The sequence below is a fragment of the Eurytemora carolleeae genome, unplaced genomic scaffold (genome assembly GCF_000591075.1).
Source record: "Eurytemora carolleeae unplaced genomic scaffold, Eaff_2.0 scaffold194, whole genome shotgun sequence".
Taxonomy (NCBI): Eukaryota; Metazoa; Arthropoda; class Copepoda; order Calanoida; family Temoridae; genus Eurytemora; species Eurytemora carolleeae.
This window is the reverse complement of record NW_019396489.1, coordinates 248002-309229: the sequence shown is the minus strand read 5'-3', so window position 1 is coordinate 309229 and position 61228 is coordinate 248002. Positions and strand designations below refer to the sequence as shown.

The 61228-nt window shown below is 32.1% G+C and overlaps 2 protein-coding genes across 2 annotated transcripts in view; both read right to left on the bottom strand.

Annotated features, from left to right (window-relative positions):
• Positions 1–1816: 1816 nt before the first annotated feature.
• On the bottom strand, positions 1817–37982 carry LOC111704229 (uncharacterized protein CG43867). Its single transcript, XM_023476382.1, has 35 exons — positions 37978–37982; positions 37394–37587; positions 36995–37023; positions 35695–35797; positions 35105–35277; positions 34649–34756; positions 33023–33212; positions 29179–29272; positions 28627–28747; positions 28134–28237; positions 27219–27305; positions 25403–25480; positions 24697–24754; positions 23821–23958; positions 22601–22673; positions 20684–20755; positions 19235–19347; positions 18624–18669; positions 18047–18174; positions 17086–17214; positions 16408–16508; positions 16145–16213; positions 13773–13881; positions 12903–13058; positions 10946–11043; positions 10820–10883; positions 8532–8609; positions 8023–8129; positions 7136–7238; positions 6761–6815; positions 5939–6102; positions 4920–4999; positions 2777–2833; positions 2565–2605; positions 1817–2053 (listed from the first exon to the last, which is right to left on the bottom strand). Exons 2-35 carry the CDS (start codon positions 37512–37514, stop codon positions 2010–2012), a joined length of 3291 nt encoding a protein of 1096 aa, XP_023332150.1. The 5' UTR covers positions 37515–37587; positions 37978–37982; the 3' UTR covers positions 1817–2009.
• A 3028-nt stretch (positions 37983–41010) lies between these two features.
• Positions 41011–61228, bottom strand: part of LOC111704226 (uncharacterized) — a 42703-nt gene continuing 22485 nt past the window's right edge. Inside the window, exons 7-11 of the mRNA XM_023476380.1 lie at positions 51615–51677; positions 46683–46760; positions 45681–45740; positions 42616–42696; positions 41011–41091 (exon numbers count right to left, since the gene is read on the bottom strand). Of these exons, the coding sequence (XP_023332148.1) occupies positions 41011–41091; positions 42616–42696; positions 45681–45740; positions 46683–46760; positions 51615–51677 (363 nt within the window). The remainder of the gene's footprint in view (positions 41092–42615; positions 42697–45680; positions 45741–46682; positions 46761–51614; positions 51678–61228) is intronic.

The following is a 61228-nucleotide window of genomic DNA, read 5'->3' as shown; positions in this document are numbered from 1 at the left end:
TTTTTTATATTACTGCCTTTTTTGTCAATGTTTGCCAGCAAACTTAATATAAAAAGTTTAGTTAAAATAAATAAATTCAGTTTTTAGTACAGATCTTTGTAGTTAATGTAAAATGAATGACTTTAATGAAGGGTATAAAACAAGGTGAAAGCTGAAAGGTATGTAATGAAGCCTTTATTAGATTGAGTTTGTAAATCCCAGAAATGAGTGGAAATTGCAAATCAAACCCAATTATAACCAATAATTTGATATACATCATGATATTTTTCTAGGGGGGGGTAAACAAATTTCTAGGGGGGGGTAAAAAAAATTTCGGCGCGCTTCGCGCGCCAAATTCAAAATTTTTACCCCCCCCTACAGAATCCTTATATCCGCCCCTGGGGGGGTGCTTCTAAATGGTCCTAGGTAACTCCCTAGCTATCTCACTAAAATCAGAAAACTTGTCTTATCAAGCAATGATTAATTGATTGAAATCATATTCCAGTTCCAAGCATGCTATAGAAAATAAGAAATTTGTTTAGAATTCTCAAATCAGTCTCGAAACAACCGTTCTAATAACTTCTGATTGATACATTAATACTGGAGGCGTTATAGGAGCTCATAGATTTCTTTACGATATTTAGCAAGTTTTAAAACGTAAGTCTGGTCTCCAACGGTGCCGTGACAAACTCCTGAAAGACAAACTCCTGAAAGACAAACTCCGGAAAGACAAACTCCGTGAAAGACAAACTCCGGAAAGACAAACTCCTTATGTGTTAATATCATGCTCGGATTGATGTTTTTAGTCCATTTGTATGATGAAGGTGGAACTTTTGATTAATCTTAACTAAGAAGTCAAAATTAAACTTTAAAAAAAAAAACTTTAGAATAATTATTTAACAAGCAAATTAACAATTAATTAAAAAGATTTCGTACTTAAAGATTTACTCATTAGTTTTTTTAAATAATAAAAAGAACGAGAAGTTTTTTTTCTTCATAAAAGCGGAAATATAATTTTGCGGCCTAATAAACCAACCAACTTGCATTTTACATATAGTGAAACCCTTAATAACGAATACAGGGAAAGAATTCATCAAATGTCATATTCTTCACTTTCTGATAATGGAATGTTGCAAATATTTAGTTTTTTAATTAAATGATTATATGCAACTCTTTAAAACTGTTCCCGCATATTCCATGGCTATTTATTTATTTTCGCAAATACTGAAATTTACGAAATATAGTATAAAACTTATTGAAAAATTGTCAAGACGACATTTGATAAATTCTTCCGATGTATTCGTTATTAAGGGTTTCACTGTATAAGAATTACGAACCAGCTTAGTTAGAATCAAAATTGTTATTTCAGAAAAACTTTTCTTGCTTAAGCATGTTGGAGCTACCAGAACTGTGTCTCAAAATCGGCTAAATTTCTAAACTTTATTGAAATACTTTGCGCCATTTTAACGCTTTCAGTAATCAATACTCATGTTACATCTAAGAGGTATGGATATGAATTTCTTTACTCCGATTTAAGATTTCAAAAAATATTTTTTTTATTTCTAAAGCTTGCTTGGAACTGCAGATAAGGTAAATTTTTGAGAAAAATATGACTTCAATCAATTAAACAATATTTCTTGAGAAGACAAGTTTTCTGGTTTTGGTGAGATAGCTAGGGAGTTACCTGGGACCACTTAGAAGCACCCCCCGTTCTCAGAACTTACGGGATAATTCGTTAACTTTATACTTTATGCAGCCTGTGTGCCGTGGATTTAAAAAACTATTTATGAAAGAAAAACATTTTTAACCTTTGTGTTTTAAAGATAAAGTTTAAATCTAAAATGAAAATAAATTTTATTTGGTGTGTTTCGTTATTATTCAGTCTCCAATCACTGTCAATATTTGTTATTAATCAGATCAAAAGTTGAATTTTTACATTGTCAATTCCTTTACAACAAAAGTAAAAAATTGACCAAACAAAGCAAAATATTTAAACGTTTTAAATAGAAAATATTTAACAATAATTTTCTTCAAGATTTATATTCTCTTCTTCCCGCAGACTTACTTCTTTTCCCTTAACAGTAATATTTATTAGTTTTATTTAGTTAATTAATTTTTATTATTAGTTCTTTGTATTTATTATCAAAAGCATCATTATATTTATCATCATTATCATCATTATCATCATTTTCATCATTTTCATCATTATCATCATTATCATCATTATCATCATTATCATCATAATCATCATAATCATCATTATCATCATCGTTATCATCATTATCATCATTATCATCATTATCATCATTATCATCATTATCATCATTATCATCATTATCATCATTATCATCATTATCATCATTATCATCATTGACATCATTAACATCATAATCATAATTATCATCATAATCATTATCATTATTATCATCATTATAATTACTATCATCATTATCATCATTATCATCATGATCATTATCATCATTATCATCATCATAATTACTATCAGCATTATCATCATTATCATTAATATAGCATCAAAACATCATTAGCATCATTGTTGTGATCATCATCCTTTTTGTTATCACCTTTAATAGTGTCAACTGAACTACTGTTTCTTTCAAGGCATCTACAAATAAAAACATTTTATAGAAAAATCTAAACATTATTTTACCATTTTATAATTCTTATTAATAATAAGGGATTAAGGTCAATAGACCGATTATAAAGTCTAGGGAGGAGTGTAGGAGTTGGGTTAAACATTCAATTATTTTAAATCTTGAATTTCAAATAAAGAAACCTGTCTCTTTGTAGTTTAGGTGTAGATGGCGCTGAAGGTCGACTTTGAGAAACAGATCTAAAAATTATTTTATTTCAAAAATATATCTAAATTTCTAAATATCAGAATTATATATTTCCTAGTTATCTGACATAAATCTTATCAAAACCAAAGCCAAACCAAAACTTTCTAAATTCGAACCCATTTTAAACCGAACTCATCCTAAACCGAACCCATCCTAAACTGACCCCATCCTAAACTGAACCCATCCTAAACCGAACCGATCCTAAACCGAACCCACCCTAAACTGAACCCATCCTACACTGAACCCATCCTAAACTGAACCCATCCTAAACAGAAACCATCCTAAACCGAACTCATCTTAAACCAAACCCATCCTAAACTGAACCCATCCTAAACCGAACTCATCCTAAACCGAACCAAAATCTCACTTAAAACCTGTAATACAACTTAATCCTAACCTTATCTGAATCCAAAACTAACCAATTCTAACCTGAACAGAACAAAAACGTGCAACTACTCTTTAAAGCTGATTCAGACTGATTCAATACCAAACCAAACCCAACCAAATTCCAAATGTGTTAAATCTATCCCTACAGAGACTGACCCTCCATTATTATATAGAGAGGCAAGCTCGAATCAGAAGATTCATAAGGAATGAGTAGCATTCGATTGGAGGACTAAGTAAATCATACATTTTTGTACTCCAATTTTTACAGTATTCGAACAATCGAATTTTCTCCGGTCCTCTTTTACACAATCACAATGTAATAAATAATTATTTTCTATCATGTGTTAAATTATGTCTGTTTATTATTATAACCCGGCTAGATTAAAAAAGTAGGGGGTCGACGCTTTTTTGAGTTTTTTTGAACCAAGACGTTTATAATTTTTAAAAAAAGTTTAAGTTTAATTTGAATTCAGATAATGCCTGAATGCGAGCTCTAACTTTACAGTATTTTCTTCAATTATTTTCCAGAGCCTTTATCTAAGTAAACATTTAATGATAACTGTACTTTCCCTTTAATCTTAATTAAATGAAAAATAATATTCATTTTTCTGGAACTCTCTTTTGGATATACAAGGTTGTTTTTATGAATTTGAACAATTAATCTTTTTTATGCATAGTTGTGTGAAAGACTAAAAGTACATTTCTCATCTTGTAGTGCCAACTCAATTAAGAAAGTCTGGAGATAATCTGCATAGCAATGTAAGAATGAATGAGAATAAATGAGGATGAAATAGATTTAAAGGGAGTGACCGGCTATGTAAGGTAGTTGAACTGAGTATGCAGTGTTGTTTGACGTTCAAAACTCCTAGTTTGGGGGTGGATACGTTTTCAGAATAATTATTTTTTAATTAATTAATAACGACAACGAAAAATAAAGTAAAAATTATACAGTAATCTAATTAGATGGTTAGGAACATATTTCTCAAAATAAATTTGTCAATAAATCAAGGCTAAAATCTATTATTTCGTTTTTATTATTATATTGAATTTCTTATTTTCTTTGAACTTATTCGTAGATTTCTTCAAATTCTTCAAATGTCATCTTTTAAATAATAATTCTAGAAAATCCGCAGAAAATCTGTGTGAATGATGAGAAAATAGAAACTAATAATTGAACAAGATTACTTATTTTCGTTGATAAGATTAATTTTTATTTTCTCAACATGTTCCTATACATGACATATGTACCTTATTGTAGAACTTTTTTACATTTTATGTCGAAGTTACTTAATAATAATAAAAAAACTAATTCTGAAAACGTATCCACCCCCCAAAGTAGGAGTTTTAAACGTCGAATTCAAACTCAGGATTTACAGATCTTTAAAAAGTTTAATATGTCTCAAAAATGAATTCAAAAGAAGTTTTCCACAACACTGCATACTCAGTTCAACTACCTTACATAGCCGGTCTGTCCCTTTAAAGGACTCCGTTATCGGACATGAAGTCATGTATGGCTACAGCCCCTTTAACCACAACAAAACCCAAATAAACTTTTTCAAAACTAAAAAAAAAATTTGCTAAATCTGATTTTGTTATTTTCTTTTATTTGCAGAGGGCCTGTAGATGAATATGAGCAACCAAAAACCAAATTTATAACAAGACCCAGAACCTACATTACAGGGTTAACTATACCTGGATTTGGGTCTAGATATTGGAATTATCTGACCAAGGGCGTTCATGTAATCCGCGATCACAACAGTCAACTCAAGAATCTTTAAATAAGAAATATACACTAGAATGTATTTTCAAGATTGATTTAACATTTTTTTTTGCAAGTTTAGGACAACATTTGTCATTTCTCGTTGATTTATTTCACATGGTTGTCCAGAAATTATGAAACGCGGAATGAAAGGTGTCTTTTATTGAATGGCTTGTTTGACTGTCTGTCTGTAAAAAAAAACGTCAAATGAACTGATCAGAAAAAACGTTACAACTTAGACCACAGGAAGGTTTGTGACGCAAAAAAACGATAATGTTGCATGGAAAATGTTGCATGAAATGTTGCATGAAAAAAAGTCTAAGTTAATAATTCTTAAAAATGCGACAGTTTAGACAGAAAAATCCGGGAAAACCCTAATTTGTTAAAAGGTGCTTAATGGATTTATAAAGTTTCAACTAACCTCATCTTTTCTTTATTTTTTTTTTCTTTACAAACTTCATCTTAATTAGTTTTCAGAAAGAATTTTCAAATGCTAACCTTTTTTACATTACATGCAATTCTGATTATTATTTTTAACGGACTTTAGACTGAATCCCCCCCCCCCCCCTATGATTTCGCCCTTACAGTTGAGATAGGGCAGTGTTATACATGTCCTTAGTTCAACGTTTCAAAGCCAGCTCATAAAAAAAACTTGGTCCTCTAACTTTACTAAATTTGTTAAATTGTCCATAATATGTGTTCACTGTTCACTGTTCAATCATGTATTTGAAAAAGTAAAGAAGTTTGATCGCTCTATATAGCGTCATCCGATTATAATTTATGTAGAAAAGACGACGCTTGGGAAAGCTTATTCTGGCTTAGTTGTTCGATTACCTCTTAAAATTTAGATAACCCTAACATACTAGTTATTTCTATCAAAGTGTTCTAACTTACAAACTAAATGTTAAAATTTCTTTTATTAGCACTAGCAGTAAACAATCAGATTCTTTACCTTAACTTTAGTTGTTGAAAATATAAGTTTATTAGTTTTATTTGTATTGTTGAGTGTTGAAGAGACGAGGACAACAAGCATGAAATTGTCTCCACAGCCTCCGAAGGAAACAACTGTAGAATATGGATACCGAGACACAACCTGCAGGCTACCAGGGTCCAGAACTTTAAACATTAGGTTGATAACAAATTTTCATTAAGGGGACTATAGACGCAATTTTAAGCGATTCTTCTTGAAAAGATGGCAATGTCCGTTTCACACCGTCGCGTTCACCCTTTAAAGTTTTGTCTGATCAAGTATGATTTATGAATTAGATGTCAAATTTTTAAATGTTGAGAACATATTATTTTCGACAGTGGGTTCTCTAGAAAAGGTAGAATATGAATTGTGATTATCTGAATTTAATACTTTTAAACCTAAAAAACGATTATAATTCTATGTTATTGATCAGATACAAGTTTCAAGGGTACCTTTGTGAATCGGGTATTGCCATCTATGCATGGATAGGGTCACTTGAGATTACGCTTTACATTACATTCCTTTTAAGGAAAAAAGTGAGTCCATAATTCCGTCATTTCCAAAATGGGGGTCATAGCTTCTTCAAAATCATTGGAGTTTATATTGACAAATATCGCTTAGATTTCGATATTTCAAATGAAACCAAAATTATCTAAACAAATCTCTTTCATTTTCAAGTCATGCAAGTATGTTTTTTTAACACAGGTCGTTATTGTATAGCCATCAGATCAGAGATCTACTCTTAGTCTTATTCATTATATTTATTGGGACACACTGTATAACAGAAAACAAACATTTAATAACCTGCTATTCCGTCATCAGTTACTGCTAACCATTGTAGGTTCCCCTCCGGAACTTCCTGAATATTTTCAAAACTGACAAAAAAATCGGGTTGATTTAATCTTTACCAATTTTATTTACATACTTTAGGAAACAGGAATTTAAAAGTTTTAAAGTGACTTGTGCATGCATTTATGCCACAGGATTAATGTAAGAAATGGTCAGAATTCTACACGTTTTAATAAGAAAGAAACTCAACGATATCTTCCTCATTGTTACTCGGATAAAAGTTTAAAGAGCACAATTGTGTGCCGGAGACGCCACTATTGAAAAGAAGAAAATTACTTGAAATTACGTCTTCAATCCCTCACAGAGTGAAAAAATTTAAAGAGATCCTACCTGAACTTGAAACAGATTGGCGCCAAAAAACTGCCATTTCCTGGTGCAGGTTAGCAGGATGCGCACACAATCAGAACCGGTTTTACCGCTCAGCTGACTCCATCTTGAAAAATGTGCATTAATACATTTTGTAAAATTAAACTTTTGGAGTGGTTTAAATTCAACGTGACAAATCAGTTATGGAAGATTTTTGAACTTTTTGAACTTTGAACTTTTTAGAAAACTGAAATCTAGAGAAATGAATAAAAAATCTTGATCTCTGTAAAATGTATGTAATGTATGGTAAGAAATAGAAATATGCACTTCTAGTTCTAACTCTGTTCTTTCTCAGGTTTTCATGATTCATTTTGAAATTCATTTTTCTGAAAATCTAATTCAGGATGGGACCAAATTCGCTGATGTGTCTCAAATTCTCAAATATTCGTAATTTTACAATATTTGCTGGTCCAAGTTTTCTAGGAGTATATATAATAATAATGCAGTGTTTGTGAGTGAGGGGGGGNATAACTAGTTCTTGTACTAACCTATTGATAAGAGTCTGGTACTGTTGTTTATCTGTACTGTATCTAGCTGGATATAACTAGTTCTTGTACTAACCTATTGATAAGAGTCTGGTACTGTTGTTTATATCTGTACTGTATCTAGCTGGATATAACTAGTTCTTGTACTAACCTATTGATAAGAGTCTGGTGCTGTTGTTTATATCTGTACTGTATCTAGCTGGAGTTCTTGTACTAACCTATTGATAAGAGGCTGGTGCTGTTGTTTATATCTGTACTGTAATTAGCTGGATATAACTAGTTCTTGTACTAACCTATTGATAAGAGTCTGGTGCTGTTGTTTATCAGTACTGTATCTAGCTGGATATAACTAGTTCTTGTACTAACCTATTGATAAGAGTCTGGTGCTGTTGTTTATCAGTATTGTATCTAGCTGGATAAAACCGGTTAAGTACTTCACCAACATGCTGCTTGTCTACATCCCCAAATTCAATCTAAAGAATAAAAAATATATAATTTTTACAGAAAAGGAACCAATATTGTCCAATAAATAAGGAACCAAATAAATAAGGAACCAATATTGTCCGATAAATAAGGAACCAATATTGTCCGATAAATAAGTCCAGTCCGTTTTGATGCGGATTCGGATTCTGGATCCGGTCTGTAAAACAAAGGATCCAGTTCATGAATATTTAATATTTTCTTTTACAAGCAAATTTTAGAAATTTTCCTCATTTTCTCTTTGAATATATAATACCAATTTAATCTCAGGTAACACTTTTCGATTGTATTATATTAAGCGCTTGAATCCTCAATTGAAGCTACCTGCAGGGTATGACCACCACTGTACAATAAAAAAGGGTAGTTTTGTTGTTTAACAAATATTTAAATCCCACCTGTGCCATAAGTGCAGCAAGCTCAAATGCCAGTTCTTGGTTAACAGGAAATTTTCCAGAAACAATCTGCTCTGAAACCTGTACAGTATCCAGTGTACAGTGTATAGTGTACAGTATCCAGTGTACAGCGTATATTGTACAGTATCCAGTGTACAGTGTATAGTGTACAGTGTATAGTGTACAGTGTACACACATTATGTTAAATTTGGCGGATTTTGAGAAATAATTTTGCAACCCAAAAGATATCAGACAACTAAAATTATTTTGTTTAAAAGATGACGGTCTTATTAATTTAAATAAGTCAACTTTTAATGTCATACTCTCCTTCTGATTGTGAAATGTCGTTACTAATGTTTTATTTTTATTTATTTCTATAAACGTGATATTTCCAGAAACATATCTCTCAAAGCCGTTATAAATTTCTATATTCTTAGACAATTTACAATACCATTTAAAGGAATTGAGACTTTGCCACACACTTTAATTTTATATTCTTTATATTTTTGCATCCAGATGTTGTAGACCTAAGATATTTCAAACTTTCCATTCTGTTACATCAAATAATCTAAGTTTGAAATATTGAAGGTTTACGCCACTAGGTTGTAAAGATATAAGGATTAGAAAATGTGAGTTTATTGAAAAGACTCAATTTCTTTAAAAAAGTTCCTGATAATACTTATCGAGGTTTTATTGATATTTGACGAAAATTGCAACAAAAAGAAAAAAAAACATTTTTAGAAGACTGTAAATTTTCATTTTCAGTAATAACTCCCCAAAAATTCTAGTTTTCTTATCCCTATATATCTATGCAACCTGAAGGCGAAACACCGTTGATATTTATAATAATAAATAATAATAAAGATTTAATTTATTTTTTACATTTATTAAACTATAGGAGCATGCAACGGTATTCTTTGAACGTTTGCTTGTTCAAAGATGAATGAGACATGGCCTTATTTTTCTAGCTGCAAATAACAATAATAATAAATATTCTAGCATCAATTATAGTTTCTTTATTAAAGTAGCTTGCTAATTTATGCTGCGGAGTAAATAAAGGAATTTTTGAGAATTTAATTTAATTTAATAAAAAAAAGATCTCATCTTTATTGTTAATTACATAAAATAGGCTTTTAGGGCACATCTTTTATTTCAGCTGTGAACATGTTCTCATTATAACGTTAAAAAACAGAGGAAAAAAATTTCGCGGATTTTATGAAAAAAATTTGCGTATTTTCAAGATTTTAAAATTTTTTACAAAAACAAATAAAACTTTTTAACACGAATTTTTAGAATTTTGATCTTTCATAAACCTTCCCTGGGGTCACGTGAGATCCCACAAACAAATTTGGGCCCAATCGGTTCAGCCGTTTTGATGGTTATTGGATACAAACAAACAGACAGACAAGCCAAATTTATATAGAGAAGACTAAAATGACCGTTGTGAATATGCCACTCTTTAAATGAAGGATCAGTTAAAATTACGCGTACAGTCCCTTTAAAACTATTTTTAGTAGATGTTTTGCCAACTGAACCATATTTACCGATTTAGAATTTTAGCATTAGATAAATAGTAAAAATATTTTTATCTAATATCTGGTAAGATCAAAGAGAAAAGCATTGAATACTGAAGAATTTTTCAAAATACAATTTAATTCACTAGTAAAATTAAATTTAAATCAAATGATATCAAAATATTCACCCTTTCTGATCAAAATTTGCAGTAGTAAAAAATTAAAATCATGAAATTAATAACATTTTAAAATATGAAAAACTATAAATCAAAATATTTTTATCTAATATCTGGTAAGATCAAAGAGAAAAGCATTGAATACTGAAGAATTTTTCAAAATACAATTTAATTCACTTAATAGTAAAATTAAATTTAAATCAAACGATATCAAAATATTAACTCTTTCTGATCAAAATTTGCAGTAGTAAAAAATTAAAATCAAGAAATTAATAACATTTTAAAATATGAAAAACTATAAATCAAATTGTATTTTGTTGACAATAAATTCAGTTTTTCTTTATTTATTATAAACTTTTAATTATATTCATCGTTTTAATTAAAACTTTTCAAAATGTTTTTCATTTATGATTCAAGAATATAATATTTATCTACCTGATAACAATAAAGAATATAATATTTATCTACCTGATAACAGTAAAGAATATAATATTTATCTACTTGATAACAATAAAAGAATATAATATTTATCTACCTGATAACAATAAAGAATATAATATTTATCTACCTGATAACAATAAAGAATATAATATTTATCTACCTGATAACAGTAAAGAAGTTTCTCTTTTTCTGTCTCATTCAGCACTCCCTTCTTCCAGTATAATCTAGACACACCATTTGAAAACTTGGATTTAAAAAAACAAAAACATTTTTTTCAAAAATATACCTGTTTTTAAACGTGAATTTAATCGCCCTTTTATTCTGAAATTTTCCCGAGCCACGTTCCCTGAGAGCAGTTTCCCATCCACTTAGCACATCGCACACCTGACATAGTTTATTTAGAAATTAATTAACAATTACAGATAGAACACTAGATGTCGTCTTTTTAAGATTTAGGGGGTAATTAAGAACAAAAATACCCCTATAAAAAACACCATCTACTGTCTCCCTGTATTGCTAATAATCTATGGTTTTATTAATATCCATCATTATATTTCATTAAATAATTTCAACCTTTTTCAAAAAGTTTTATTGAAAGGGAATGTTCACAGGGGTCGGCGTTTATATCAGTACAATGAAGACGACTTTTCAATTGATTTCTTTCAAATTACAAGTTTACAAGTAAACAAAGAGAAACTTGTAATTGACTATTTCTATTTGCTTCCATGTATCCATGCTGTTTGAAACCTCAGTGGAACTCAAAAATTGAAATCGAAAGTGGTCTTCATTGTATTGAAATATACGACGAAAATATTATGTCAATATTTAAATATATTTTCATGATTTCTAACTGAAAATATTATGTCAATATTTAAATATATTTATATGATTTCTAACTGAAAATATTATGTCAATATTTAAATATATTTATACGATTACTAACTGAAAATATTATGTCAATATTTAAATATATTTATAGGCTGAAAGCTAATCACTTTAGCTCTTGATCGCGACCATGAAAGCTATATCTGATGTTCCTATCCCGAGAAATTGATATAAAAATGTGTTAAAATTATACGAAAGTTCATATATGTAAAATTTAGAAAATGTTAAACTTAAATCACGTGACCAGAACTATCACCAATGGCAGAGCAGTATACTGGTCACGTGTCTCCGCCTGTGACCACTTTACTGCACTGCCATTGGTGGAATTTCTAGTCAAGCAATACGGTCGTNGTTAAATTCCATCCTAGAATAATATTTTGAACACAACCCTTTTAAGTAGAATTTAAACATTTACTAAATAAAAATTTAAACCAAAGAAAAGAAATGGAAATACAAAACATTATTGTGCAGAGAAAATCTTTAATATGAAGAATTAGAAAAAGAAAAAAATGCATAAAAACAGATTGGTGATCAAACATTATTTTTAGCATCATAATTTTCTTTTTTAAGAACAAATGAAACAATCGTATTTCTATTTTGTATTAGACAAATATTTCATTTTTTGGTTTAAGAAATATCTACAATCTACATGATTTGCTTACTACAATCTTGAATCTACATGTAAGAACAACAGCTATGAGCTTTCAATTTAAAGTTCATCGTGCCTCAAAAACATTATTATGTATAAACAGTTATAAATGCAATACCTGTAGTAAATTTTACATTTCTAAAAAATTATCATTTAATTATGATTTATCATGCTTAGTAGAAATATAAGAAACACAAATCAACCCAGTGAAAGATATTAATTAGAAAAACTCATTTGAAAAAAGATTAAACCTAAGTGTAGGGTGAACAGTCCCTTATATAGACTATAGACGTAAGTTTAAATGACCTGCCATTTGAAGAGAAATGTCTGATTTACAGCAGGACCATTTTAACCTTAGCTTTGACTGATCAAGGTTGCCGGTCTTGTCGTTTTCTCTCAACAGAAACATAGTCTTGTTTACTTAACAAAAGTCGGAGAAAATAAAAATTTTTATTTGAACTTTTGAAAACTGCGTGAAACTTTTGAGAAATACGTGTAAAGTCAGCTGCGTCAAGTTCACACTGTACGCTTACGTACACCTCAGTTTTCGGCAATTTTAACACCATTTCGTAGATTAACACTCAGAGTTCTCTGTCGCCAATGATCAGTCGAAGATTTAAAGGTTTTAGTTGTAAATCGGACCCTCCCCTCCTTGCATGGAGGGTCAGTTTAAATTAAGCTTACAGTCCCTTTATGTAAGATTATTTACCTTCTCTTGTTTAGCGAGTGAATGATGAAGGGTAGGATCCAAGGGATCGTCGCTGAATATACTAAACCCTGATTGATTAGCAGGCCGGCAATTAATCAGATCTGTCAGGGTTGCTTCAAACTCTTCAATTGTTGTAGAACCATCGAATCCAACAACCTGGAAAGTTATGACATGTCAGATTTTGATATTCTTAAATATTTCAATTCTAACAATATTTGCAATATGAAATGAATAAATCAACGACATTTTTGAAAAATGGTGATGGTTTCTTTTCTTCTTAAAAAAGTTCATTAATTCAAATCATATTGTGCAGTTCTGCCACTTCAATTTCAAGACAAAAGTATCTTTCATACTGGGTTTTCAGTACAGCTTTGTAGCCTTGTAACAGGTACAGGTGCAGGTACAGGTACAGGTACAGGTACAGGTACAGGTACAGGTACAGGTACAGGTACAGGTACAGGTACAGGTACAAGTACAGGTACAGGTACAGGTACAGGTACAGGTACAGGTACAGGTACAGGTACAGGTACAGGTACAGGTACAGGTACAGGTACAGGTACATTACAGATACAGATACAGATACAGATACAGATACAGATACAGATACAGATACAGATACAGATACAGATACAGATACAGATACAGGTGTGTAATCTACAGTGAGAACCAAAAAACTATGAAATTGGAAGACATTATTAAATGTAGATGAATTTGATGTTGTTTTACTCGTAGTTTAAATTTCTTTTTAAGTGAAATGAATCTGTGTGCATTGCGCAATTAAAGTGTTGCATGTTCTTAGGATTATTTAATATCATAACTTTAGTCCTAAAGTCGTCTTCCTTTTCCACACTTTTCTGGTTTTTACAGTACCTGATATGTTCCATTAAGTAAATGTACGGGTACAGCATGTGGTAGAGAATGATGATGAGGATTCTTCAGTAGGATACTAAGCACCTCGAGACGGGAAGGTTTGGCCACCCTGTACATAAGTTTTGGTCAATCATTAATCAATAAATTAATTTATCAATCAATCAACCAATCAATAAATCAATCAATCAATCAAGGATAATTCTGAAATACATTGGTTTACTAATTTAAAGATACACATAATACCTAATTTTTAAAAAATTAACTGAACCAAATCTTCTTATTACTCTAAAATGTCTGTGACAATGTTCTTCACTTTTAAAATATGTTTGTTCTCGTTTTCTTCTAAAACGTCCAATTTCAAGAGTTTTTCCGTTTTTTTTACATTTAGCTGGCTAATGATATATATTGCTGATAATGTGTGACATTTGATGATTGTTTGCGCCAAAAAATCATTTCTCATAAAACTTGCTTTCGCAATCATTTATTTAACACTCGTTGAAATTTCTTGTTTGTATTTAATTAATTGTTAATTTCCTGAATAATGTAGCAAAGGCTAATCCGCTGGTTTATGAAAACAAAAGTGTCTACTAAGCACCCAGCCCTAGAATCAGACTGATCATTTCTCCCTTTTAAGAGTTTGGAAGTGACTTCAGAACAATCTTGGAATTCAAAATAACGCAATATTTGTTTTTAGTTAGAACATTTGTAATGAACAATTTTTGCTAAGAATTCTAAAAATTGTTTTCCAAAAAAATTAAAAAATATCTGGTTTGGCCGGTTTTTCTGAATGATAATTTGATAGAAAATGTTGAACATTTTTAAAGAAATGAATTATCCCTATTCTGACAAATACTTATCTATAAATTGTTTTTGCTTTACAATTTCAATTAATTATTTTCATCAAGAATTCGGAGAATACTGCAATACAAGAACACTGTAAACAAAACAGAAGAAGAAAGTAAATTTTATTCGATATTGCTGGTACACCTTTGCGACCTCGTAGCTCCTCTACTTGGGTTTTACGAACAAATATAAGAAAAGCAAGTTTATCTGGATAGATATTAGAAATTTTAAACATTTTTATTCTTCTGAAAAGCTATTCAACAAGATTATTTATGTTCGAAAACATTCAATTATTTTAGTATTTTTGATTTGAGAGCATAGTTTTGGGGGAATTAAAATTGGGATCGAACTTAGAATAAACATTATTTTGGTTAAAAAGTTTCTCTCTGCTGTGTGTATATGACATCTATAATTGATATTTGTACATTAATAAAAATATATATCACACTTTTACAACTTTCCTGATATATTAATAAAGAATAAGAAACATAGAATTAGTAGTACAAGTATTAGTAATAGTATTAACAGACATAATTTGATCAAAGGGTTAAGATACTACAAATTCTCAAAATTAAGGATTATAAACATAATTAGGAATTAATTTCACACATAAATAGGATAAAATCTGAAACATAAGAAAACTAAGGAAGAATCTGCATATTTCAAAAATGGAATTTATTATTTCTTTTTATATATTTTTTTATTCTAAATTTTACGATAGTCAACAATTTTTAATAGTGGGTACAAATCATACAGAAATATTCTATTTTAATTCTTGTCATCTTAGTTACCTTCTTGATTTGCTTCTTTTGTTGACCTTCCCTTCCGGCAATTTTGGAAAAAAAAATATTTTTTGTCAAAACTTAAAAAGTGCTGGCTTTCCTCAGCTCGGAACTGTCTAAAGCGCTTGACTATCCCTCTGTGCAGCACACATTCAAAGTATTCAATTTGGGGTGACTGCAAAGGGGACGTCCAATGGTGTCTTCAATCGCTAACGATTAAGGTTGATAGTGTGGAGCTTTTATTGGAGTTCTTTTCCAGTTTTCAAAGTTAATTTTCTTTATATTCTTTTTTCCTACTTAACTTTTTGCCAGTATTAGATATATGTTCTATACTACTATACATATTTTGCACTTGTAATTATAAACAGATCTGACAGTTTTGCCAAGTGATAAAAAACTAAAATTGGAACCCACAGCCTCTTTTCACCGACTTACGTGGATTTAACGGTTCTGTCAATATTTCAGAAAACTGTGACTTTCAATCAATCACACTTTGACCCATTTTACGTAACTTTATAGCCTTTTATCTTAAATACTTTTTTGTGGGCATATACATTTTGAATGAAAAAGAATAAGACAAACAAATCTATACGTCTGAAGACTGTTGACTTATAGACGAAAACACGTTTGATTTCAAATGAAAGAAACCGAATGCTTCTCTCTCTTGTTAATTCAGAGTGAACTGCATCAATAATCTGTTAGACTGTTATACCTTATTTTATTTATTTCTTATATCTATCTTTTTACCTTGATCCATTATTGACACATCTCTCAAGGGCTTTGGAACAATAGGCTGCGTATTTGCCGGTCTCAGACCTTAAACAATAGAATATTCAAGGGACATCATTCCTATTATCATTATTATCATCATTTCTTTTATAACATATTAATATTACTATGATTATTATCATTTAATTATGAATATTTTTATTATTATCATTATTATTATTAACATTTCTATTATTGGTTTATTATTATTGGTATTATTATTATAATTATTCAAAGCTTACTTAGAGTCCTTGTTCCTGGCAAGATGAGTTCTAAGGAACCAGAGAAGTCTATTGTTCCTGGGAACAAATATACTCACAGCAACAGCCATCAACATCCACGCCTTAATATAGGTATTCCCTGAGTGATGAATTTCAAAACATAAATAGGGTACAATCAGGATTCAGGATGAATGTATTATCAAGAGGGTTGGATGAGAATGTATAATTGGATTTATGGAGTATCTAAAGGGTTAGATGAGAATATATACCTGGATGAATGTTGTTTACAAAGGGTTGGATGAGAATGTATACCTGGATGAATGTGGTATATAGATGGTTGGATGACAATGTATACCTGGATGAATGTTGTGTATAAAGGGTTGGATGAGAATGTATAATTGGATTTATGGAGTATCTAAAGGGTTAGATGAGAATGTATACCTGGATGAATGTTGTTTACAAAGGGTTGGATGAGAATGTATACCTGGATGAATGTGGTATATAGATGGGTGGATGACAATGTATTCCTGGATGAATGTTGTGTATAAAGGGTTGGATGATAATGCATACCAGGATGAATGTTGTATATAAAGGGTTAGATGAGAATGTATACCTGGATGAATGTTGTATATAAAGGGTTGGATGAGAATGAATACCTGGATGAATGTTGTATATAAAGGGTTGGATGAGAATGTATACCTGGATGAATGTAGTATCTGGAGGGTTGGATTTAGATAACTGTGAGGATGTAGGAGATGTGTCTGGGGGACTACTCACTCCTCCAGATGAATCACAGGAGAAGATACTGGTAGCGTTCAGTAGAAAACTCTGAATTATTACAGTTTACATACTGATGTTCTTAATCCTGAATTATTACAGTTTACATACTGATATTCTTAATCCTGAATTATTACAGTTTACATACTGGTATTCTTAATCCTGAATTATTACAGTTTACATACTGATATTCTTAATCCTGAATTATTACAGTTTACATACTGAAATTCTTAATCCTGAATTATTACAGTTTACATACTGAAATTCTTAATCCTGAATTATTACAGTTTACAAACTAGTGTTCTTAATCCTGAATTATTGCAGTTTACATACTAGTGTTCTTAATCCTGAATTATTACAGTTTACATACTGATATTCTTAATCCTGAATTATTACAGTTTACATACTAGTGTTCTTAATCCTGAATTATTACAGTTTACATACTAGTGTTCTTAATCCTGAATTATTACAGTTTACATACTGATATTCTTAATCCTGAATTATTACAGTTTACATACTGATATTCTTAACCCTGAATGGTAAGTGAAAGTGGAGCTTTGTAAAAGTGGGATGGGGGGGGGAGAGAGGGGGTACTTCATTTTAAAAATACACCTGTCGAATTTTTCAATGTTTCCAAATCCCTGCAATGCAAATTTTTTCTTAATAGTTTATCTTTCTTTATTCTTCTTGTTAATAGACATTTTTTTATACGTATCAACATGATAGACTGATATATAGCATTTAAATTAATTTTCTAAATAAAGTCAGTTTTATAATACGCTTTCAACGTTTTATTTGATTTCAAAACGCTGGATTTGAGAAATGTCGGTTTTCATAGGCGCGAAATGACGTGTAAGGCTAGTGCTAGCTGTGTAGTGTTTACCTGAACACCATGTCTATTTGCTGCATGTCTGCTAGTCTGTTTAGCAAGTATAGCAAAGAGTTCAGCTTGAAGTTGAGGGGTCTGAAGGCACTGTTGTATTGTATTCTGAACCAGTACAACGTGGTAATCTGGTAGATTTACAACTTTATCAACAAATTTAAAAATTTATAAAAAAAAAGAATTTTTTGAGCGCAGTTTAGACCTATGTTGATTGCAGATTAAATACAGTCATAACCAGGAAACTGTAGAATAGTAAGACGACATTATAACATTTCTGAAGTGTTCTGATGTTGTTTAATAGCAAATAGTTTTACTTGAAAGTTATTAAATTACATATATTAGGTAAAATGGGTCTGTTTCCGTTGCACAATTGCTGTGTCTCATGTTCAATGCGCTTTTTAAAGTCATAATTTGAGTTTAAAAGTCGACTTCCTATTCCAGAGTTTTCTGATTATCACTGTATAATTAATAAAAATATAACATAAGATATATGCGAGTTTAGAAAATTGTCGTTGGCGACATAAATATTTTTTTGTTACTTAAAAGATCAGATTTAAAGGTTTAGTTGAAAATGTTCCTATTCCAGAACTATCAAGAACTACACTACAAAACAGGTTTACACTCTGAAAAAAAAATTTACAAAAATAATGATAAACATATTTTTCGCCTTTTCTTTGAACGCTGTAATACGAACCCCGAGGTTTCTTTCATCAGGAGTTTCAATAATATGGCTTTTGAAAAGCCATAAAAAGTTCATTTTTGTGACAACACAAGCTCAGTTAGAGAAGGTGATGGGGAAAAATGTACAAAAATACAAGATAACCGGGGCTCCTTCGTGTTTTCTGTGTTTCCTGTTGATAGAGTGTTGTGTCAGATTCCCAATCACAACGGTACCAATACAAGCTGTATCGATCAAGATGAATAAGATATGTTTTTAACTATTTTTAATTCCATGGTTTCTCTTTTAAGTGATTTGCGGTTTTGTGCTTCAAAATCATTTTGGAACATTTTTTGATATTTAAATATTTTTAATTGTAAAAATTTTTCATTCTTAATCAAATTGCATATTGAAACATATCTATAATGTAGGAAATTAAACACTTTTAAATCTCCTTTAATCAGATTGATGGACTGGCACATTTAAATGTTTAAATGAAATTTGTTTTCCTGATTTTTGTGTTTGTTCACCTTAAATAGTTTGACGGCCTCAGCCTGAAGAATATCTGTTGGAAGGGTTGTAAGGGGGGAGGACAGGGGATCCTTGTTGTATACCATAACTGGGTGCTTCCACAATACATTCCCTGGCAAATTTAAAAAATTTAAAACATTTGACATTTAATCAATTAGATTTAAAAATTGAATGTGCCCCCCCCCCAATTTTAACAAAACTTGATTTTCTTTTATACAGTTTATTCTTTACAAGTGTTCAATTATAAAAACTAGTTTATTATCTTACTATTTTGCACAGCAAAAAGTGTATTTTATAATTAGCATGTACCAAAAAAATGTCCAATAAGTCTCCTAAAGATTTTTTTCCCTTTATCAAAATAATAAATAATTCTTTAAAAAATAATCATCGTTAAAGTCACTCATACACTAATAAAAACCAATTAGCTCTTGGTTTCATTCTGTTTCTAATTCTAGTAATTCGATAGCTATCTTTAAACTTGCATTAGATTTTATGAAAATCTTTACGGCATAGCTCACTCTCGCCAAACAGAAGCGTACCGACAACAGAAATCCAAACTAACTCCTTTTTGATATCCCGTGGTAGTCATATTCCTTAGGGATACTTTGATTGATGGATCAAGCATTTGTCTAATTTAAGTGGCCACATTGGATATCGAGATTAAGAGTGGAAGTTTAACAGTACTTAACGCAATAGTTGCTAATGTGAAGGGGCTTTTCATATTTGTGCTATAATTCTATCAACTTTTTCGATGGGTCAAACTGGCAACGGTCATTTTAAATTAATCTAACACAATGATTTTAGACAGTGCGCCTTCTTTAAACTTTCATCTGTTTTGCATTGCACCATCGTGTTGCAAAGATATAAGGATTCGGAAATTTAGTTAATTTCATAGACTCAATTTATCTGTGCAAATTTAATTCGCTATTATTTTTTAAAGAACATCAAATTTTTCAAGAAAACAAAATCAAATATTCAAATTTTTGCAGATATTTATTTTCCTCTTTTATAGGGAAAAAAAGCTAATATGACGATTTACTACCAAGTCCAGGTAAACGGCGGGAGTAACTATGAGTACCCTAGGCATGGGCAACGGTGGGTTCTCAAGCTTGTTCTTTATTTTTGTGTCACAACAGAAAAAAATGATGTCACAGAATTCAGGAAAAGTGTTCTTTTTTTAAATGGTCTTTTTATCAAAATTCTGAATGAATAATTGATTTTTTCTTTGAATGAAAATAGATTGTTTTATTTGATCAATTGATTGATTGCAGGGTTTCCAGAATTTTACTTGCGAGTAATTAAGAGCCCATTAATTTTGCACAAATCCGCAATATTCAGCGCAAATCCAAGCAACAAAATTCCGATTGGATTGATTGTATTTTTGTTGTTTGTTTTATTGATTAATTGACAGGTTTATAGATAGATAGAAGATTGCTTGATTGATTTACCTGTGTCTCCCTCTGATTCCATTAGTTTCTGAATAAGCTGTTCAAATTGAGTTCCTGCTTTAGGATCTCCGCCTGAACACAGGGAAAAGTATCATCTTTTTTAAAGCTTCTTTTCCCTTAAATTCATTTCAAGATTGTTTTTGTTAAGGGGTGACGAGGGTGGATAAATGGCATAACATTTTGGATTATTTTATTAGAATAATGTTCCTCTTGAAAATAGCTGAAAATAAAGTTTACAAAAAATATTGGTGGAAGGGTTTTATTTTTAGGCGAAACAGTCTGCCTTAGTTTTTTTCTTTTTAAAGTCTGCACAATAAATTGAGAATTTATACCCTATAGATACGTAAGGGAAAAAATGGTTTGGTAAGTTTTTTCTCTATGTCTTGTGCTAGAGTAAAAAGGTTGCAGCTTGCAAAACAAAAATCATTCAAAGTATACGTAATCAAAAATGAGCTTTTTGGCCATTCTTAAAAAAACTGAAGAACAAAAAATATAAGAAATATCTAAAAACACTAACAATGAACTTAATTAGAAATATATTATGACAGTTTGAAATAAAAGGCGCCATGAAGTTAGATCACACTGAGAGATAGTACTTAGCTTAAAGATCAGATTTATAAATACAAACTGTACAAATCAAGTGCATTAACGCATTTAAACATTTTATTGGGAACACATTAGATATAGTTCATATAGTGCACACTGTACAATATTGACTTAAAGGATGTCTCAATATATGTCAACGTTCAAAAAAGAAAAAAGATAATTATTTCGCTCAATTTTATGAACATTTCTAAACAAAGAATATATTATTGAATTTTCATGTATGCAATACATTGTTAAATAATAGAATTTTAACTTTTAGTTGTATTTATGTAAATATTAATGCATTGGCAATAATTTATAAATATCTGTATACATATCATCCCTGTGTGTAAATACTTGAGCTAACATTTACTACAGACAACAAAACAGGACAGTACCTCAAAGGAATTATCCCTTTTTAGATTAATCTGATATACCAGGCTTTTAGGGCGCTTCGCGCCCATCTAATATTTTAACTTTTAATTGTGGCTTTATCTGTGAGCATCTTCTCTTTATACAGTATAAAATAAGAAAAAAAGTTTGCGGATTTCATAATACTGTTCCGCGCATTTTCAAAATTTTACAAAAATAAAAAACTTTGGGCCCGATCGGTTCAGCCGTTTTGACGTTTATTGGGTACAAACAAACAGACAGACAAGCCAAATTTATATATAGACGACTTTAACGAATACAAACTATGGGTTTAGGTTTATCAAACAAATTTGAACACTTTTCATTTTCTACTCAGGAAACTTTGAAACTATTAATACTGTGTCAAGAGTAAGCCTTGTAAAATAGGTTTCCAAAAAAACTTATCTCCAGTAGTTGATAAGTCAGTCTTTTATACATCAAGACATCATGTTTTGTGGAACAGACTCTGTTAGAAAACACACGAAATGATCAAAAGACAGAACACTTTTATAAAATTTTGTTGAGAATTGTGAAATTATTGAAGGAAAATGATATCTCACAAAATTGATTTTTGTCACAAACTCTGATTTTCTAATATTTATATCTATACAACCCAATGTCGTAGACCTTAGATGTTTCAAACTATAAATTCTGTTGGATCAAATACTCTAAGTTTAAAATATCAATTGTTTGAACAATTAAGATGAAAAGATATAAAGATTTGAAACTTTGAGTTTGTGGTAAAAACTCAGTTCCTGTACCTGTACGTATATATCGAAAACATTCTGTTCGTAATTTTTAACTAAATGTTTATTATTTCGAAATGTTTACAGTGAGTTTGATATTACTAACAAAATAATATGGAAAGATAGAAATAGATAAAAATGTCTAAAATCGACCAAACCAAATATATTTATTTACCTGAGACAACAGTTAGTTGATACAGCCATTTTTCCTCCTCACTCTTATTAGGAAATATCAGGTAGGTTGGACCCTGGAAATATTTAAATATAATAGGTCGGACCCTGGAAATATTTAAATATAATAGGTCGGACCCTGGAAATATTTAAATATAATAGGTCGGACCCTGGAAATATTTAAATATGAGGTGGGTGGGCCCTGGAAATGTTTAAATATAAGGTAGGTGGGCCCTGGAAACATTTAAATATGAGGTGGGTGGGCCCTGGACATATTTAAATATAAGGTAGGTCGGGCCCTGGAAATATTTAAATATGAGGTGGTTGGGCCCTGGAAATGTTTAAATATAAGGTAGGTCGGGCCCTGGAAATGTTTAAATATAAGGTAGGTGGGCCCTGGAAATGTTTAAATATAAGGTAGGTGGGCCCTGGAAATGTTTAAATATAAGGTAGGTGGGCACTGGAAATGTTTAAACATGAGGTAGGTGGGCCCTGGAAATATTTAAATATGAGGTAGGTGGGCCCTGGAAATATTTAAATATGATATAGCATGGCCCTGGAAATAGATTATTATTAGATTTGTGGGCATTGGAAATATTTAATAATTACATAAACCGGCTCTGGAATAATGTGCGCTTCCAAGGTTACTAAAAGTTACTTCCGCTGTTTACCCGCACTTGAACGATTTTACCAGAATTTTCGCTGACCCACTCAACTTAGAATTTTAAACCCTTGGGTATCCCGAGTTCCCCAATGAAAATCTGAGGCAAATTGGCCCAGGGGTTCCTGAGTTGTGATCGGACAAACAAACAGACAGACAAACAGAGATTGCCATTCTATAGATATAAATGGACCCCTGTTCTTGAAAATATACAGTATACACCCCTGTTCTTAAAAGTCTACACCCCAGTTCTTGAAAATGTTCAGTATACATCCCTGATCTTAAAGATATCCACCTCTATTCTTTAAAATATTTACCCCTCTTCTTAATAATATCCACCCCTATTCTTGAAAATATACAGTATTCACCACTGTTCTCGAAAATATCAACACCTAATCTTGAAAATATACACCCCCTATTCTTGAAAATATCCACCTCTGTTCTTGAAAATACCCCCCCCCCCCCCTGTTTTTGAGAATATCCAATCGTGTTTTTGAAAATAGCCAGCCCCTGTTCTTGAAAATATCCACCCCGGTTTTTGAAAATATCTACCCCTGTTCTACCTGGTGAACATGGTTTGGAAATATTCCTAGAGTAGGATGGGATTCCTCTAAACCATCTCCAGTTTCACTATCAGAATCCGATATATGCTCAACCTCCTCAACTCTACTGTCTCTCATGTTAATCTGTCCCAGGGGGTTCTAAAGGGTGAAAATTTAAACTTCAAGGAAAATCTGAAAATTTTCATAGTTTTAATTTTTTTATTAAAAAATAGGCTTTTTTACATCCTTTTAAATTTTTTTAATAAAATTGATAATCCGCCTGTTCGCCTTTGTTTAATTATTGTTAGAATTATTAGTTTTGTTTTTAATACTTAAAAAATCAGGGAGTTGCCATTCTATGTTGCGCGCACATGCCCCGTAAAATTCCAAAACTGAGAGAGGGGGATTGAATTTTGAAGTTCCAGAAATTAGGGTTAGGTTAGGTTAAGACACTTTCTGGGCCGAGCGCTGCGGCTAGGACAGGCTAGGGGGCTGAGCGCTGCAGCCACGAATTAGGTTAAGTTATGACACTTTCTGGGCCGAGCGCTGCGGCTAGGATAGGCTAGGGGGCCGAGCGCTGCGGCCACATGTCTTACATTTAAGACCCCACCAGCTGCCAGTCTCTACGCAGGCATTCCACAGATATTATTTTTCTGGATCTACAAAATTCAATCCCCCTCTCTTTGTTTTGGAATTTTACGGGGCATGCGCGCACAACATAGAATGGCAAATGCCAAAAATTCAATAATAAAACCATAAAAGAATTCATAAATTCGCGGCAAAAAAGTAAAATGTCAAAACTTCTTATATTAAACTTCAACAAAAAAAAATCAACTATTATTCAATAAATAAATAAATTATTTATCCTGCCTTTAAGAAATATACAATAATAATCACCTGGTCTGTTGGGGTCTTAAAGTAAACAAACATTTTCCCCAGCAGTACACACCAACATCTAAAAAAAAACATGTTGTTTTCAAAATATTAAAACTTAGAAAACGATCTTTACTGAAGTTCACTAATAAACATGTTTTGCGGGACACGCTGTATTATACAATTTTTACATTCTTAAAAATATGTTTAATTTTATGTTTGCTCTAATTTGAACCCCCTAAATGGGTTCTTAATGATAAACCACAGATTAAAAGCATTAAAATCTGAAAGCAAGCAACATGAAAGAAAGAAACCACAACATTTAGAGTAAAGCTTTAAAAGAAAATATAAACACAAGAAAGAGCAATAAACATAGAACTAAATTTTGACTTTAGATGTAATTGTAATTATGACCCTCCTTTAAATTTGGGCCATGCCGCACATGTCTTGTCTAATAATTTAACGGTACCCTTTAAACCATGTTTTGAGGGCCCGAAAACCCCCTGAAATTCATAGATTTTACTGGTCCAGGGAGGAGGCTAAGCCCCCACAGCCTCCCTCTGCAATTATCATCGATGACAGCACTCAATTTTCAGCTAAGGATTAGTTTCGTCGTAGATGATCAGACAAAGATTTAAGACGTACAGTTGTGAATCGAATATACCACTCTATTTATAAAGAGTCACTTATAATTACGTCTAAAGTCCCTTTAACTATATTAATTAATCACCTTCTGGAGTGTCCATGTTTAACTTTAATCAACCAGCCTTGTAGCGTAGGGGTTGTATTCTCTTTACTCAAAACAATCCTAAACAGTAAACATACAAATATATCAGAAAAGGTAGGATGAGACTATGTAATTAAAAACAATCCTTAACAGTAAACATACAAATATATCAGACAAGGAAGGATGAGAATATGTAATATAAAAACATACAAATATGTCAGACAAGGTAGTATGAGAATATGTAATACAAAAACATATAAATATGTCAGACAAGGTAGGATGAGAATATGGTTTACAAAAACATACAAATATATCAGACAAGGTAGGATGAGAATATGTAATACAAAAACATATAAATATATCAGAAAATGTAGGATGAGAATATGTTATACAAAAACATATAAATATATCAGACAAGGTAGGATGAGAATATGTAATATAAAAACATACAAATATATGAGACAAGGTATGATGAGACTATGTAATACAAAAACATATAAATATATAAGACAAGGTAGGATGAGAATATGTTTTACAAAAACATATAAATATATAAGACAAGGTAGTATCAAAATATGTAGTACAAAAACAACTTTAAAAAAACGATATCTCAAGGTTCAAAATTATCTTATACCTTTATTAGACTTTAAATTATTTATATAACGAATGCTTCTAAAAAAAAACCATAAATGCAAGAAAAAAGGTTGATCAGATTCCGTATAGTCGTTTCTAAAATATCATTATTTGTGGGTACTCCTGTACCAGTGCTTAGGATCCGAATCCGGATCCGTTGGATCCGCCAGATTTTGGCTTCCTGGATCCGGATCCGGATCTAAGGGGTAAAATATCAACCAAAAACTGCAAAAAAAACTTTTTTACTCCTAAACCCCAATTCTGAATTTTTGAAAAAAGAGAGAGTATAAAAATTTCCTCATTTCTGAATGGTTTATCAAGTTTTAGGATAAAAACAAGCGAAAAAAATAAAACAAAAAATTTGAAAATTATTTTTTGTTAAAAAAATTCAGTAAATCTTAAAGAAATGACCTGGATCCGGATCCGGATCCATTTTTTTCCAGTGCGGCATCAAAATTAAATGGATCCTAAGCCTGTATATATATATACTATTCCTGATTAGATTAGAATAAACCTATTGCTCTTACTTTGCGAGAACGTAAGAATATAATTATGTTAGAATTTAATAATATGAACGGATGAATATAAAAATATTATAATAAAGCCATATACAAGTATATAGTAAGATTAGTATGTTTTAGCGAAAAAATGCGAGATTGCAAAAATGAAAAAATAGAAAATATTATAATGAATGAATAAAAGAATATATAAAAAAATGTAAGAATTAGCTAAATTAATAAGGATGAAAGAATGAATGAATCTGTAAGAATGCAGATTGATTTTTAAAGGTTAAGGGTTTGTACATATCTTATTTATTTAAAATCGAACATGGTACATGAATGTACATAACATGTTTATAATATAAAATATGTTATTTGTAATATGCATATGAAGAACAAATTGGTTGATAAACTGTTATTTGGAATACAAATATTTAAATCTTAAATGATTTTTAAGGTTTGGGGGAAATTATGAAAATTTGGACTTCTGCAACTGGCAAGGTTTTCAAACTTTTTTATCGTCTGAAAATTAGTTTTTACTCTCATTGATCTAAAAAAAAACCCCAGAAACTTACTAATAAAAATAATTTTGAAAAGGGAGATTTTTTTAAACAACATACATTATAAAAACCTCTCCTCTAAGTGGATTGTTTGATATCTGATGCCAAGTTAACATGACTTCTTACCTCAGGGCATTCATTTGAACAACATTTTGAAGCTGTGAAACCCATTCTTCAGCTACCACTAGACTATCAGCTGTAAGGTAGTGAATCCTGAAAAAAACCGGTTAATGCAAAAGTGCAAAAGTTCGGTTCATTTCAAGAACCGGGCCGACTTTGAACCTGCTAAAGCAAGCTGTACAGTGTACACTGTACGTAAGTGCAGTACACATACAGACACTATATAGCAAAACAGGACAGTTCGACTAATCAACAATACTCTTCAAGTGAATTTTATGTGGTAGTCTGGTAGACATAACTAATTACATCAAAATCATATGTTTTTGTTTCAAATTTGAATTCAAGAATAATAATTAAATAAGAGACAAATAAATCTAATCCCATGCAGATAAAAACTCCGGTTTATTTGATGAAAAGGCCGGATGTATTTAGGCAGTTAGAGCAAGTTGTACTGTACACTGTACAGTAAAGTATACATACAGCACATAGACAGTAAAACAGGACGGTACATAAACTGAATACTCCCCCTCTAAGGAGATTTATGTGCCCATGGGGTAAGAAAAATATTTTCTTAAGGATTTGGAGAAAAAATTGACATCAGCTATAGCTAGCACATTATTTCTCCCCTTTATTATATCTTCATCCCAAAAATGAATTTATTTTGACCTTAAAATCATTTTCCAAAATGTGTGTGATAAAACCTGTACAAAATGATTCCAGAGAATATATACCCTGGTAGAATATTACCTGTCTTGAAGTGTAACCTGGAAGGTTGTGCTGAATATATACCCTGGTAGAATATTACCTGTCTTGAAGTGTAACCTGGAAGGTTGTGCTGAATATATACCCTGGTAGAATATTACCTGTCTTGAAGTGTAACCTGGAAGGTTGTGCTGAATATATACCCTGGTAGAATATTACCTGTCTTGAAGTGTAACCTGGAAGGTTGTGCTACCCTCTGCTCTCTGTACTCTACAGGTTTCCGTTAGTAAAATAACCCCTTGAGGTTTACGGTCCATGTCATGCTGAAAACAAGAAACGAACTGTGAAAGTAAATTGGTGAAAATACTTCTTTCTTTCTACTCAGTTTTTTAAATTCCTATATCTTTACAACAGCTGATGGTATAAACCTTTGATATTTTAAACTTAGATTTTTTATTCTTACATAATTAATCGTTTAAAATATCTAAGGTCTACGATATTGGGTTACAATGATATTGGGATTAGAAAATCAGAGTTCGTGGCAAAGACTTAATCACGGTAAGTACAAAAAAACTCTCAAATTCAATTTTAAAGGTAAATAGAAATGATTGTGTTTAGATCATATATAAATAAATACATGGTTTTGACGCATTCTTTTCAAGGCTTTTCAAGTATACTAAAAGTGTTTTATCTTCTAAAATATTGCACTTACGTGGGATTTCCAGTAGGCAAGATTTCCATCTTTTAGCTGGAAATATCTTTTCTGCCAGGACTTAAACTTTCCACCCAGCTTAGTTAGATAACCACACTTCTCATAGCTTCTCTCCCCAACCCTATAATACAAAGCTAGTACACTTCCTAACCCAGGACTTAAACTTTCCACCCAGTTTAGTTAGATAACCACACTTCTCATAGATTCTCTCCCCAACCCTATAATACTAAGCTATTACACTTACATACTCGGACTTCACATAGATTCACTATTATACATTTAAACATTTTGGAACAATCAACCATATTATAGAAACATGACTGAATATTAAATGACCTAATTTTTATATTGAGTTAATTTTATTTTCTCAATCTGTTTCTAAACAATGGATTAGAAAAAATGTTGTTATATTTGTCTTCCAAGTTTTTAAATGATCAAAGTATACTGATTCAGGGACGCGTAAAAACAAAAATAGAGACTGAATAGATTCCGTAGAGTCGTCTCTGAACTTTTATTCTTCGTGAATAACCCTGTAGCTGAGAATTAAGTCACCTTGAGCTCTCAAGGAAAGATGATCTTGTTGGTAGGGTCAGCTCGTCAGGTGGAAAAGCATAGTCACCAGATAGATCAGAATCTATTGAGATATCTAAAAAAAGATAGATCAGAATATATTGAGATATCTAAACACAGATATATCAGAATATATTGAGGTATCTAAACACAGATATATCTGAATATATTGCGATATCTAAACACAGATATATCAAAATATATTGAGATATCTAAACACAGATAAATCAAAATATACTGAGATATCTAAACAAAGATTAATCAAAATATATTGAGATATCTAAACACAGATATATCTGAATATGCTAAGATATCTAATTTGAATATATGAATAAATTGAGATATTTAATTACATCATTGCAAAATAATCGATTTTTTGTTGAATATAAGCGATATTTTTGATTCGTAATTTATAGAGTGCATTGGATAAAATACACAACAGGAAAATGTTGTATATTTGCCCCGGTATTTTAGTTTTGTATATTTACCCCGGTATTTTAGTTTTGTATATTTACCCTGGTATTTTAGTTTTGTATATTTACCCCGGTATTTTAGTTTTGTATATTTGCCCCGGTATTTTAGTTTCATGGAAACACTTTAATTGTATCATAAAAGCCAGAGAAGGTTTACTACTTTGCAGTTCCTAAAAAACCACGTATTTCTCATAAGCCTTAAACTTAACAGGGAGGTTGAAATACAATTTTAATTAAATCCTGGTCCACAAGGTGTTCAAGAAAATGGTTTTAAAGCTATTTATGATGCTTTAAAACACGGGATAAAGATATCTTTAGGAGTTCAATTATGTAAAAAGTGCTTTGATCTATATTTTATCTTTTTTTAAGTTTAATTTTGGTTTGTATTGATAAAATGTTCACATAGATTCAGCCTCTTTAAAAAGTTTCATTAATTTCAAAGATAGGGTTGACTTTGAAGCGTCGCAAAGCCTTGGGCTTTAAATCATACCGCTCTAACTCACTTATGCTTTCTGTATTCCTTTACATGTACAATTTAACATTATATAAAGCACTTGTTGCTAGCTTTAGTTTTTAGAAAGCAATTGGTAAAATTCTCATCGTTTTTTTGCTTGAGAGCTTGAGATCTCTAAATCATGGTGTGTTACTGACATCTGATTCTCAATTGGATATTTGTAGTCAACCTAGGGCAGGGCATGTTTAGACTTTTTGCTTAGTTGAAATAGCTAACCGTTAACGAATTTTCAGAAAGCTGTGCGTTCTTAGCTAAGGCTATTTTCCGTTCTTCACCAAAGTTAACGATGGTTAATGTTATCTTTTTAACAACTTTAACGGAAGATATTTTAGAAATGATTAACGGCACCAATCGTTATTGAGCCTTTAACGATAATTTCATATAAAATAGTGGGGAAAATTAGAAGACAACATTCAAAGCCGTCAAAATTCAAAACATTTAAAAATCAAAACCATTAAAATACATAAACTTTTTTATTTTCTGTAAATTTAATATTACGGTTATTTTCGTTCGTTGAAAATTTAAAAAAAAACGGTTTTTGTTCTTTTAAATCTTCCGTTAATTTTCAAAAACTTGCCGTTAGCATACGTTAGCATACGTTAGCCTACGTTAGCATACGTTAGCATACGTTAGCATATGTTAGCATACGTTAGCATATGTTAGCATACGTTAGCATACGTTAGCATACGTTAGCATACATTAGCATACGTTAGCATACGTTATCATACATTAGCATACGTTAGAATATGTTAGCATATGTTAGCATACGTTAGCATATGTTAGCATACGTTAGCATACGTTAGCATATGTTAGCATACCTTAGCATACGTTATCATACGTCTGCGTGATTTTATTTAATTTGGTATTTATGGAAGTAGTTATAAAAAGTCTCTCTGGAGAAACATTTGATCGGAACAATTTTTTACTTGTCAAAAGTCTTTTTAGAATTATGTTGAATTATGGTGTTGTTTTGTCCTACCCCTCATAAACAATGTTTTTACTTTAAATGCTAGAGAGAAAAGAGGCAAATTTAACATTTTTTTTCGGTCTTAAATTTAAATTAATTATGTCCCGGAGAAAAAAATTTCTGAACGCAATTTATTTTTCTTCTTTATGAGTTGAAACCTCAGTCATTTATTCTATTATGCATATTACATTTTTGCAATGCTGAAACTTACGCAATTCCCGTGTGTTACGAAAATTAAGTGTTAGGGCCAAGTATCCCATGAAATATTTACATGGCGTAGTACACTTAATTTATTTATCCCACAAAACTACACTAAATTCTAGTCAGTGACTGTGGCTGTGCTGGTTCGTATATTTTTATTAAACGCTAAACACTGCTTTATTTCAGTATTAAATGATCCAAAAATAACTTGATTTGTAACTTATTCTTAAAATACAATTTTGAAATAAATCCTTTATCAATTTGTATATATCTATCGAAAACGACAAAATTCTACCATATTCTGGTCGTTAATGTATATATATAATGTATATATATATTTGTACAGGGGTGGGGAAGAGGGGTATCCAGTGCTTAGAATACGGATCCGTTGGATCCGAAATATTTTGGATTCCTGATTCCGAATCTGTATTTGAAATTTGGGAAACTAGAAATCATAAAATTATTGACTTGATAGAAAAAAAGGAACAGAACTGGGAACTTTTAAATGGGATATCCTTAATCCCAATCGGTTAATTAACCTAGAGATTAATAACAATGGGAGAACAAGTCATATTTAATCTGGAAATTAAGAAAAGTGGAGGAACAAGCATTATTTAACCTGGAGATTAAGAAAAAGAGGAGATCAAGTATTGATCTCGATATCCACCATTCTAAAGTTGTCAGCTTAGGTAATTTGTAGATATTTAAAATGGAAGTTGAAGAATAATGGAATTTTAAAATAAATTTATTCATTTCTAAGTAGCTGATCCAAAAGAATTACTTTTTGTCAAGCAAAAAGAGATTTATATGTTTACAGAGAACGTATAGGATAATTGATTATGTAACCAAGACAATTTCACAATCACCGTTTGTATAATAAGCATCCCAAAAACTACTGTCGACCAAAAGTGTGTACTGTGCATGCCCCCTCCCCCTATTCCACCCCCCCCACGCCCCTTTCCTCCTTCCCCGCCTTTACTAAACCCACTAATGAAATAAAATATTTTGAAACATATGACATCTTTTTAAAAACATGAATTGTCACTAAAAGCCTGATGAATATATATAGTCGATCCCCCTCCCTTGACTTTTCGGTATGGTCAGTTTAAAATGGTCCGAGCTTTAAGGACTGAGACTTTAATATATGTTTAGACTTGAAGAACAGGATAAAGGGTTCCAGTCTTAGACTCTATATATTGTCCCATCTATGATTTAAAACATTACTCCTAGTCTTAGACTCCATAGTGTATATATATATATATATAGTCACATCAACGATTTAAGACATAACTCTTAAACTACATTTCTAGTCCAATGCCTGATTCAAAACATTACTCCTAGTCTTAATATTTTACTCCCATTAAAGATTTGAACCTCCCAAAGCGTTTACGATAATTACATAACATTAGTTTTCACCAACGTAAAAATTGAAATTTGGTAGTTTTACGGATAAAAACGGTGAATTTTAAACATTTTTACAAATCATCCAATTTTTGTTATGCAATCTCTATTCGAACAAAGATTAAGTAAAATAGTGCTTTACATAGCGTTCAACCTAAAATGGTGGTTACTATATCTTTGAAAAATTTATGAGCAAATGAATGAATTTCAGTATCGAAAGGTCCCATGCTTCTTAATTTAACAGTACAACATTTTAACACTTTTCCTTACCTCTGATGTGTCTTGAGTTTAGTCTGCTTTCTCTGTTCCTTCCCTCATTCTCTCTTCCTTCTCCAACCTTCTCCTTCTCCCCGTCTCCCTGCCTACCTTCCTCCTCCTCATCCCCCTGTCTCCCCTCTTCTCCGTCTGAGCTGTCAGAAGCATCACCATTTACAGGCCAGGACTGAACTCGGCTTGCGCGCTAAATAAATGTTAATTTGAAAGAGTAATACAAAGGTTGAAACTTATGAACGATGATTTCCAAAGGTATTTATCTAAATCCGTCGAACAACAGAAGATAAAAATCAGGTATTCAACAATTTTGCGAGAGTCGAGACCCATAAAACTTCGAAATAGGAAGACGACATTTATGCAGTCGGATGTATTTAAGAACAAAACAAAATTGTTTTACCAGCTTGTCTTATAAATCAATGTTTATAATTTCGAAAACAATTTATTTTCAGATTTGATTTCTCTACAAACGTAATTTGCGTGTTTCTATGACAGGAAAACATGTAGGAAATATCAGAATTTAAAACTTTTAAACCTAGAAAAATTACAATTTCTTCCACAGATAAAAGTTTCAAGGGTATCGTGACTCGGGTCACTTAAAATTACGTTTACAGTCCCTTTAAAATCATGAAATAAGAGAGTGATTATTAACTTTTCAAACTTTTTAAACTATAAACAGAATAATTAAAATTAATGTAAAATATTTTGAAAATTTTAATAACCCCACATTTTTTTTTTCATTGGATTCATGTTTATTGTACGGTGTAGAATTGGGGCACTATTTATTTAATTTATATGTTTAAAAACAAACGTAACATATAAATAAATATCAAATTAACTATTTCCATGGAACATATAGTTCCAATTCAAAACGACGGAAACAAAAATAAAACTCCGAAATATCGTTAAGAACCCCATTTTGTAATTGTATAACTGTTGGAATGATCTGCAATTCTCAGTACAGTGCTTATAATCGAAAGTTGTATAAATCGGCCCATATCGATATATATATATATATAAATATATAACTTTGAAGCAATAATCAGAGGATAGCTATTTATATATACAGTGATAACCAGAAAACTCTGAAATAGAAAGACTACTTTATAGCAATACTTAAGCTTATTTGATGTTGTTAAAAGCCAAATGGTTTTACTAGACACAATCACCAATTAAGTGAAATGGATCTGTTTACACTGCACAACTGCTGTTTCCCATGCTCTGGCTCATAATTAAGTGAAATGGATCTGTTTACACCGCACAACTGCTGTTTCCCATGCTCTGGCTCATAATTAAGACTATTTTAAGTTATAACTTGAGTCTAAAAGTTGTCTTCCAATTCCAGAGTTTTCTGGTTATCATTGTATAGATACATATCTATGCTCTGATTATTGCTTCATAGTTATAAGTATGTAAATATATACTTATCTTGAATTTAAAACCTTTTTCCTTGAAACGATTTTTAACAAAAATTAAATTAAAATCAATCTTTCAAACATACTTGACGAAAAGTCGGATGCTCGTTTTACTCGTGTAACCCTGTGTATTGCTTGTCTGTGCTGTAGGAATCCAATTTAAAAATTAAAAACGAAAGAAAATTTGATTAGGAATTGATCTAAAATTTACCCCTTTGATCGCTGCGAATACTGGAACAGAGAGTGTATCCTGGAATGTGGCAAGGACAGGCTGATCTATATTATTATTACTACAATCCATCTCAGCCCCCAGAATAATCTGAAATCAGAAAATTGATTATCATGCTTTACATTAAATATTGTAATTATCAAATTCCGCAGAATATATAAAATTCATAATAGAAAATGAAAAGTATTTATTAACTGGACTGTGGAGTTCAGACATAGTTTCAAGTGATATGTTATTTAAAAAGAGGCGCATGTCCGATTCACAATGGTTCTATTCAAACTTTTATCTGATTAGTACACAGAAACTACCCTTCTTGATGGTACCTTGTTGGTAATGAAAAACTACAGGTTAAGGGTATTGCGACAATTTAAAAACAACGCGGTCTTAACATTTGATGCATAAATTTCAAAGTGACTATCTATCTTTGTGTCTCAATACCTGGCTAGTAGCGGCCTCGTATATCCTGTTTTCCCAGGAGGGAACCTTGTGTAAAGGAGGAGCAGGAGCTGAAGGAGGAGATGGAACAGGAGCTGGAGCAGGAACACTGCAGGACGGAGCTGATCGGACGGATACAGATCTAACTGAAGAACAGGCAGACATCGACTCATTTCCTGATTAAATAAACTTGTATTTCAAGTGAACACTGAACACCTATATAAAGAGTTGGATGCAGGATGCACAATAGTACCCGTCAAATTAGTAAAATATTATTGTTTTTCAATAAGTTGAATTCTGATAGTTAATTTTTTTCCTTCAAAATGATTATTTAGATAAAACCCCATTTGTTTAAAGTGTTTAAAGTGTAAAAGTGTTTAAAGTGTTTAAAGGGTAACGGTGTGACTGCAGACATGCACCTTCTCAAATGGTTCCAACACACAAATTAAATCAACAGCTCCTTCAAAAAGAAATGCATTAGTTTGAATTTATTTTAAGAGATGTTTATGAGCAACTGCAACCATCCATGGCAAAAACAACCAATTCATAACATTAACCGACCCTATATAGAATAAAATAAATATTTTGGATACCTGACATTGCCGATACCATATGTTCATCCCATCGATCTCTAGGATCTGTGGGTGTAAAGATCTCACTGTAATCACTGTACTCTTCACTCATGACAGGACCAGCCTATAAACAGTATATCCCGTGTTGAAAGGGACTGTTCAGGTAACATAAAAGGACCAGCCTATAAACAGTATATCCCGTGTTTAAAGGGGCTGTTCAGGTAACATAAAAGGACCAGCCTGTAAACAGTATATCCCGTGTTTAAAGGGGCTGTTCAGGTAACATAAAAGGACCAGCCTATAAACAGTATATCCCGTGTTTAAAGGGGCTGTTCAGGTAACATAATAGGACCAGCCTATAAACAGTATATCCCGTGTTGAAAGGGGCTGTTCAGGTAACATAAAAGGGAATCTAGGCTGAAGCCTATAATGTTTAGAAGTTGATCGCTACCAATATGACGATCTGATGTCCCTGTTTCGATAAATTTATATAAAGCTGTGTAATATGAAAACTCATATATATGTGATACGTTATTTGAATCAAAGTTTTACACAGATCATATTCAGCAAATATTGAACGAATCTGAAAATTAAATTACCCAGAGGTGCCTAAAAATTTTAGGTGCGCTTCTAACATAATTTGAATTTGATAATTTTACATTTGTAGGTTACCTTTAAAATTTTACATTGTACTTTTGATTAAATTTTTTTGGCCGCTAGGTGTCTCTGCTTAGTAAAATCCTTGAAATATTGAGAGTAGAGACACCTTGCGGTCAAAAAATCGTCATTAAAAGTAATGTTGAAGGAATCCTAAAATTGAAAACTTACAACACTTTTATATTAATTTCGAATTAATTATTATTAATTTAGGTCTTTGAATCCTGCATTATTTGCTTTTGGGCGAGATAAAGCTATTTAAACTCTACTTTGTACAATCTTTCATTTAAAACTCTTAAGAAACTATTTGATTTATTGTCTTACTCTGTTAATTCTTTTAAACATTAAACACAGTCAAATTGTGATTCATATAAACAATTTTATAAAAATCTCTTATCATATGATTAGGCTGCACTTTTACATGATTACTCTACTCGTTAATATTTGATGATTAGTCCCTTTCTACTAAAAGCTATGATCTGTTCAAATTTTAAAAGTTCAAACTAATTAAAAGTTTAACATGAACTTTTTATCTGATAGATGTAAAATGTTTTAGTAGTAGTTGGTGTTCTTCTTATATNAGGGGGGACGGGGTTGTATGAACAATTTTATAAATAATTGTTTATTTGGAACGTAAACCTTTTAAAAATAAACATATACATACCTGACAAGTAGAAGACGAATGGGTATCTCCTGAAAATTAAGAAAAATAAAGGATTTTTTAGTGGAGTCGCTCTTTTTGAGACTTAACAAAAAAAAGGATGAAACATGCCTAGATTCTGTAGGTAAAATAACTCCACACGTGTTAAAGAAAAAAATTGATTTTTCATCTTTCAAAAATAGAGTGCAAGATCTGAAATATTTAAGATTCAAACGTAAAGCCAGCCAAAAAACTATTAAAATATCAGATGCAAAAATGTGCCATATACAGAATTCCAAAGTTAGTTCTCGCTTGCTTATATTTACGTTGCCGCTATTTTGTAATTTATATGTAATTTAAATTGTAGAATCAAAAACTGAAACCGGCTTTGAGAAACTAACATTCCTATTTCAAGCTTCTCACCTGATTTTTGTTTATTCCTTGGTGGTGGAATGGGAATGCTAAACCTAGCTGAAGGCATAACTAGGTCCAGTGCATCATCTAAGGCTTCAAGTGGACTTTTAGGACTTTTAAGCTCACTCATATCTTCTAAATTACTCTTGAAATGGCTCGGATCGTCCAGAGGGGTCTCAAACTCAACAGAGAGTGAGTCAATTCTAAATAATAATTTAGCTTATCAAGAAATTGAGAAATAGAACAACTTACATCCTTAACTTGTAAATTATCTGAATGTCTTTACTTAGAATCCCTATTAACCTTTCTCTTAAAGGGATTATATGAATCACCAAACGTATCCTAATCCCTTTAACACCAGCTCCCTTACTTCATACATTCCCTTTGATCTTAGTTCCATAATTGCCTAAAATTTTATAAACTTGGCGAATTAAACTTCCTAAAATTTCTTCAATAAACCTAGCTCCATAAACTACCTAAACAGCCTTGAATTCCTTATCTACATTGAAACCCTAATCTACCTTAAATCCTTAATCTATCTTCAATCCCTAAACTACCTTGAATCCCTAATCTACCTTGAATCCCTAAACTACCTTGAATCTCTAATTTTCCTTGAATTACTTAGCTGACTTGAATCCCTAAACTACCTTGAATCCCTAAACTACCTTGAATCCCTAGTCTACCTTGAATCCCCCAACTACCTTGAATCCCTAAACTACCTTGAATCCCTAGTCTACCTCGAATCCCCCATCTACCTTGAATCCCTAAACTACCTTGAATCCCTAGTCTACCTTGAATCCCCCATCTACCTTGAATCCCTAAACTACCTTGAATCCCTAAACTAATTAGAATCCATAATCTACCTATAATCTCTAATCTACCTTGAATCCAAAATCTTCCGTGTTTTCATAAAATACCTTGATTCCTAATCTAACTAAAATCTCTCATCTAACTTGAATTCCTAATATACCTTGAATCCCTAATTTACCTTGAATCCCTAATTTACCTTGAATCCCTAAACTACCTTGAATACCTAATCTAACTTGAATCCCTAATCTACCTTGAATCCCTAAACTACCTTGAATCCCTAGACTCTTAAATCCCTAAACTACATGGAATCCCTACACTACCTTGAATCCCTAATCTACCTTGAATCCCTAAACTACCTTGAATCCCTAAACTACCTTGAATCCCTAAATTATCTTTAATTCCTGAACTACACCTTGAATCCCTAAACTACATTGAATCCCTAAACTACCTTGAATCCCTAAAATACCTTGAATCCTTAAACTCTTGAATCCCTAAACTACCTTGAATCCCTAATCTACCTTGAATCTTTAAACTCTTGAATCCCTAATTTACCTTAAAACCCTAAACTACCTTGAATCTCTTGACCTAGAGGATCCTGAGTATGAGGAAGGAGTAGTTTTACTTTGAACTCTAGGCTCAGCACTCCTAGATCCTCGTTCTTCTTTACGCCGAGACGGTTCAACCTTACAACATTCTCCAGGATTAAGAAGAACTGGCTGGGACCAGATTTAATAAAAAGCAAGACGGAGTTGAACTAAGTAGACTTAGTTAAACCACTCTTGAGCTCTAGTTCAAGTAGAGGGGATGTGGTTCAGCTAAGTCTGCGAACTCCTTCTAACTTTTCATTAACCCTATCACGATTGGGCTCTTTTTATCTTATATAGATTGGGGAGGGGGATTGATGATATGATTTTGCCCTTAAGAGTTGAAATAGGGAAGTGTGACACAAGTACATTGTCGATAAACTAACTTTTCAAGACCTACTCATAAAAAAATTAAACCGCTAATTTTATGGGTGCAAGGGAGGCTTTTTAAAAAAAGTTCAAAAAGTGCACTAGAGAAATGTTGAAAAATACTTCTTTTCCTTAAATTTGACGAATATTATCATATGACTTGATTTTTGTTAGAAAACACTGACCGTTTTTTTACAACTATGAAGTTGAACAAGAGATTCCCCCCCCCCTCCCTCTCTTCATCGTAATAAGGTTAAATGTGGTCCCAGGTATGAAAAGAGACTAAAAACAACCAATGAATGGGCGATTTCAATCCCCCCCCCGCCCCCCTACCCTCAAGGTTTGTCCTTTTATATATATTTCAAGAAATTAAATTCTGAAGATTGTTTTCATCTTAAAACATGAATCTTTTATTTAAAAAAGGTGTTTAATTATCAATTGATCGTGATAAGTTTTCATTTAACATAAAACAGGGGTCACAAAAAAAAAATTTCAAATAGAAAAATGATTTTTACCTTGGCATAGAGCGGATCTGTAGAGGCAGAGGTAGTAGGAAGTTTAGACAAACGTTTCCTGATAATTCATTCAGATTTTGATTTATTATTAGAATTTTGGGACAAACTTATCTAGATTTGATCTGAATTTTGGATAGGGATTTCACTAGATGAATGCAATAATTGGAAAACGATTATTATTTTTATGGTAAATTTCATAAGACGAGCAGTTTAGAAACTGCAGTATATTATGTGTTGAAGCAATTTTGAACACATTAAGTTCGTGTTTCCAATTAAAATGTTTCAGAAGTAAGTCTGATAGTTTCCATAAATAATATAGTTACAAAATTGAAAGCTTTATGTAACATGTGTTTATGTAAATCTGCACAACACGTACTGTAACATATTTCAACAAATATTTTAAAACCATATTCCCGTTTTGTTCACTCAAAGTTAAAATATAAATATATTATCATAATAATAAAAAAGATAAAAATCAGTGCTGGGTCCGCAACATTTCCTCCTCCCGGATCCGGATCCGCAAAAATATGCTCTAAAAATGTTGAACTCAAAACGCAAATCAAAATTGTTCACTACAAATTTAGATTAACAAAAGTTTCAAAATTTCTGGTTCACAGTTCAGCCAAAAAGAAAAAAAATAGATAAATACACTAATAATAATATTATCAAATGTTAAGATTCCTTGACTGAGAAGTTAGGCTTCCTTCACTTCTTCGATCTGTTTTCCTGTATCCTCTTCCCCTACTTCCCCTCCTTTCCTCACTTCCTCCTTCCTCATCCAAACTCCCGATTGAAGAATCCTTAAATGACATAAAATGAGTTGGTACAGGATGGAATATGAGTTGGTACAGGATGGAATATGAGTTGGTACAGGATGGAATATGAGTTGGTACATGAATATGAGTTAGTACAGGATGGAATATGAGTTGGTACAGATGGAATATGAGTTGGTACAGGATGGAATATAAGTTGGTGCAGAGACTAAACACTTCAGTATTTAAGAAAATCTAAAAGAACCCAGGTAGATTCAATTTCTAAAATATATTCCATTTACGAAATAATTCATGACAAAGATGAATTATTTTTTCCATTATGTTTTTGTGAGATGAGATGAGAAAACAATATTTACTTTCTTGCGTGATCAAAAATAATTAAGTATAAAATGTAAAAGTAATTCTATTTACATTCAGTTCATTTCCCTCCACCTCATGCAGTGAATAAATATAAGTTTTGAGAATATTAAGTCAAGAAGTAGTAGAAAAAGGGTTTAAATCTTCTCTAAAACTTTTCACAAAAAGCTTAGAAAATAAATTGACGGAAACAAGGTTAAAACGAATTTTGAAATGATTTAAATGAAACTAACTTCAAGACTGTCTCTGGTTCTTCTATCCTCTTGCATTCGTTCTAGTTGTGCTCTTAACAACTCCATCTAGTTAAAACATTATAATCCAAGACTTAATATTTTAATTGACCTAAACTGAGATCAATATATATTTGAATAGAACAAATATTTTTATAGAACTTTCTTGGCTGTTACGTACCAAAGAATGAACCAGTATTGAAATAACTTTTTAACTTGTATTCGATATTTCTGTAAACTTGCCCCCTCCGTTTATATTTTTCAGGAACATTTGAATTGAAACAAAATTGCTATAAAATTCGATAAAATCCGGACCGCAAAAGCCGTCACAAACTTAATCGACCAGATTTATTCTGTTACTTCATTTGCGGTTCGGCCGAAAAACGGGTGCGGTGTGCCTTCCCTCTCTCATTGGAAAGTGTTTCTATGTTTTTCTTCACATATTACTGGATACAAATAGTTATATTACGCATAAATCTTATACACGTGTATTCTGCGCTAGATCAGGATATGAAAATCCACGCATCGATATCTATTAATACGTGAATGGATATACATGGATTGTCAATGCGCAGTGGACATCTAGTATTGCCCATTTATTTTGGCAATACTTGTAGCAATAGGTATAGGGAAACAGTTCATATTTTAGCAATACTTGTAGCAATAGGTATAGGGAAAACGGTTCATATTTTGGCTATACTTGTAGCAATAGGTATAGGGAAAACGGTTCATATTTTGGCAATACTTGTAGCAATAGGTATAGGGAAACGGTTCATATTTTGGCAATACTTGTAGCAATAGGTATAGGGAAACGGTTCATATTTTGGCAATACTTGTAGCAATAGGTATAGGGAAACGGATCATATACCGGCTCAATGCATGTTTCTTTATCATGTTTCCTCAAATCACAACTGCGTAAAATATTTAAATTTAGAGTATTTACGCAGGTTTTCTTCTTTAAATGTAGAGTATTTACACAGGTTTTTTTTCTTTAAATTTAGAGTATTTACACAGGTTTTCTTCTTTAAATTTAGAGTATTTACACAGGTTTTCTTCTTTAAATTTAGAGTATTTACACAGGTTTTTTTCTTTAAATTTAGAGTATTTACACAGGTTTTTTTCTTTAAATTTAGAGTATTTACACAGGTTTTTTCTTTAAATTTAGAGTATTTACACAGGTTTTTTTCTTTAAATTTAAAAAATTGAAATTTGTCTTATAAAATCTATTTGGACAAAGGTTGGTTTGTAAATTTCATTTCGCGACATATATAAATAAAAACAATTCAAGATATTTTCATAAATTCAAAACTTTAAAGCTTTAAACAAAACTGCAGAAATACATCTAATAAAGTTGCATGAAAGAAATATTTTGGAATAAACGGCTTTACGGAGAAAACTCTAAGCAAAGTTGAAAATTTGAAGAAAAAAATAATTGGAAAAAAACCGTTTTAATTTCTCTAGCAACTATTTCTGTAATTCTATAATTTTTTCTTGGGACTTTATAGAAAAGAAATTCAGATTTTTTTCAAATAAATTGTTCTAATATGACTTTTATTATATGTATTGTTTGTTACCGTTTTGCAGTACACTAACCTGCTGGTTGCAGTACGCATTCTGTTGCTTCAAATGCGTATTTTGTTCCTCAAGCTCGCGTAATTTATTCGTCACCCAGTCCTATCCACGCACATATTTAATTTTAACGCTTCAAACTTTTGAAAAATGGTTTAAATCTTAAAATGTTGCTTATATCTTTAAAATTGAACGAATGTTACAGTAGGGCCCGAATAAATGTTAATTATACTTTTTAAAAAGCCCAATTAACATGCAATCAAAGAGAATAGAATATTAGAGTGGAATTTACTAGAAAAAAGTGTAAAACGGCCATTTTGTTGTACTGTTTCCATACTGCAGGTGTACTTCACATATTTATGCTATAACCTTTTGGGCCCTGGAACATCATTTTATAGACAATCTAAAATTAATATTAAAAGAAAACCAGATTATGAAATATGCTGGTTTCATAATTGACCAATGATCATTTCACATAGACTCTATGCCTTTCACTTTACAAACGATGATTTTCCGTTATAACTAAAAATAAAATGATGCTTTTTATTCACCTTATTCATTATAAAGTTTATTTAACAGCTTTAAAAATTCGAAATTGAAATGAATAGTCTAGGGAACATACTGTATTAATGTACTCTACTGCATATAATTTGTGAACATTTACATGATTTGTACACTTTGAACTTCCTTTCCGGCTGAAAGGGACTGACAAAATTCATACCGAGGGATTGTCTAAATTCCACCCTTATATATATTCTATTCTCTTTGCATCCAACACAGCAAATATGCATTTTATTTTTGCAACTGATTTTCAAGCAAAACAATAAAGCTATTGGCTTAACAACAACACCAAATACTCACGCTTAAATGTAATTTTTTATTTATTTCACAATATTACGGGTCCATCTCCGTTTCTCTGATTACTTGGTTTTTATCGTTAAACGCATTGATCCTTCATTTCCAGTTTGTGCAAACCTTTATAAACTTTATTAATTTTATTCCTCGAGATATCACGATATGATCAAACCCTGCAGAAATAATTTAAATTGAGTAATCAAGCACTTACTTAAAAATAGCAAATATATCCGGGGGTTGCAAGAGGTACACGACCTAATTTTCCTAAACCGGCTGAAGAGCGCACATGCGCGCGCGTTGATGATATGAAATTAAAGTTATTGGGTACATTCCCTCTAAGATTACCTATCTTTGAAAATGAAATAAGCGTAGATACAGGGGAAATATATTGTATAACCTATGGGGGGGGGGGTAGGAGCCTAGTGGCAACATTAAACATTAAACATTAAAACATTTTATAGGTTACTTTTTAAAATTAAAGTTAAATCTTTGTACTTTCACATACATATATTTGAGTGCCCCTGTGCTGTTGTTGCATAATTCTGACATTTATAACATTCTCCACTATATTGTAACCTTAAGCTTCTACCATTAGACATACATACTACATAGCCACTAATACCTATCTATTTGACTCATCTGTTTGTTGGTATCGTCAAAACGACTAAACCGATCAAAACGATTGTGGTGACCCAGGGGTGGCCGAAAAGAAAACTTTAAGAATTGACTAAACGAATGATTTTAAGGCTCTTTTTCATTAGAACTACAATCATCATACGGTCATTTGTCCTACAATCATCTGTCCTACAGAGAAGGAATAACACCATTTTTCCTACACTTCAATTGTACTCTTCACATCAATTGTCCTATAAAGAGAGAACCATTATTTGTCCTTCAATGCAATTGCACTCTACATTATTTGTTCTACAGAGAGGGGATACAATGATTTGTCCAACAATTTATAACATCATTTGTTCTATAAAATTATTTAACAAGTTAATTGAATTTCTTTTAATATGTTAAATAATAAACTGTCATCTCACCTTATATTGGGTTAGGTTACGAAAATTTCTGGGCCGAGCGCTGCCGCTAAGATGGGCTAAAGGGCCGAGCGCTGCGCCCTCTTAAATGGTAAATAATATGCTGCCTCTCCCCTTAATTTAGTTTAAGTTGGCTTTAGACAATTTCTGGTCCGAGCGCTGCGGCTAAGATTGGCTAGAGGCCGAGCGCTGCGCCCTCTTAAATGGTAAATAATTGGCTGTCTCTCAACAAAAAAAAAATGCCCGTTTTTACTTTTTTGACCCTATGTCGTTTTTTACCCTTAGTACGTATATTTACTTGCTCAATATAAATAGAATGTAACATCAGTTATATATATGTGTATATATTTTATGATGTGTAAGACAAATGATGTGTAGGACAAATGATTTTTAGGACAAATGATTCGTAGGACAAATGATTTGTAGGACAAATGATGTGTAGGACAAATGATTTGTAGTACAAATGATTTGTAGGACAAATGATGTGTAGGACAAATGATGTGTACGACAAATGATGTTTCCCTTACTCTGCAGGAAAAATGTTGTGTAAGACAAATTATATGCCATAGTGCCTTTTTTAATGTACACTAATTTGAACAGAAAAAAAAACAGAAAACGGCAAAATAATGGCGGATTTTGTGGTACTTGAAGTAAACCTGGGGTCTTAGATTTATGTTTTACTGTTTTATTTATACATCATAAGGTGAATATTTCAAAAGTTAAAATTTCAAAATTCTTCCTTCATATTTAAACTTCAAATGAAATGTTTAAAAATTTAATATTTAATATTTAATAGGTCACTTTGCAACTTTTGTTATCTCCTTTATGAAAAGATTCTTAAAGAGACTGTGAGCGTGATTTGTAATGACCCTCCATGCAAAATGTCATGGCCGAGTCCAACCGAATCTTTAAAACCTTAATCTGATCAAAAATTTGAAAGATAACGTCATTTTTCTGACTCGAAAATGTTTCATTCCGATAATTCCGCAATTGAAAACAAACAGTTCAAAGGAAAAAAACATTGATATCAAATTAGTATTTGATCAGACAAAGCTTTCAAGGGTACCGTTGTTAATCAGCCATATTGCCATCTTTTCATAAAGAGTCAATTCTGCTTACATTCACTTTAAACAAATAATTATAATTTGGTTTTAGATATGTTCCTTGATTCTAGCAGCTTTTATAAATATTAACCTGTGACTCCACTTCTGATTCTAAGGATTTTATTATGGTCTCTTTCTCCATTACTAACTTCTAGAAATAGTATTTGTAAAACATTTTCAAACCGAAATATATTTCACACATTAAATTGTCTCATTGGAACTGTATAATCAAATTTTAGTGTTCATAATAAATCAGTGCTTAGGATCCATTTAATTTTGAAACACATGATCCGCACTGGAAAAAAAGGATCCAGAGAATCTGAGTATCCACTGGAAACACTTTTGATTTTCTTCTTAAACTGTTCTTTGTTGGATATAGTACAGAAAAATCAAAAACTGGTTTTTAAAATTAGAGAGTTCCTCCTGTTTCTGTATATTAATCTTAAATGGCTTGCAAAATTTCAAATTTATCGGCTTCATATACGCGACTCTGATTGGTTGAATTTTATACACTTTTTAAGATACAAGTACAAGATTAAATTAGTCTCGGTATTAAGAAAAAGAGACGATCAAGCATTAATCTCAATATCCACCATTCTAAAGTATTCAGCTCAGGTCATGTACTTTTTCTGATCAAGCTGTTTAGGCTCCACTGGGTCATCGACTATAGTAATTTTTAGATTCGTTGCGTATTTGCTGAATGTGATCTGATAAAAACTTTTCAATATGTACTAAATCTCATATTTCTAAGTTTTGGTATAACGTTGACACAGTTTTAAATCAATTTCTGCAGAGTTACCCACAAAGGATGAGATTTGAGAGACGAGTGCACGGAACGTAAACTGTCTGTTCCCTTAAAATCATGAAACCCTGCAACTACAGACTTCTTTCTTTCTTTGTCAACTCGTTAGTTACGCCTTTAGAAGACTATATTCAAGACAGAAGACTAAATTTAATCTTGGAATCCTTATATTTACAGAGATTTTGGTCGTCTTTGCAGCCTCATCCTTTGTGGGTTAAACTATACATGTAGTGTTGCTACAATGGTTGTACAAACACTACACTGTACACTGTACACTGTACAGCACCAAACCTGAAAAGTTTCCGCTTGTTGTGATATTTCCGACGGAGTCCAGTCTATTTCCTCAAGTCGTCTTATCAGAATTTGAACCTAAACAATTTTTGTGCGTTAGGGGGACGACTAAATTAAACTTACTAAATATTAAAAATGATTAGATTAGAAGAACGATCGCTGACAGGGGTCCATATCATTCCATCTAATCTAATACGATCCCAAATGCTGATTGATTGATATTAGGTAAAACCGCCAAAAAAGTCCTGGGAAAAAAAGTTTCCGGAAAACGTCCTAAAATTTCACACTAAAAAAGTCCTGTGGAAAAAAGTCCTTTTATTAAATAGTCTCCGGAAATAAAGTCCTACCAAGTCGAGACTTTATTTTCTAGGACTTTTTTTCTGGCTCCAGTATGATTTTATACAAAAAAGTCCTCGGAAAAAAAGTCCTCTATGCTCTTACAAGTGAAAAAGCATGATTCACAATGGAAAAAAGTCCTGGTCGTAAACATCCTATCAATTGTCTACACAATTGGATCATTCCAACACACTCCTAGATTTGGCCGTCGTAAAATATATTCTATCTAGCTGTCCTTCCTTTTGGTCGGCAGCGGCTTCTGTTCATTATGTCTATCTTTGTACTCGACATTTCGATCAGAATTAGACAGGTCGAAACTCGAACTAATGAACATAGGCCATTGGCCAAGCTAGGGTATAGATGTGAAAGGACAACGCTATTAAGGGGGAACCATCTTTAACCATTACCACCAGTGAACTCCCACCGTTTCAAAGTTTTATTTTCCACGCCAAAAAGTTCCTTATTCCGACAGATGTTGTCATATTATTCATTCATTTTACCGGTAGTTAATTTTGATATGTACTTTTCTTCCTTTTTTCACTTTTCCAATTAGCAAATGTTTCATTTCAATAATTTTCGTTGTTTACAAAACAATTTTTAATCTTCTCTGCACCCTCTTAGAGGGAGGGGGAGGGTATTTTGTTTGTGGAGATAAGGAGTGTTGGGTGGCATTCTATTTGTTTTCTTGACGGGGGGGGGGATATATCATCCGAGTCTTATAAAATGTGCGCAGATAGTTTAGATTATAACAGGATTTTAAAAAGATGTTTTTGCAATTTTCAATTTAATCCTGTCTGTAGGGGTGCTGACTGCAGATAATAGGGAATCCCCCCTCTCCTTCATCCCCCGGTACAATAATGTCACAATAAATGTTTGATGTTCCTCGTCAAAAAATTCTACAAAATGCTAATGCTTGCAAACATGTCTGTATGAAAAGTTAAAACAGAAAAATATTCAAAATTTTAGTTTAAACTGTAGCTTTTGTGATTTCATAGTTTTCAAATTATTTGTTTTATATTGAGTTGAATAACCAGATTTTTATTTATTTCATTATTGCATTGGGTATTTATCAAATCTGAGATTGGTGTGCAACCTGCAGCAACCTTCAACACATATTTATCATTATTAAACCAGATGCACGAAAATATAAATGCAACCACTCTATTCCAACTGCATCCACGTTAATCTAACTGCAACCACGCTTATCTAACTGCAACCATGCTAATCTAACTGCAACCACGCTAATCTAACTGCAACCACGTTAATCTAACTGCATCCACGATAATCTATCTGTAACAACGCTAATCTATCTGCAACCACGCTAATCTAACTGCAACCACGCTAATCTAACTGCAACCACGCTAATCTAGCTGTAACCTCGTTGATTTAACTGCAAGCACGTTAATTTATCTCCAACAACGCTAATTTAACAGCAACTAAGTTAATCTAGCTGCAACCACGCTAATCTAAAAGCAACCACGCTAGTCTAACAGCAACCACGCTAGCAACCACGCTAATCTAAAAGCAACCACGCTATTCTAAAAGCAACCACGCTAATCTAAAAGCAACCACGCTAGTCTAACAGCAACCACGCTAGTCTAAAAGCAACCACGCTAATCTAAAAGCAACCACGCTATTCTAAAAGCAACCACGCTAATCTAACAACAACCAAGCTAATCTAACAGCAACCACGCTAGTCTAAAAACATCCACGCTAATCTAAAAGCAACCACGCTAGTCTAAAAGCAACCACGCTTATCTAACAGCAACCATGCTAATCTAACTGCAACCACGCTAATCTAACTGCAACCACGCTAGTCTAACAGCAACCACGCTAATCTAAAAGCAACCACGCTAGTCTAAAAGCAACCACGCTAGTTTAAAAGCAACCACGCTTATCTAACAGCAACCACGCTAGTCTAACAGCAACCACTCTAGTCTAAATGCAACCACGCTTATCTAACAGCAACCAAGCTAGTTTAACAGCAACCACGCTAATCTAAAAGCAACCACGCTAGTCTAAAAGTAACCACGCTAGTCTAAAAGCAACCACGCTTATCTAACAGCAACCACGCTAGTTTAACAGCAACCACGTTAATCTAACTGCAACCACGCTTATCTAACAGCAACCACGCTAATCTAACTGCAACCACGCTAGTCTAACTGCAACCACGCTAATCTAACTGTAACAACGTTAATTTAACTGCAACCACGTTAATTAAACTCCAACTACGTTAATCTAACAGCAGCTTAGTTAATCTAGCTGCAACCACGCTAATCTAAAAGAAACCACGCTATTCTAACAGCAACCACGCTAGTGTAACAGCAATCACGCTAATCTAGCTGTAACATCGCTATAACACCGTTGATTTAACTGCAACCACGTTAATTTAACTCCAACCACGCTAATTTAACAGCAACTAAGTTAATCTAGCTGCAACCACGCTAATCTAAAAGCAACCACGCTAGTCTAACAGCAACCACGCTAATCTAAATCTAATCTAAAAGCAACCACGCTAGTCTAAAAGCAACCACGCTAATCTAAAAGCAACCACGCTAATCTAAAAGCAACTACGCTAGTCTAAAAGCAACCACGCTAATCTAAAAGCAACCACGTTAATCTAACTGCAACCACGCTAATCTAAAAGCAACCACGCTAATCTAAAAGCAACCACGCTAGTCTAACAGCAACCACGCTAGTCTAAAAGCAACCACGCTAGTTTAACAGCAACCACGCTAATCTAAAAGCAACCACGCTAGTCTAAAAGCAACCACGCTAATCTAACTGAAACCAAGATTATATAGCCTACTCCTGTATACCGAGTCCATTAACGCCTGATCCAATCATTGTTCAGTCATGTGTTTGATGTCTATTCTGAACCAATAGAAATAGTAATGCGGTAACATCTATCTTTCTATATATCTAATTATCCAATCAGAGATATGAATCCTTTCATCGGCGCTATCAGTAAATGGAAATATTTACTTCTACTGAAACTATGTTGAACCCCAACCACGTTAATGACTGCAAGCCCGCTTATCTAACAGCAACCTGAACAGAGAGAGGCACCATCACGGTTTAACTGGGGTTCAAGGCCATGAATTTCCATACTTTTTTGTTTAACGTGGGTATGTTTAATTATATACTTTGGAGTTTTGCATGGCTATTTCTAACTGATGCAATTTTGTATAATTATTTACTGAAGTTGGATACTTAACAATAACGTGAATTAAACTAGTATTATCCCAGATCTTTTTTCATGTAAGTCCATAAACACATAACAAGCATGAGAGAGAGGGGGAACCCGTTATTTATAACTTAAATTTCTTTTTTTGATATTTGATGTTATGCAGTATACACATTTTTAGTAGCTAACTCGAAAATACAACTCAAAACTAATAAAATCATTATATTAAACCGTAAAAAATTACCCTAGAACTTCCAAGATAAAAATAAAGCTAAAAATATTTTGTAATTTTAATTTTTTAAATAACTTTTAGTTATTGATTTCATTTAAGAGTTGTATTTTGTACCTGCTCTATTAAATACGTGATTATTTTTCATTTAATGCCCAGAATTGTTGATCTATAAAAACACCCCTGGCATTTTCTATCATTTTAAACTGAGAAAAGACTTGTTTTTAAAAACACTATTCACTAAGCTGAAAGCATACAGCTGACTCGTACAGAGGATGGTTCTCTAGGGACCCATAGTAAATATTTGCTAAGGTTAAGGTCACACAATACGTAATTGATTTAATAATTGTATTGCTTCTCTAACGTTTAAAAATACCATTAATACGATACAGATTTAGCAGTCTTGCTTGCTGAAATACTTTCTTACTTTTATAATGCTGTAGGGGTCCCTACGGCCACAGTACACTCTACCATCGGGGGATTAGAGGCCGCCATGTCGACTGTCAATTATCGATCTCTTTCGCAGATTTTGAACCAACCTAGGTGCCGTGGAGTTTCCCCCCCCCCCCTACCCTTCCCTCCTTTTCCCGATCGAAGATATATATAGGTTTAAACTCAAGTATACATTCATGTACTGGGTATACTTCATTCTAAGCTAGCTCATATTTCAAGTACATTTTTATTCTTGATATTCCAGGGGTGGGGGGAAGGTTTGCCTGGAACCCTGTCTGCCCCTTAAGCCCACAATTTTATACTTACTAACATACATTATATACAAACTACAAAAGATACAAACTATACATATACAAAGACGCCCATACATATTATATACAAACTATGCATATTTTTTTTTCAAAAGACATGCTTTTACATTTTAAGATAATTTCTAAACTCTTTCAATTTGTAGACCTCCATTTTTCTTAATACGACATCTTTTATGGGGTGAACAACTAGCGCAACGGGGGGAGATTGAACCACAAAAGCCACTTCCCCAGGGCGTAAACTCTAGAAGGCCCCTGAGTCCAGTACATGTATATATTATACATGTAGATAATAAATGTATACACCATATTTGTGTATAGCTACTTATTTTTCATGTATAAATTACTCCATTCCACATTTCCAGCCGAGTTGTGTTTAAAAGAGAGAATTATGATGATTACACCAGGAATAATAATACCTTTTGTTCTGCTGTATCTGCCCTGCTCTCGGAATCTTCCACTCGATTCTCCAAGTCAGATAACTAAAAAAGAGAGAATATAAATGCGTTCCATGGGACTGTAAACAGTATCCTATATTAAATTACTCTTTCATTAAAACAATCCATTAATTAAGTATTGCTTTTAGACTACACAGACCTTCAATTATATTGGACAAAAAGGACTAGTGGAGTGGAGCAGGGGCGTATGAGGGGGGTGGGGGGGGACCCATTTGAAAAATACTTTAAATCCCACTGTTGCCTTTAACTAAAAAACCTTCATTAACAAGCTTTAATCAATACTGCCTTCAGTGAAAATATATTTGATATCATTATTTATAATACGATATGTATCGTTTCTATGAAAATATAGATAATTTTTAAGAAACGTTTTCATCTCTATTTTCCATCCCTTGAACCACAGTATTTAGAGGAAATGTCTGATGAGTCCACTGAAGAAAATTACATAAATAATTTATAAACACTTGTTATATGGATGTGTGATGTGATCGAATAGTTTACATAGTTAAAAAAGGTATCAATAGTGCCCCCCCCTCATACAAAAATGCTCTCGTACGCCCCTGGAGTGGAGTGCATTACAAAAAATTGACTAAACTGTAAATTAGGGTACTTTCATACATATATATGAGCATACTATAATTTCGACACTAGCAAATGCGTAATAAGACACAAAGAAGAACATTTTTTTCGCTTCGCGCACATATTCAACGAATTGACTCTATGTCGTTCATTTTATAGCTGTTGGAATTATAATCTTTTTAAAACTTAAGAACATAAACAATTTGATGTATTACGATCGGTAATAATATATCAAGCAACATGCTACAATTGAAATATTCAATGTTTTAGACTTCACCCCCTAAACACATGTGCTTTCATTAATGTACTGCAGTAAACATACAAACTTTAAAAGGTTGAAGGGTATAGCTGGCATCAAATGAATGATCCCCTTTTAGTGAGATAGATGTGAAATGATTTTTGATCTTTATTTGTCACATTATGTGTTCTCTGTAGATAGTTTTAAAAAATATTTTCTTTGTGAGTAAAAAAAATTATAGATAATGGTTTCATAAATTCGCCATAACAGATAGTCAAACCCTGTTAAACCCTTTTAGCTATAATGAGTCTATTAACTATTCTAGAATTATATTATTTATTAGATATTGAGACTGCAGATAACATTAAAAGTGTTGTTAAAATTTTGCCCTCGTATTGACCTTCTTCCTGTATCTCACTGTGCAAACTTTGTTTTTAGAAGTATTTGGAAAAATCCTAATTGACCTTCGGGCTTTGCGTTAGGGCGGATATATTTTAATGGCCGATTAAAAGGTAAACTGAAGATTATAAAATACTTGTCAAATTCAACCGGGGACTATTTCTGTTTGTATTTTCTTGTCTAAAGTTGAAATGGCTTGAAGTTGGAAAAATATTAGACTGAGGTTCTCTTGGCGCGTGGGGGTTTATAGCGTATGCTCAGAAGTATAGTACTCTTGACAAACGGTCAAATTAGGACGGAGCCCACAATTTAATAGAGTATCGTTGAACGAAACTCATGAGTTTTCTTTTTGGGGTCTTAACATTTGTGAAGATTTTGATTAAACAGATTAAAAAATGGAGTATGAAGAAACTAAAGAAAATAATATTTCATAACAAAAATATTAATATCCACAAAACTGCCTAACTCCATTCGTGAAACCCGGGTTTCAAACCTGGTTTTCATAACAATACCCTGTCTAAAGTTTTGGACTCTGGGCGTCATAAATGGGGAACAATTGTCTTGTTGATAAAAAAACAGTCTTAAATCGTGAACGTTAATATCAAGAACGAATTCTTGGATCATAGAAAAGTCATGAAAAGATAGCAACGGTTATTCGAATTGTCGAGTTTGAAGAGCTTTAAGAAAAATTTACCACAAACTCCAATTTTTTAATACTTTGCAACCCAATGTTGAATTTTGGTAGATCAAAAAGACGGAAAGTTTGAAGAATCAAAAGTTTGCACCTAAGTTGACCCCCCCCCCCCAAAAAAAAAATATACAGGGTGTCCCACGAAACATGACAGTGGATGAATAGTTTGAAATGCCGTCTTCCATAATTTAATAAGTTGTTTGATACTAAAGAGACTAATAACACTTTTTATATCTTATAGTAAAATTGATTTTACAGTAAAATATATATTAGTTAAACATTTTTTTAAAGAAATAAACTGCAAAAAGTCATTTATATCTAAAACAGTATGTGGAAGAAGACATTCAACAACTGTCATGTTGCGAGGGACACCATGTATCTATTACATGAAGAAACCAATTAGATATTACCAGAAGGAAACTATTTTATGTCCTATAAAAACTACAGTTTCATATTATTTACTAGATATATGTTTCAAGGACACATCGTTGTGAATCGGACATTGCCGTTCGTCATTGTATTCAGGGTCATTTATAATTACGCTGACCCACCCTTTTAGAAAGTTGTTTTAGTGCTTATGTGATGTTTATTTTTTTAATTAATTGGATTTTATAATTGTTCTTAAAATGTATTTTCCATACCTTCGATAACTGCCATAAATACATTTTCTAAAGGAAACATTGATTTAATATTTAATAAACAATATGTTTTCCACCTTTTAATAAATAATTGTGATAGCTAGATGGCAATAAACTTGGGTATACTCATTCATTTCTGTAATTACGTACTTCCATTACTTTGTCTGGTCCTGTTGGAATTTTATACATACTTTTGTTTTTGATAACTGATTATTTGCATTTATGGTTTCTTTAAAGTTAAATTTATTTGGGGGGGGGGGGTCGCTTACACAAGTGTTGCTAAATAAGAGATTTATTAATAAGCATTCAAATGCAGTTTACCAGTAATTTATTAGTGAAGCAAAGATCGTGTTCAAATGATATTCTGTAAACCTGCAGTACAATGTACAATATTAACAATGTATGTTGTGGACTTATACATAATGACATTATGCATTGAAACTGTATTTCAATTGAATACGTAGGATTAGATTAAATCATGTGATATACTTAAATTACGCTATAAACATGTGTGGAGATAGCTTATCTATGTTTCTCGCTATTCTTGTAAATACGTACATTAAACTTTATCTTTGCAGTAAATACGTTGTATGATTGTCTTAATTATGTGATATAGATAATGATGTAGGAGTTGTAATTACTTCAATTCACATTAACTTGTGATGTAAGATATTTAAATTTAAGTCAGTTTATAGAGTAACTTTGTACTGATTACTGCGAGAGAGTAATCATGAAACCCTGTGTTGATATGATCAAGTCGGATCGTCCCCATCAGCTGGGATCGATAAATATAGCTTGTTGACAGCTAGGCTTGTGTCTTTGAAACCCTGTGTTCACATAACCTGGTTGGATCGTCCCCATCATTTGGGATTGATATATATAGTTTGTTCATACCTAGGCTTGTGTCCCTGTCCGGCATTTGGAGCCTGGATTATTGGATAGCTATGCTTGTGTCCTTGTGTGACAAGCAGAGCCAGGTGGGTGTTATCCTGTTTGATAAAAGCTTGTTGGATAGCTACGCTTGTGTCCATGTGTGGCATTTAGAGCCAGGTGGGTTGTGTCCTGGTTGACTTTGATAGCGGACGGGTTGAACCTGGATAGATACGTTTCCAGAACTTGTTATGGAGTAAGGCGTTACTACATAAATGATATCAAATTTCAATTGACCCCCCCCCCCCCTAAAATGTGCATGGCTAATATGATCGAAGTCCAGCAAATTTTAACTTGAAGGGCCGATAAATGTTTATAGGTTGTTTTTAGAGATAAACCATAGAATTGCCATTTATTTGCAGTATGCAAATATTTGGTGTCAAGGTGTTTACATAATTTTGCCAGTTTTTAAAACTTTTTTAAAATCTATACTTTTATTTTGTCTCAGTTCTGAAATATCTTTAAATTGCTTTAAACTTTGAGAAAAACAGTTTAACTTTTACGTAAATAATTTTGTCTTTTTACCAAATTTTACGAGGAAAAAGGCTATATTTTATAGTGTGTATTGTATGTATTGTAAAACATTGTTCGTTCCCCCATGTTTTGCCAGTAGGGTGCAGTGAGAATTTTTAAAATATATTACTTAGATTTGTATCACCATAATCTTTTCTTCAAATCCATATATCTTTGCAACCCACTGTCGAAGACGTTAAACTTTTTGAACTTTCAATTCTGTTAGATCAAATAATCTGAATTTGAAATATCAAAGTTTTACAACGTCATGTTACAATTAGATATGGGATTAGAAAATTTGAGTCAATTAGGCAAAGAGTAACTCAATTTTTTAATACTTGTTAAATGCTTACATATACGAAAAAAAATAGCTCTGAAACTATAACAATTGTTTTTTATTTTTTAGTATTTCTCAAGAGTTTTATTGAAGACGAAAATTTACAAAAAAAAACTTTTTGACATGTTTTAATTTACACTGCACCCTAGAAAGTGTACTATTAGGGCAGTATAACATGTCCAAATATGGGGTCCAGCTTAAACATCAGAGAGTCTCAGTTTGAAAACCCATTTTCACCTGTTATCTAAAGATTTTTTGTAATTGGTATCAAATGCTTTCTTTGTTTGACGTTTTATTCCAAATATTAAAGTATATAAAGGGGTATATATATTCTGCATTAAAGATTAAAATATGATGACAGGATGTACTATGTTGAAGTTTACGTGATAATGGTCTACACCCGCAGCCTAGGATGGTGAAGGTAGTAAGAAAGTTACAGGAAAAACAGTTTCTGGAAAAAAACCAGGAGACAAGAATTTCTGAAATTCTATATAGGACAAAATGTCACTGGAAATATAGTCCTTAGTTTTAGATTATTAGGACATTTTTAGTAAACAAGTCCTATAAATTATAGTCTCAAAATGGTAGGACTTTATTACCATGTCTCTCTGGATTAGTTTCGAAAGTAGCACCAAAAAAATTTTTAAGTTGGTGTAAAAAATACTTATCAAGGATTAGTGCGCGCAGTGCCACAATATTCTTGTTTTATTTCTAGATTCTTGTATTTAAAGTTTTTAATATTGCTTGGAATTTTTATATTTTGATTTCAGGTATTGAGATATGTGACCAGGAATTGTTTCTATTTTTTAATTACAACTTTACAACATAGTTTAGTTCTATAATAGACAATTGTCGTAAATAAGACTGTCAGCTTGAACATGTCTGAACTGTTTATATCTCAAAGTTGTAAAAAACTAGGCATATAAGTTAGAGTTTCATTATGTGTTGTTTGTTTGTATTAATTAAAGGTCAAACAGCTGAACCAACCATACCGCTTTATGGACCTTACGTAACAGCTGAACCAACCATACCGCTTTATGGACCTTACGTAACAGCTGAACCAACCATACCGCTTTATGGACCTTACGTAACAGCTGAACCAACCATACCGCTTTATGGACCTTACGTAACAGCTGAACTAACCATTCCGCTTTATGGACCTTACGTAACAGCTGAACCAACCATACCGCTTTATGGACCTTACGTAACAGCTGAACCAACCATATCGCTTTATGGACCTTACGTAACAGCTGAACCAACCATATCGCTTTATGGACCTTACGTAACAGCTGAACCAACCATACCGCTTTATGGACCTTACGTAACAGCTGAACCAATCATACCGCTTTATGGACCTTACGTAACAGCTGAACCAACCATACCGCTTTATGGACCTTACGTAACTCTAAGTTTTCAACTTGAATCTTTTTCCCACAAATTAAAACGGAAAGTTTGAAATATTACATGCATGATGGCAGAGTGATTATGTAAAAATTACATGCATGATGGCAGAGTGATTATCTAAATATTACATGCATGATGGCAGAGTGATTATCTAAATATTACATGCATGATGGCAGAGTGATTATCTAAATATTACATGCATGATGACAGAGTGATTATCTAAATATTACATGCATGATGACAGAGTGATTATCTAAATATTACATGCATGATGGCAGAGTGATTATCTAAATATTACATGCATGATGGCAGAGTGATTATCTAAAACCCGGATTTTACAACTACATTTAAAATTCGGTGATGGTGATGGAACCAAACCTCTGTAGAGTAAAACAGTAGATGTTAGTTCAACATTTATTCTTAAGATTGTTTCTTCACAAAGATTAAAAACAAACTACATCTTTATATATACTTTGGGTGTCTGTCCGTTTGTTTGTGACCGAAAAACGTCAAAACAGCTGAAACCATCAGGAATACAGATTTTTGTGACATTACATGACCCCAGGGAAGGTTTATGGCTGGTCAAGAGTACAAAATATCCAAATTTATTTTGGATTTTTGAATTTGAAAATCCACGAACATTTTTGGAGTTGTTTTATCGAAGAGAAAATACTGAAAGAGTGAACATCAATTAAAATTTGAAATAGAAGATCGGCGCGAAGCGCCCAAAACCTAGTAGAAAATAAAACAAGTTAGGGCAATAAACAGTCGAATGTACCTTTTCACCGAATATAAATCTTCTATTCAGTCGTTAAAAGGGTTGTAAGAATTTGCAATGCAGATCCTATCTTTATCCTTGTTGGAACACAAACAGGAATTTTGGCCAGAGCTGAAAACTTATAATTTGATCGAAATCGAATAGCCTCAGGTTTTTCAAGATTAGTATACAGGGTTACCCACAAAAGATGACAATTTGATTACAATTATTAAAAATGGGAAAGCTATATATGAGAGATTACTAAAATTCAAATTTAATTTTCAAACATAAACAAGATTTCTTTAAAAAAGTAAATATCTTAAATCCACATTAGATTAGAAATTATATGAGCTGGTAATTGTAATGAAAAAATACGAAAAAACAGTTGAATTAAACTCAGACCTCAATTTTTAAAATAAAATTTGCAACAAGCACGACACGATACAGGGTTTTGTATGCTCCAATAGATCAGAAACTTTTCTAAGATCATATCTATGTCAAAATAAACAAAACTAATTCAGAATAAAGCCAATGACATCAACTAGTTATTGTTTTAGAGATAGAAAGATATTTGATAGAAAGTTCTAAGAAATTAATGTTAAATCTTTCGACATGCATTATACTCTTCCGCTTTTACCATTAATGATGATACAGTGAGATCCATAAAACTGTGGAACATGGTAAGAGGACATTTAAGCAATCAGTGTGCGTTTGATGTTTCTTTAAAGCAAATGTTTTTAAGCCTAAAATTCATCCTTTGAAGTAAAATAGACCTGTACACTACTACACCGTTGATTTGTTTATTGTTCAATGGACAATTTTAAACCTTAATTTAAGTTTAGTTGTATTTTTTTCTATTCAACAGTTGTAAAGTTATCATGCATATAACTAGGAATGGATCGTTTTCACTTTTAAAAAAACGATCGTTTCGTTTTAAAAACCAAAAAGAAAAAATCGGAAACGAGAAGATCTCTTTAAAAAACTAACGTTTTTGAAAAATTTTATCGTTTCGTTATAAACGAGACCATGTCGTTATTTAATTTTTTGACGATTGTTCTTTAAAACAAAATTATACATTTTTTGGTCGGAAAATCCTTAGATCAGAAATATTTAGGCCAAAAAACATTCAGGGTATTCCTCTCGATAAAAAAAAACATTTTAGACAACATTCATAAACTTATCCTTTTGAAAAAAAAATAGAAATTAATTGTTATAAAACTCATTTTTTTTCTTTCAAGCAATCGATTAAAAAAACGTTTTTAAAAACGCGATTGTTTTCGAAAACTATCGTTTAAAAACGATTAAGAACCCTACATGCAACTGATACTTTTTAGTTTTTTTCTCTAAAATGTTCACCTTTTAATTGAGTTTCAAACTTAAAATTTTAATCTCGAGATCAGGGGATCACCTGTTGTCTTGTGTTCTCTTGGCTTACATTGACATGCTGTAAAAGTGTAAATACTTAGTAAAAATGTTGCTGAAAAAATGATTTACTTAAATGTAATTAAACACAAAATTAAAATTGAATAGTTCATGTTAAATTGCGTAATTTCGTTATTTTATATTTTAATCATTTTTTTTTCAACATTTGATTTTACAAAACATTGCAATTTACATAATATTAACTATTTGTTCTTACATAATATAAACTCTTTTTTTAAACCTTACACGAAAAGAAGGGTTGGGGTGTAGGGGGGGGGGGTTTAAGATTTAACTCAACTTTAAACTCTTATTAGATAATTAGGGCCCAATAACACTGTTGAAAGGAAGTCTATAAGTTATAAATATGAAACACAGTAATTGTGCAGTGTGCACAGGCCACAGACCCATTTCACTTGATAAGTTGATAGAACGGCATCAAATACACATAATATTGCTTAAAAGTCTTCTGTCTATTTCACAGTATAAAGAGTTTGACGTTTGACATGCGATATAGATAAACATTTATCTGTAAAGCACTGCATTATACTAACGTCTCCAAGTTACAGCATATGGGGTTTAGGTTGATCACGATATATCTGCGATACAGGATTGACCTCAAAGGCTCAAATGTTGAATCTTCATAGACGACTGTACGGAATTTATACTTTTGTTTCAGAGCCCGCGATTTAAAAGCTTTGGCTCGGGTCGAAATTCCTTAAAACCAATCTTAGACCCAACTCTGACGAGTGACGACAGCTTGTGTCACGTGATTGACAGCAGCGAGATCTTAGACTCGACTTACAAGACTCGACTCAATGAAAATTTGCCGATTCCTAACATGAAAATCCGCCAAATACAATATTAAACCGGTTTATGAACTCAACTCTATGAAAAATCAGATGCAACTTAAATCCGAAAGCTCAAGCCGTAAACAAGGCCCAACGACAGCCTAGACCTGAGTTGTGTTTTCTTGAATTTCTTAAATCGCCGGCTCAGGTAGTCTTTTTGTTATCCTTCATTGGTAACATGGATAAGTTTGTACTTTCTGAGTCTCATTTTTATGAGGGGGAGGGGCAGAGGGGGATCTGCAGCTATGCAATAGGGTTTAGGTAAGTATTTTATTTATAGCGATACAAACTGTCAGCATAACTGCCAAGAAAAATACTTTATTGAAATTTAACCCCAATAAACCCTAGTTTCATAACTTGGTAAAATCATGTAACTTTAACATATTGCAAGGTTTTAGACTTTGAACCTGAACTTGGAGAACTTTAGACCCGGACGCTTCAGCAAGGGCGTATACAGAAAAAATCTAGGGGGGGGGGGGACAAAATTTGAACGGTAAATTCAAAATATTTGGCTTCTTTGATATAAAGCATAAGTGTAAGATGCTTTATCTCTCCTTCTAAAAAATCGACGTTTTTATACTGTCATGTTTGTAATAATTGGAATTTAAACTAGAGATCGTGAAAGACATTTTGAAAATGAAAAACTCAACTTAAACTTAAATTCTATGAGATGAAAAAAGGACAGAGGTCCAGAAAATAATTATGACTTGTAAAAGTTTCCGTTTTGAAAAAAAAATAGCATGATAATCTTCGTTCATTTATATGTTTGCTATGACTGGCCAAACGGCTGAATCAATTGGGCTGAATTCTAGTGAGGAT

Excerpts from the sequence above, each read along its gene's own strand:
- LOC111704229 (XM_023476382.1), bottom strand. The coding sequence starts at position 37,514 with ATGAGTGAGCTTAAAAGTCCTAAAAGTCCACTTGAAGCCTTAGATGAT. Across the intron at positions 29,273-33,022 it reads AAACTCAAGACACATCAGAG|ATATCTCAATAGATTCTGAT; the intron begins GTAAGGAAAAGT and ends ATCTTTTTTTAG. Across the intron at positions 18,175-18,623 it reads TCTTGATAGTTCTGGAATAG|ATTACCACGTTGTACTGGTT; the intron begins GAACATTTTCAA and ends TAAATCTACCAG.